General features: G+C 36.7%; 1 long non-coding RNA gene and 1 pseudogene across 2 annotated transcripts; both read left to right on the forward strand.

Annotated features, from left to right (window-relative positions):
- Window positions 1-26,708: 26,708 nt before the first annotated feature.
- On the forward strand, window positions 26,709-29,015 carry LOC116557328 (annotated as a pseudogene). Its single transcript, XR_004271467.1, has one exon. The product of XR_004271467.1 is annotated as a myoneurin pseudogene (transcript).
- Window positions 29,016-51,828: 22,813 nt separating this feature from the next.
- On the forward strand, window positions 51,829-59,620 carry LOC116557329. The gene is made up of 2 exons (XR_004271468.1): window positions 51,829-52,034; window positions 58,424-59,620. It is a non-coding gene; the product is annotated as an uncharacterized LOC116557329 (long non-coding RNA).
- The last annotated feature ends 12,469 nt before the right edge of the window (window positions 59,621-72,089 follow it).

The raw sequence follows: 72,089 nt of genomic DNA on the forward strand, positions 1-72,089 counted from the left end.
ATTGGATAAATAATAAAAATTGAATTTTTCAATATTCATATGTTTTTTAATGAATATTACTTGAGAACACTGCTTTTTCTTTTAAAAAGTAACAAAATATTAGAATGGCGATCATTTAAAAATCTGGAGACAACAGATGCTGGAGAGGATGTGGAGAAATAGGAACACTTTTACATTGTTGGTGGGAGTGTAAATTAGTTCAACTATTGTGGAAGACAGTGTGGCGATTCCTCAAGGATCTAGAAATAGAAATTCCATTTGACCCAGCAATCCCATTACTGGGTATATATCCAGTGTTCACTGCAGCACTGTTTACAATAGCAAAGACCTGGAACCAACCCAAATGCCTATCGATGATAGACTGGACAAGGAAAATGTGGCACATATACACCATGAAATACTATGCAGCCATAAAAAAATGATGAGTTCATGTCCTTTGTAGGGACATGGATGAATCTGGAAAGCATCATTCTTAGCAAACTGACACAAGAACAGAAAATCAAACACCGCATGTTCTCACTCATAGGCAGATGTTGAACAATGAGAACACATGGACACAAGGAGGGTAGCATCACACACTGGGGTCTGTTAGTGGGGACTAGGGGAGGAACAATGTGGGGGTAGGGAGGTTGGGGAGGGATAACATGGGGAGAAATGCCAGATATAGTTGATGGGGGGATAGAGGCAGCAAACCACATTGCCATGTAGGTACCTATGTAACAATCCTGCATGATCTGCACATGTACCCCGGAACCTAAAATACAATTTTATATATGTGTGTGTGTGTGTGTGTGTGTGTGTGTGTGTGTGTGTGTGTATGAAAAAATAAAAAGTAACAAAATATTTTAAAATAAATGTTTCCAGTTATTATTGGTTCTGTGTTATTTGGTAAGCAGTATTATAATTCACATTTCTCAAAAAGACAAATGAATCACCAATTAAAGTAGAAATGACTATTTTATTTTTTTGAGATGGAGTTTCACTATTGTTGCCCAGGCTACAGTGCAATGGCATGATCTCAGTTCACCTCAACCTCCACCTCCTGAGTTCAAGCGATTCTCCTGTCTCAGCCTCTGAGTAGCTGGGATTATAGACATGTGCCACCACACCTGGCTAATTTTGTATTTTTAGTAGAGATGGGGTTTCTCCATGTTGGTCAGGATGGTCTTGAACTCCTGACCTCAGGTGATCCACCCGCCTTGGCTTCCCTAAGTGTTGGGATTACAGGCATGAGCCACCGTGCCTGGCCATGACCATTTTTTAAAAAATGTATTTTGTTGTGATAATGAGAAATATGCATTTCAAAGAAGAAGATATGTCCAGGTGCATTGGCCCTGCGTGGCATTGAACTGAGCTGAGGACTTGGTGCAGGAATAGTCTCTCATAAGCACTATAGGATATTCACCATTTCAAATGCTAGCAGAATCACAAACTAGCCCCAGAACAATGTGCAAAACCTTTCTCTCCTATAATAATTTGTATTAGTTATTAATTGCTGTGTAACAAATTGCACCAACATTTGGAGGCTTAAAACAGCACACATGTATTATTTCATAGTCTCTGTGGATCAGGAATCTGGACCCAGTTGGGTCCTCTGTTTCAGGGTTTTTCACAAGGCTGCAATGAAGGTGTTGGCTGCAGCCACTTCCAGGTTCATCTGGGGTAGGGTATGCTTATTCACTGGTTGCTGGCAGGATTCAGTTCCTCTCTCACTGTTGTAGTGATGGCCTTAGTTCCTCTCTTGACCAAAGGTTGCCCCCAGTTTCTTGCCATGTGGGCTGCTCAGGTAAGTCTTTAAAGCTAGCAAGAGAGTTTGCTAGCAAGACAGAAGTCTTAGGATTTTTTGTAACTTAACCAATGGAAGTTTTTATGCATTAGAAGTAAGTCACTAGATCCAGCCTACAGTAAAGATGAGGGCATTATTCAAGGGTGTGGATACCAGGACATGCAGATTATGAGATACCATCTTAGAAGTGGGCCTTTATAGATTTCAACCCTCATGCCCCTTTTCTTTCAGCCTTAAGATTTCTTTGTTTTCTACCATAACCCGTGAACTCCTTTGGCCTGAAATCTACTAAACTAAGACATTCACAAATATAAGAAGATAAAGGAAATTGTGTTAATATAAGAAAAATTGAGGTTCTTAGGTGGAAATGATAAAATCAAGTCGCAGAAATAGATATAGAACATGACGTTCATACTTATGGCAACAATTTCAGTATAAACCACATGAATTTGTACAAACTAGATGTGTTGATTGATCAGCACAGCACCTTTTTGTGTTTTGAATGTGAATGTGAACGTCTTTTGTGTTCAGAATGATAATGTCTTCAGGCATGTGTCATCTAGTTCCCTACCAGACCCTCCCACTGCTTCTTGGCATCTTACAACTCTGGGTGACTTCTTGGGTTAATATAATATGTAACCAGCCCAGCCCCAAATCACTGAGTTAGGACTCTGTGGCATAAAATACCAATTAGCAAGAGTAGTCCAGCTATTCTGTGTATTTGAGATACCCCCATTTCCTAGTCTCTTTATGAAGGAGTCTTTTTAGGACATCTTTAATGCTCTGGGATTGGATATTGAGTAACAGCACATAACTTTCATTGTTGTGCTTAGTATAGGTCAGCAAATCCAGATAGTAAATACTTTGGTCTTTGTGGGCCACGTATGGTTTCTGTCACATGTTCTTTGTTTTGTTTATAACTCTTTAAAAATTAAAAACCCTCTCTAGCCCCCAGGCTGTAAAAAAAAAAAAAAAAAAAAAAACAGGCTGCAAGCTGGATTTGACCTATGGGTTGTAGTTTCCCAACTCCGTTAGATACACTTTTTGGCCATTTTTTGATGTTCCAAAGCTGAAATGCCATAATCCTCAAATTTGAGACACAGACATACTGCAAAGAGTGATTCAAATTTGCCTAATGAATGTGGTTAATATTATTCCTTTATATTAACTAAAATACTGGTTGAATATCAAACAGAATGATAGTCATGGTGGCCACTTTGTAGGCCACTCTGATCTGGGAATTTACTGTGGGTAATTTGACTGTATTACCTTTGACATAATTTCTTGCCTTTCTTTTTTTCTCTATTATTTATGAACTTCTCATTTATAAGATAGTGAACCCCTTGAACTGATGTTATAAGTAAAATTTCAATGTCAAAAAAGAAGTAGCACTCGAAGATATGTCCTCTCAGCAAGGCAGTTTACTTCTATAGATGGGTGTGGGGCGCATGGATGGAGCAATGATGGCGAGGCTCGCTTGGACAAGGCAGGGAGGGGTACTTATGCCTTATAGGGGGTCGTCCCTACTGCTGTGTTGTTCCCTATTGGCTAGGGTTAGACCACAGAAGCTAGACTAATCCCGATTGGCTACTTTTTTTTTTTCTTTTTTAAGATGGAGTCTTGCTCTGTCACCCAGGCTGGAGTGCAGTGGCACACTTTTGGCTCACCACAAACTCATCCTCCTGGGTTCAAGCAGTTCTCCTGCCTCAGTCTCACAAGTAGCTGGGATTACAGGTAAGGGCCACCACACCCGGGTAATTTTTATATTTTTAAGTAGAGAAGGGGTTTCACCATGTTGGTCAGAGTGGTCTCGAACCTCTGACATCATGATTTGCCCGCCTCAGCCTCCCAAAGTGCTGGGATTACAGGTGTGTGCCACTGCCCTGGCCCGATTGGCTATTTTTTTTTTTTTTTTAAAGAGTAGGGGTCTGAGCTGAAGTGTCAGGGTGGGTGTTTTGGCAGGAAGGACGGTTTCAGGTGGGTCAGAGCAGGTAGATCAGGTAGCCAGGGATGATCAGGTGACCCGAATGAGTCAAGATGGGTGTATGGGGGAGAAAATGTGAACTACTGATTAGAACCAGTGGAGAAAGCGATTTACCAGAATTACAAGGAAGTTAAACTTTCAAATAGAGAATTACAGAATAAGAGAGCTCAACATACTGACATACTGACTCTTTGAAGAGAAACTTGAGGTTCACTATAACTTTGATTATCTTTTCTATCACATTTCCCACCTATCTTTGTCTTTTGGTCATATTTCATTAATTTTTTCTCTTTTAATTTCTGTAATGACCTCTAAAGTTACATCTCTAAAAGCTCTTTTTTGTTTTATAAGTATTCATTTTTCATACCACCCTGTTCTTGTTTTATACATATAAAATCTTCTCTGATTTTTCAGAGGATATTAATTCAAGATAACAGTTTTGAAGAAAACATCAAAAAACTCTCAGTGTGGGTTTTTTCCCCCTCCAGTTATTCTGCTATATTTTTTATTTCCTGTGGACAGTTTACCTCAAATGTCTCATAATGTTTCATTTTATTAACATTTCATAGGGAAGCTCTGAAAAGCAGATTGGAAGCTGTGTCTGGCTTAGCTTGAGGGATCCTCATTCATTCGCTGTTCTTGTTCCAACAAAATAAGTTAACAGAGGTATATCCCAACAGTTACCAAGCTACTTAGAGAAGAAACTGCCGATCTCTTGCCTTACATAGGAGTTGGGGAGGAGCTTAGCTACCAGCCTTCCATGCATGTGGCAAAGAAGGAGACTGGAGGAGTTAATTATATACAATTTTTGTGCTGCCTACAGAAATTCAGTTTTGCCCTCTGCCTCAACATCACTTTCCTCTGCACTTAGTGTCCCCTAGTCCCAAGTCCCTCCCAGTCCTGGCGTGTGAACTGTCACTCTTCATGCCTGCCTTTGTGAGCATGGCTGCTTCCTTACCTCATTAAATCCATACATGTTCTGTTTTCTACAAATCGACTGAACTTGCTTTGCTGTTGCTGTCACCATTTCCATGTTCCCCTTGTATTTGTCAGTTTAGATCTTATTTTCTCCTTAATGTTCTTTTTAGAGTATTTTTGGAGGGAGATTAGAGGCATAGTTGACTGACTCCATGTATTTATTATGTAATTTGGCTTCCTCTTGTTTTTGCTAATTTTAATTTTATTGGAATATATTCCTTAGTCATTCTCTTCAATGCAGCCAGTGACTTGTAAATTGTATGATGTTTAATCACTTAGGTTGCCTTTACATTTAAATAATAGTTTGTTTAGCTGAGAAAGATAAAAGATATTTTTTCTCAGAACGTAGAAGATTCTACTCCATTATCTTCTAGTGAGATATCTCATTTCCCTCTGACACAAATTATATAAATAATTTATGGTTGTTAGCTGCCAGTGAACAGGAGCTTGAGAAGTTTTCCCCAACTTTATAGTAGGAAAGTGTTCCAATAAGTAGGAAAGTTAAAAAATGGTACAGGAAACACCCATGTACCTCCTACCTAGGTAAGCTTTTAGCTGTATTTGCTTGATATCTTTCTCTCTCTATGTGAATTCTTTTGTGTAACCATCTGAAAATAAGTTGCAGCCCTCATGAGACTTCACCCCTAATTATTTAGTAAACATCTCCAAAAAATAAGGAAAATCTTCTATTAGCCACAATCCTCTTACTATAGCTAGGAAAATTAATACTTATTATTTTATGAGAAATATTTTATATGTTCTTCTCTCCTACTTTTTAGAATTTTTCCTTGATGTTTTGATATTTTGTGTGTACTAAAGTTGGAGTTTTCTTTTTCTTAAAAAGAAAGTTAACTTTATTTTTTATTTTATTAAAAAAACTTTTAAGTTCAGGGTACACGTGCAGGTTTGTTGTATAGGTAAACTTGTCATGTGGGTATGTTGTACAGATTATTTTATTACCCGGGTATCAAGCCTAGTGCTCATTACTTATTTTTTTCCGATTCTCTCCCTCCTCCCAACCTCCACTCTCCAGCAGACCCCAGTGTATGTTGTTTCCCTCTTTGTGTCAGTTCTCATTATTTAGCTTCCATATGTAAGTGAGATCATGCAGTATTTGGTTTGCTGTTTTTGCATTAGTTTGCTAAGGATAATGGCCTCCAGCTTCATCCATGTTCCTGCAAAGGACATGATCTCATTCTTTTTTTTATGGTTGCATAGTATTCCATATTGTGTATGTACCACATTTTCTTTATCCAATCTATCATTGATGGGCATTTAAGTTGATTCCATGTCATTGCTATTGTAAATAGTGCTGCAGTGAACATATGCATGCCCATGTCTTTATGATGGAATGATTTATATTCCTTTGGGTGTATAGCCAGTAATGGGATTGTTGGTTTGAAAGGTAGTGCTGTCTTTAGGTCTTTGAGGAATTGTTACAGCGTTTTCCACAATAGTTGGACTAATTTACTCTCCCACCAGTGGTGTATAAGCATTCCTTTTTCTCCCCAATCTTGCCAGCATCTGTCATTTTTTTTTTTATTTTTTATAATAGCCATTCTGACTGATGTGAGATGGTATCTTATTGTGGTTTTGATTTGCATTTCTCTAATGATCAGTGATGTTGAGGTTGGCCTCAATATCATCAGTTATATGCTTGTATGTCTTCTTTTAAAAAGTGTCTGTTCATGTCCTTTGCCTACTTTTTTATGGGGTGGGTTATTTTTCTCATAAATTTGTTTAAGTTCCTTATAGATGCTTGATATTAGACCTTTGTCAGACACATAGTTTGCAAATATTTTCTCTCATTCTGAAGTTGTTTGTTTACTCTGTTGATAGTTTACTTTGCTGTGAAGAAGCTCTTTAGTTTACTTAGATCACATTTCTCAATTTTTGCTTTTGTTGAAATTGCTTTTGGTGTCTTTGTCATGAAATCTTTGCCTGTTTCTATGTCCAGAATGTTTTTGCCTAGGCTGTCTTCCTTGGTTTTTATAGCTTTGGGTTTTCCATTCAAGTCTTTAATTTATCTTGAATTAATTTTTGTATATGGTGTAAGGGACAGGTCCAGTTTCAGTCTTCTGCATATGGCTTACCAGTCATCCACCACCATTTATTGAATAGGGAATCATTGCTCCATTGCTTGTTTTTGTCAACTTTGTTGAAGATCAGATGGTCCTAGGTGTACAACCTTGTTTTGGGGCTCTCTGTTCTGTTCTATTGGTCTAGGTATCTACTTTTGTACCAGTACCATGCTGTTTTGGTTATTGTAGCCCTGTAGTATGGTTTGATGTTGGGTAACATGATGCCTCGAGCTTTGTTCTTTTTGCTGAGGATTGCCTTTGTTATTTGGGTTCTTTTATTATTACTTGTTAACTTTAAAATAGTATTTTCTAGTTATGGGAGAAATGTCATTGGTAGCTTGTTAGGAATAGCATTGATGGCTTTGGGCAGTATTGCCACTTTAACAATATTGATTCTTCCTATTCATAAGCATGGAATGTTTTCCATTTTTTTGTGTCATCTCTCATTTATTGGAAAAGTCCCTTGTAGTTCTCCTTGTACAGCTCTCTCATCTCCCTGGTTATCTGTATTCCTAGACATTTTATTATTTTGTGACAATTGTGAATGGAATTGCATTCCTGATTTGGCCTTCTTTTTGACTCTTATTGATGTATAGGAATGCTAATGATTTTTACATACTGATTTTGCATCCTAAGACTTTGTTGAAGTTGTTTATCAGCTGAAGGAGCTTTTGGACTGAGGCTATTGGGTTTTCTAGGTATAGGATTATGTAGTCTGCAAACGGATAGTTTGACTTCTTTTCTTCCTATTTGGATGTCCTTCATTTCTTTCTCTTGCCTGGTTGCTCTGGCCAGGACTTCCAATGCTATGTTGAATAGAAGTGGTGAGAGAGAGCATCCTTGTCTTGTGCCAGATTTCAAGGGGAATGCTTCTAGCTTTTGCCCATTCAGTGTGATGTTGGATGTGGGTTTGTCATAGATGGCTCTTACTATTTTGAGGTATGTTACTTCAATACCTGGTTTATTGAGAGTTTTTAGCTTGAAGGGATATTGAATTTTATTGAAAGCCTTTTCTGCAACTATTGAGGTAATCCTGTGGGTTTTGTCTTTAGTTCTGTTTATGTGATGAGTCACATCTATTTATTTGTGTATGTTGAACCAACCTTGCAACCTAGGGATAAGACCTACTTGATCGTGGTGGATAAGCTTTATGAAATACTGCTGGATTCAGTTTGCCAGTATTCTGTTGAGGATTTCTGAATAGTTAGGTTGCTAGCTAGACTAATAGCAAAGAAAAGAGAGAAGATTCAAATAAACACAATTACAAATGACAAAGGGGATATTACCACTGACTGCACAGAAATACAAATAACCATCAGAGACTATTATGAACACTTCTGTGAATAAATTCCTGGACACATAAACCCTCCCAAGACTGAGCCAGGAAGAAATTGAATCTGTGAACAGAACAATAACAAGCTCTGAAATTGAATCAGTAATAAATAGCCCACCATCACCAAAAAAATAAAAGCCTAGGACAAGATGAATTCATAGCCAAATTCTACCAGATGTACATAGAAAAGCTGGTACCATTCCTACAAAAACTGTTTCAAAAAATTCTCCCTAATTCATTCTATGAGGCCAACAACATCCTGATACTAAAACCTACTGGAGAAAAAAAAAAAAAAAAAAAAAAAAAAACACCAAAGTTGGATCTTTCTATGTGATTTATTTTTAATCTATGCTGCTTAGCCCTTAAGTAGCCTCTTGCAATCTTATGCAAAATCTTCTTTCAGTTCTAGGACATTTTCTTTGATTTTACTACCCCCTCCCTTTGCTCTCTATGTTGTCTTCCTTTGAAACTGTCTCTGCAACTCCTGGATATCCATGCTAGTTCTCTTATTTTTCCATACTTTCTATTTCTTGGTTCTTTGGGATTCATTTAGGTAGGATTCCTTAGCTTGATCTTGTAGCTCACTAATTTGTTTCTCAGCTTTGTTCATTTTACTGTTTTTTCCACCTCTACCTTTTATATTTCATAATGAATTTTTGAATTTAGCATATTTCTATTGGAGTCTTTACTGAATGCAAAATCTTCCTGAACTTCTCTGGGGACAGAAAAGAAAGGTCTTCTTTTAGACATTTTCTAAAGTTTCATTTGGTTTTCCCTGTTAGCTCAATTTATTCCATTGTTAGTTCTTTTATTTTGGAGCCTCTATTACTTTCTAGTTTTTTTGCAAATGTATTGTGATTACTGGTTGTGTGATCATCTTTATTTGCATTTCCCTGCCAACCTTGTGGACATACTTTCTTTTTACTGTAATCAGTTGTTTTTATTGTAATCACCTGAAAAAGGCATTAGTCATACCTGTGTTACTAGGGCTGGATTTCTAAGGAACGTGTAGTATGTCTCTCAGAATTATTCTTCCAAGGATCAACAGGGGAAACAATTATCCATCACTTCCTGACCCTCACTGATCAAGCGTTCACCCACAGGTTCCCAATGCCCCTGAGCTTCTGGACTGCAAATGCATGCACATGGAGTGGTCTTCTGTGTCTTACACTGAAGCAATGTGAAGCCCTTGAGCAGAAAGCATGAGCAATTGGGGTTATGTTAATATCACGTGAGACAGAGGCTTCAGGGAACTATTTGTCACAGCTATAGCTGAAATCAAAGGTGAGACTGAGAAGGTCTAAGGAAGGTATTAGTGGCACCTGGATCAGAATATGAGCTAGGAAACTTCAGGCAAAAGATGTTATCCTTTCAGTCATGATCCCTATGAGATACCTGAGAATCTTAAAGCAAAGGAAGTTTCTGCTTGCAGTTACCTGACATCATAAGGACAATAACATATCCAAATGAGCCTCAGGCGCACAAGCTCAAACAATTCTTTAAACTTGGTTAGACCAGAATAGCCAAACACCACTTCACTCTTCTCATTGACACTTTTGGAATTGGCACCTAATTTCAGAGTCTTTCCAATACCAGCCATTGACAACATGATTGTGAGGCAGTGGGCCAGCATTAGGAGATGTGGAAGTAGCTAATGGCACACACTATACTATCTTCACCTCCAGTGCAGGGACGTTTGTCCTTGGAAGTCTCTCAAAGACAAAAGGTCTTTACTCCTTGTGATTTTTAGTACCTTCCCAAAAGTACTGACAGACCTGAACTTTACTGGACATCTCAGAACAAGATAATAAATTTCAATCCTTATTAGATCTGATGAATATTAATATTACATATGTTGTTATTGTTCACTAGGGGAAATTATTTTCTGACAACAGTGATGTATAAGTTTTTACTGAAATAACTTCATTTTATAAATAAACAATAACAGAAGGTTACTATGTAATTGAAACCAGGACAAAAAAGGGAAATGTTATCAGAAATTTGTCTCTAACTACCAATTGTTATAGAAAGCTCCCACAATTTATACTATTTCCCTTTTAAAGCTTCCATTTAAAAAATGTTATTGTAAGAGCAAAGAGAGCCAGGAGAGAAATAATTCTTTCTTTCATTCCTTTTTCTTTTTGAGACAGAGTCTCACAGTTGTCCATGCTGGAGCATAATGGCATGATCATCGCTCACTGTAGCCTTGACCTCCATGGGCTCAGGAGGTCCTCCCACCTCACCCTCCTGGGTATTTAGGACTACAGATATGTGCTATGATGCCCAGATAAGTTTTTGTATTATTATTATTTTTTTTTTTTGTAGAGATGAGGTTTTGCCATATTGCCTAGGCTGGTGGTCTCAAACTCCTGGGCTCAATTCATCTGCCCGCCTTAGCCTCCCAAAGTGCTGTGATTACAGGCATGAGTCACCATGAAGATGGAGAAGAGGCTTTCAGGTACTAGAATATTTGAGATATAATCAGTGACTATGTTAAGGGTATGATGTAAACAGTGAAGAAGAAGAGAGCTACAAGCTGACTTCAGATTTTAAGCATGGGTTAATAAAGGTGGGTATTGATATAGCCAGTTGATATTGGGTATACACAAGGGGTAAGGAAAAGGATGCCCACTAGTGGGAAGACATTCACCTAAGAAACATTAGATTTAGGTACTTCTCAAAAAGGAAACAGTTTCATCTAACTGATAAAAAGTTTGTCCATAGCTCAAGAGGCAGAAGGAATTGAGATGAAAATAAAGATTTGAAGTCAAAACACACTGATGATAGCTAAAAACGACATGAATTAATTTTACTTGTTCTTTGTGTGTAGCAAGGCAGAGAACTGAGAAAAGATCCAAAATTAAGGAATGTATTAGTCTGTTTTCATGTTGCTGATAAAGACATACCTGAGATTGGGTAATTTATAAAGAAAAAGAGGTTTAATAGACTCACATTTCCATGTGGCTGGGGAGGCCTCACAATCATGGTGGAAGGTGAAAGCTGTGTCTTACATGGTAGCAGGGAAGAGAGAAATTTGTGCAGGGAAACTCCCCCTTATAAAGCCATCAGTTTTCATGAGACTTATTCATTATCATTAGAAAAGCATGGGAAAGACCTACCCCCATGATCAATCACCTTCCACCATGTCCCTCCCCTGACACATGGGAATTATGGGAGCTACAACTCAAGATGACATTTGGGTGGGGACACAGCCAAACCGTATCAAGGAATATCTGAAAGAGACTCCACTTATAAGAATAGAAATAACAAAACAGTGTGTTTTGGAAACCAAGAGCATTTCAAATTTTAGAAAGAAAGAGAGGCCAGTTGTAGTGGCTCATACCTGTAATCCCAGCACTTTGGGAGGCTAATGCAGGAGGATTGCTTAAAGCCAGCAGTTTGAGACCAGTATGAACAACATAAAAAGACTCCATTCTACAAAAAATTTATAAAACTAGCTGTGCTTGGTGGTGGTACATGCCTGTAGTCCCAACTACTCAGTAGGCTGAGGCAGGAGGATCACTTAGAGCCCAGGAGTTTGAGGCCACAGTGAACTGTGATGGTACCACTGCACTCCACACTGAGTGACAGAGCAAGACCTTGTCTCTTAAAAACGCAGGGGGATAGACAATGTCATATAAAGTAAAGAGATATAACTAAAGATATAAACTAAAATATAAACTAAGATATAAGATATAAACTAAGATATAGACTAAAAGTGACGATTAAATTTGGCTGTAATGTTATTATGGACCCCAACAGAGCAATGTCAATAGTGTGCTGAGAATGGGAGCCAGAATTCAGCAGAAGTGCAGACGCCAGATAAGGTAGTCTGGGTTTATCTCTTCTTCCTGATTAATCTGAACTTGTGGGATTAAAACATAGCGTTGGAGAATGAAATTCAAGGGAAGGTATTTGTTTTTATGTCTATTTTGGTGTGGGAGTAAAAGTAAAGGAGCAGATGGGGAAGATTAAATATGTAGGGGGGATAGTGGATAACTGAAGGTTGTACATGAGGCCCAGGGCTGGGTGGTTTGCTGTCACTGTTAGACCAGAGGAAAAGAGGTAAAAATGGATGGCGGTAAATACATTTTTGGATGGACAGTTCAGAATTAAAAAAAAAAAAAAAACCCGCACAAGCAAATGAACCATTGAATACTTTAAGCAAAATCTAGAGAGAGGTTACGATTGAAAAAATTGTGAGAACAGGAAAGTAGGAGACTGGGTTGGATTGTGACTTTTTTTTTTTTTTAGAAAGAATCACACTCTGTCACCTAGGCTGGAGTGCAGTGGTGCAATCTCTGCCTGAGTAAGTAGCTGGAACTACAGATGCATGCCACCATGCCTGGCTAATTTTTTAATTTTTTGTAGAGATGGGGTTTCACCACGTTGGGCAGTCTGGTCTTGAACTCCTGGCCTCAAGTGATCTGCCTGCCCTGGCCTCCCAAAGTGTTGGGATTATAGGCATGAGCCACCGCACCCGGCTGGATTGTGAATTTAATGGAAGGAAAAAGCTGGTCTAGATTTAGAAGAGTCATTGCATGGAACAGAAGGGAAATTTTACCATGAGCAAATAAAAGTGAGAAAGGACATGAAACGTGACTGGCCTCGCTTTCTTTAAAAAATTAGATATGCTTTTGGTTTCCAGAACACACTATTTTGTTATTTCTATTCTTATTTCTTTTTCTTTAGGTGATTTTTTTTTTTTTTTTTTTTTTTGAGATGGAGTTTTGCTCTTGTTGCCCAGGCTGGAGTACAATGGTGTGATCTCGGCTTGCTGCCCAGGTTCAAGTGATTCTCTGCCTCCTATGTTCAAGCGATCCTCCTGCCTCAGCCTCCTGAGTAGCTGGAATTACAGGCATGTGTCACCATGCCTGGCTAATTTTTGTATTTTTAGTAGAGATGGGGTTTCTCCATGTTGGCCAGGCAGGTCTCAAACTCCTGACCTTAGGTGATCCACCCACCTTGGCCTCTCAAAGTGCTAGGATTACAGGCATGAGCAACCACACCCAGCTTCTATTCTTGTTTCTATAAGTGGGGTCTCTTTCACATATTCTTTGATGTGGTTTGGCTGTGTCCCTGCCCAGTTTTCAAAAGAAGACATACAAGTGGCCAACAAAAATATACAAAAATGCTCAGCATCACTAATAATCAAAGAACTGCAATTAAAACCACAATGGGATGCCATTTTACAGCAGTCAGAATGGCTACTATGAAAAAGTAAAAAATAACAGATGGCAAGGTTGTGGAAAAAAGGGAATGCTCATACACTGTTGGATGGACCTACAACCTCTACGGAAAACAATATAAAGATTTCTCAAAGAACTGAAAATAGAACAGCCATTCAATTCAGTAATCCCACTACCGAGTATCAACCCAAATAAAAGGAAATCATTGTATAAAAATGGTATTTGCACTCATTTGTTTATTTCAGTGCTATTCAGAACAGTAAACTCATGAAATCAATCACATGTCCACCAATGTTTGATAAGATAATGTGCTACCTGTGTATTCTATACTATGGAATACTACAGTGACATAAAAAAGGGATGAAATCATATGTTTTGCAACACCATGAATGGAAGTGAAGGCCATTATCCAAAGTGAAATAACTCAGAAACAGTCAAATACTCTATGTTCTCATTTATAAGTAAGGACTACACAATATATCCTGGTAACAAAACTGCACTTGCACCCCCTAAATCTTTTTTTTTAAACAGCCAAAAAAAAAAAATGCCAATAGGAGGTGCCCATGGCTCTGTGAGGACAGAGACCCAGAAGGTTGGTTTCATCAATTTGCAGGGTCGCTTGACTTTCTCTAGCAGTGCTCAGTCCTTTTTCAGGAAGAAAAATTTGATTGTTTCTAGTCTTTTGTCCAAAGGTCAGAAAATATTTGGAGCGAGTGTGGCAGGAGAATAGGCTGTAGGTAAACTGAGGTACTGGTGAGAATGGAGAGAGATCAATCATCACGCTGAGGTAGGTTGTAAAGCTACTGGTGAGATGGCATGTACAGTGGGGTCGGGGGAGGTCAGGTGTCAAGGAGGGGAGGGCTCTGGGAGTAAAGTCAAGGTCAGAGGGAAGAAAATTCTCTGAGAAGTGGAAGGTCAGGAGGTTGTGGTGAGAGTCTGAACATTGTAATCTAGGATTTCTGGAGCCTAAGCACATTCTTGAGGCCAGCATTGAACCAGACTAGTGTTTGAGCAGAGAGAAGAAAGAGAATCAAATAATTATTTCTATCATATTTAACTATTTCTTCATCAATGTCCCAGATCAATACAGGGGGATAAAGCAATGCAGTAGTTATGAACTCACAACTCACAAAACTCAGTGGTGATTCCTGTCCCTTTTATCTTATCATTTAAGGGAAATCTAGTTAAAAGTGGCCATTAATCAGAGCCTGGGAAGTGCTGACTATTTGAAGGGGTGGAAAAGCTAATTATTAGACATGCCCTCAATCACCACTCAAGCATAATGTGACTATGAGCCATCACTGGCGGTAATATTTTCAAGGTGCTTGTACCACAGGAAATATCATGTTACATATTTATTTCAATGTATTTTAACAAAATGCCATGCAATGGAATAATTTGATACTAGGTGTAATGTTTAAAGATACGTCAAAGAGAGGATGACTTAGCCTAGAGGTTATGAAACACTATGGAAAAAATGGAAATCTTGGGCTGTTCTCATTAACTATTGTGGATAACCACTGTATTTCCCAATGTGCAAAGTATGCAAATTGTGGAAGATTCACAAACATTTTTTTGGAAAATGGCAACAAGAAAGTAGATAAATGATTTTTCCTCCGGGGCAGATCATTAGGCTTTACCTTGTTTTTCTGCTGTGTCTTAATTTTATCTCCTACAACTCACATAGAAACTAGAGGATACACACACAATTTCTGTTTTTGTTACATATTTGTCATTGTTGAAAGCTTCATTAACTTTTTTCACTGCAAAAGGATATGACCTTACAATCCTGAAAGAGTAAAAACTACTCTGGCATTCTTGGATCACCTTCCAACCTTATTCAGATTTTCTTTTTTTTTTTTTTTTTTTAACTTTTATTTTAGGTTCAGGGGTACATGTGCAGGTTTGTTATGTAGATAAAGTTGTATCACAGGGGTTAGTTGTGCAGATTATTTCATCACCTAGATACTAAGCCTAGTACCCAATAGTTATTTTTCAGATTTTCTAGCCTCTTTCTACAGAATTGGTACTCTGACCTTAGGAAGGAAAGGGAAAAGTTTTACAACCGAAACAAGATCCATTGCCAATCTAAGCGACTTTTTAATGTATCTTGAACTGGGCTGGTGAACTTCAGTAATCAGAATGATAAAAGCATCCTTTTCTTTGCCTTGCTGGTTTAGAGTGTTTATGTACTCTATGGGTTTACGTTTTTAAAAAGCTCACCCTTGCACTTAAGTTTTCTGTTTCATCAGCAACATTTAGCTGAATTGGCGTAAAATTTGCCTTCTGATAGAATGAGGTATCCTCCGAAGTACTGACCCCAAACTCTGCTGCTTAACAAGGGTGTATACATTTTCTTAAAAAGACACTGTGTGACCAGTCGAATGTAAATGTTTAAAATTCAGAAACACAAGAGTGCAGCCTGCTTTGATTTAGTTTGCAACTTTCCTGATGCAAAACTGCCTCAAGCAATGTAATACAAGCTCCAGCCAACTTCATTTTTTTTTAATAAGAGAAAATAAAAGTTAAAAATAAAAAAGCATGTTGTAAGTGCTTCTTAAACCATCTCAGGATCACAGAAGGACAGAAATAAATAGTTGGCTTTGATGAACCCAAAGCGGCGGGATGGTGACAGGAACTGATTGAGAAGCTTGTGACAGACTTCTAGAATCCTTGTCCTCATGTGATAATTAACACTCCACACACTAAATTTCTTTTGTTTTTCTGACTCCAAAATTTTAGCCTTGCTCAATTTATTATTTCCAGTTGCCCTAGGACAAGTTTATTTACAGAAATGGATTTAGTCCCAATGAGCTCCAGATATGGAACAGAATTTACATAATCTCTTCCATACCTGGAGCTCACTGGAACTAAATTGGAATACATCTCTGCTCACCTCAATCCTACCCCAAAGATAACTTGATAACATAGTTTCTACCCCAAAGAAGAAAGGCCATTTAATTAAAGAGGCTTTAAATTGTACATTTCTCCGGTTCTCAACACAGTCAGGTATTTTCTTTGTAGAACTCCGTGGGAAATTCATTCAGTGAGACAGAGCCATTGGGCACAGTGAGCACTGAGGCAGACATGTTATTTCTGAAGGAAAATCCTCTCCTCAGTTAGTTCAGAAAGGGAGGGAGAGCTTTAATGTTTGTCTTGTGGTTCTATTTTGCTTTACTGCACTTTGTAATAAACGCTCTGGTCGAAAGACCAAGTTCTGATGAAGTGGCACAAAACTGCATGTCATCCCATAGTCTTAGAAAAGAAGGTTGCTGTGTTTTTATTTTGAGCATACCATAACATGGGATCCCATCACAATCTTTGAAAACTGAACTATAACAACACACAACTGATGTTTGGATTGCCTATAAACCACAATAGAATAGCCACAATGCCAGCAAGTTTCCTTCCTTCACTTCAGCCAAGTGTTCTAAAAGCTATATCCTGGAATTGTATTGTAGAATAGCAAGGATTTCTGGAGTAAAAATGGTTTTAGAAGAAAATGACTGATTAGTTCTAATGCAGCATGGGGTGCCTGAGACAGAAATTTTAGCTGTTTTTACACCCCAGTAACTCACTGTGAAATAGAGACCAAATCCTTTGGAGCCCTCCATTTAACAGATGAGAAGGTTGATGTTGAAGGCAATGAGCTTCCTTACCTGTAAATGAAAAAAATCAAAAGCTTCAATTTGATGATCCATTAGACCTTTCTATAATTCTAAACTTGTTCTTTTTGCTTTGGGAGGGGTTCCATTACTGGTGTAAAAATTATTGCTCAGTACTCTCCATTTTAGAAATAAATGACTTCTCAGGAAATCTTTTTTTAATTCATAGGAAAATTAATAAATTAATAATATGTACTAACAAAAATGACTTGCTAATTACCTCTAGAATTGATTGAGAAGAAAGGATGTACAAGTCTGCTTCCTGGAAGATCTTGGAGTCTAAGATACAGGCACATCTCATGACCATGCGAGAGAGTCATCAGACTCCTAATGGTAACCATGAAGCAAGGCTCAGCAGTTAGGCAGCATTTACTTATCACTTGTTGCCATTGATGTTCACCAGGACACTTTTCCCTCTCCTGCAGAGGGCCAGAGCTGCTGTGGTGATTTCAGAAAAATAAGAGCCAGCCCTTGAGAATGGGCTGATTACAGACTGGTGGGAAGTAAGTTGGGAAGCACTAGAAGATGATGCATAGCTTATTTCCATTCTGACTTTGGATTCTTTGTGAACAGCTCTCTCTGATAAGTTGAGAATTGACTATGTGTCTGTATTAATATATGTCCAGAACAAATTGGACAATTCATAAAGGTCATTTCCAGCTTGGTCATTTCATGATCCTCAAATCCAAGTTCAGTTAGCATTTTCTTCATGTATATTCTTCATCTCAATTCTCTACTCACAGATACAGAAATATTTCCCTGAGAAAGAGCATTGGTATAGAGTGAAATTATATGAGAAACATCTGTTAATGAATTGGAAACTATTTAACTTTCAGTTGCCGTTCAATCGCACATACCCCTAGCTCTATAACAAATGATAATCACACCAACTATTTTTTAAGAAATAATTTGTGTATTATTCTCTTGGGATTGAGCTGCTGAGGATGTTTCACCCAATTTACATCGAAGTCTATGAAACCAAAATACACTGCTTTAATCTATCCAAGGTGATTTAATCCATGCAGAGTAATTCTCCAGGTAGTAGAGGATTTTCAGGCATTAATCTTATAGCTTGTGTTTGCAACGAGGTCAGGTGTTGCCATAAAGGAATGTAAGTTACTCCTTCTTGGATAAAAAAAAGGGATGGCCATTGAGACAGAGATGGAAAGGAAGTTCTTTCACTGTGGGAATGATTAAAGAAGGTGGGAAGGAGAAGAGGTAATCCCGGGCAATTGCATGGCTAAGGCTGAAAACCTCTCCAAATTCAGCCACCCTGGGGGATCTTATAAAAATTGCTATATATATAAACTGAGTAATGTCTTAATTATAAGACTGAAGCTGTGGGTGGACCAAGCCTACAATGGCATAGAAGCATCATAGTTGAAAGTGCCACCACGGAGACATTTCTTCTCCCTATGGAGAAACTACCACAGACAAGAGATGGATGACAGTGGTGCTTGCAGATCGCTAAAGCACACCTCTGTTGTATTCACCAACCACAGCATGGCTGGTACTCAGCAACAATACTGTACTGCAGGGACTATACCTGGGTGACTAGTTCCTTGTGTTTCAACAGCGACACCATGTGGTAGCAATTATATAAAAGAGTGGCTTTCATCACCAACAGAGCAGGTGTTCTGCTTTTCGTTCAGGATGAAATTTAAGCATCTCTGGGAGATATGAAATTCTCCTAGGAAGGAGGATCCTAGGGAAGGAAGGGAACAAATGACTATAATCCAAATAGGCCATGCCACTATCTGAAAGGGACCCTTTCCTTTCCTCCTCTTCAAAACGATGATAAAGAAATATTTAATTCCTTCCGTCAGGAATTATCTGTTCACTCAACAGAGAAAATTAGGATTAATCAATTTTGAGGCCTCAGAAAGATCCAGTATGAATGGCAAAGCAATTTTACAGCTCAAAACTTTAATGCCAACCCTATTCCCCAAATAATCTCTTTGCAATAAGGGCCTTGGAGTAGAAGCTAGAAGCTTAGGCTTTGTCTCAGACCTACCTGGGATTAAGCCTAGATTTGCTACTTTCTATCTATGACTTTGGAAAAATTATTCAACTTTGGGACTCACTGTTTCTACCTGTGAGATGAGAAAGAAACAACACACCTCACAGAGAGATTTTGAGAACCTAATGTATTTTTTTAAAATAACTTTTTTCTCTCAGGCTGGAGTGCAGTGGCGTGATCTCAGCTCACTGCAACCTCTGCCTCCTGGGTTCAAGAGATTCTTCTGCATCCCTCTATAGTAGCTGGGATTATACAGATGCATACCAGGATGCCTGGCTAATTTTTGTATTTTTAGTAAAGACGGGGTTTGGCTATGTTGGCCAAGCTGGTCTCGAACTCAACTCAAGTGATTCACCTGCCTCAGCCTCCCAAAGTGCTGGGATTAGAAGCATGCGCCACTGTGCCTGGTACTAATCAGTATAGATTTTTTGTACCAGTGCTGGATCCAGTAAACTGACATTTGCTGGATGCCGAAGTACTTTTATCTTTTAGTAGTGTCTGGCTGTTTACTTTGCTCTTGGGTCCTCTCTTACTTTCATTAATTCAAGAGTTTTGTATAATCCTGTAACCAGGTATTGATTATTGTATGACTTATTCTGTTTTAACTTTACATCTACATTTCTGAAATGCACTCCAACGTGAAATTATATTTTTGTTAGTATTTTAGTATAAATGGCCATTGCTTGAAAGTTCTGGTGAAGTGTAAGGATCACAAAGTTGAATACCTCCAGAGACCAGGCAGGAATATAATTAATTAAAGCACATGAGATGAGAAGCAGCAGTAGTGCCTGATACGAAGAGTCTTTTCCCTCTGTGGGAGCAGCCTCGCCCCATCAGGTGACTGTTAGCAGGTAGAGAAAGACTTAGTGTTACCATGTCTTCTAATTTTCAAGAAAAGCAAGAAAGACAATTTTATTGTGTAGAATTCTCTCATCTTAACTGTTGACCAGTCATCCAGATGTTTGAAAATACGATGGACCAATCAAGGCATATTTGTGAGCCAAGCCTAGGCCTGCCAGTTTGCAGCCTCTACATCAATTTCCCCGGGAGATACAACTTTGGATGAATGCCACCTAGTGGTAAGAATTGTAATTAAGAGACAAAACATGCTTTACAGTGTGTGATTCCAATGCTAAGCCTGAAATGGTGATGGTTATCTTCTCATCTTTTCTTAAGTTATTAGCCATAAGTGCCAGTGGAGTCCATTAGCATTAACATCTTCAATCACAAACAGTGGTGCCATGATGTATTTCACTCTCATGACCCTAGTGGCTACAGAAAGGCTGCCCAGTAGTGCATTTATAAGATCTCTTATATTCCAGTCTACGGTTTCTGGGGATTCTGTTTTTAAAACTTTGGATCATTTGCTGTTGGAAACTACTCTCCCAAATCTGTGTTCTATTTTTACCTTGTCTAGAACTGACATAAGGTAGAGAGGAGGGAAATGGAAAGAAATCATGGAGTTAATGATGGGTGAGAACATCAAAAACAACTTATCTACCATCTTTGTTCAATTCCTTTTCGTTTACCTGTGCTAGCTCCTGAGGCTGAGTTTTCTTGTAACATCATTTATGTTAGTTTGATTCTTTGTATCCTAAAATATCTCTTTGCATATCCGTAAGGCACAAAATTATGGCCTTCTAATAAACCAGAGGTCAGCAAATTATAGCCTGTGGGTCAAATATGGCCTGATGCCTGCTTTTTGAATAAATTTTTATTAGGGCACAGGCATGCTCCTTTGTTTACATGTTGTAGATGTCTTCTTTCTAGAATCACAGAGTTGGGTAGTTGTAACTTATGATTTATAAAGCCTAGCATGTTTACTATCTGGCCCTTTACAAAAAGAAATTACCAGCCCCTGCAATAATATTTTTTAAAACACTGTTTGCATGATATATATTTTCTTATCTTTTTGCTTATAATCTTTTGGTATACCCATATTTTAAGTGTGTCTTCTTTAAACAAAATATTGCTGAATTATATTTAATCCAATCTTGATTTTTATTTAACTGGCCAATTCAGTTGAACTAGTATATTCAGGTTTATTTTTGCCTTCCTATTTTGTGGTTTTAAGTAATATTGTTTTCCTTCATACTTCATTTTTTTTCATCTTTTCAAGATTTTAATAGTTTTTTTGGGCAAAAATTCATATTACCCAATGATATTTTGGAGGGTTTATATTTCATTTCTGTTATTTGAATAGTCTTCAACATTTAATGTGTACACATGACTTTGCAAAGTTCAGTGTTACTTTTATCCTTCACTTGGAAAATACAGTTTCTTAAAAGAATAACACATTGCCTCAGATGTAACATATTATTATTTCCATATTTTAGTTCTGACTTATTTTTATATTCATGAAACAATTCGTAAATAATAATTGAATATTTTATATCGTCAATTGTTGTTGCTATTGACCCTGGTGTTCGTCAGTTCCTTTATTTGCCACTGCTTCTTGCTTCTTTGTTCTTCCTTTGGGTTGCATTTCCTTTTGCTGGAAGCATATTTTTTAAAACATGCTTACATGAAGGTCTACTATATATGCAATTGGAGTTCTAGAAGAGGAGAAGACAAGGATGGGGAGGAAACAACATTTCAAGAGGAAATCTCTGAAGAATTTGCCAAGTTTGACCCAAAACATCAAGCAGTCGGTTTAAGAAGTATATAAACCCCAGCTGGGTAAATACAATGAAACCACGCTTTGGCACATCAGAGTCAAACTGAAGGAATCAAAACAGTAATACAGTGTTGAAAATACACATTACCTTCAAACCAGCTACAAGAAGGTAAATAACTAATTTCCTAAAACAAATTATGGAAGCCAGAAAACAATATAATGACATCTTTAATGATAAGATTACTGCCAATTTAGAATTCTCTGCCAACCTAAAATATACTCCAGAATTGAAGGTGAAATAAAGATATTTCTAGACAAAATAAGCCTGAGAGGTTTCATCATTGACAAATATTCCAGTAGGTACTACAGAATTCTTTAGGTAGAAGGAAAATGATCAAGAAAGAAATACAGAAATGGAGGAGGAAAAAGTAAATCAGTGATGTTGGTAAATACATGGATACATTAAAAAATTTAACTATTCAGCAAATGTCAAATGGTTTTAATTCAATGTAATTCAATATATGTTGAATTAAAATGCACGGCAATAACATAAAAAGCTAGTGGGGGGTTAATAGAATTAAAAATTATAACACTTTCTCATTGCCTATAAAGTGATAAGAATCCAGGTCTAAATATGTCTAAAACAGCTTTTTAAATATAATATATAACTTAATTGGCACCCTTTTTCTTCTGCCCAGAGGTAGAGGAAACAAAGGATGTTTTACCACTGATGGCATCAACAAAATATTATTCACAAAGTCTGCCACATAAAGTGATGACTTAAAAAATATATAGTGTTCCTTCTTTATTCTGGACTTGGAGCTTGCTGTCTATTACTAAACACTCGTTATATTGTAGCATTTGGAAAGCATAAGTAACTTACATCAAGCATCAAGTAATGGATTTCTTTATTTCCATTCTCTCATTTTTTTCAGGTGTATGATTCTTATATACACGTTCTTAGTAGCAGAACATCTGGAATGAAATATTAGTGTGTATAGGATAATAAGATTCTCTAATTTACATCCTTGATAGAATATCCTGTAACTTTGTTGACAAATTTGTCACACCTCTATTTTAAAGTCCAGCTTCTGTTCAATTCTGTCCTATTGTGCAGTAAGCATCGATTGTAAGGGAGAGTCTTGTTTGTAAACTATATACAGTGGCTGGGATTACATCCGTTCATAATTATGCAGATCTTACCGCCCAAAGTGGCAAAAGGAAGACATGAATGATACCTACAGGATCTCAATGACATAATGAATACCCTATATCTGCAGTGCAAGATAGGTTTTGTAGCAGGCCAGTTCCTTTGGACCCGACCATATTGCTATCACAGAGGAAAGGCTTGGGGCATAAACCTGATAGTTTTGGTTTTCTGCAGTCTCAGTCTAATGTTTCATTCCTCTGTCCTTGCTTATTTTATCCTCATTAGGTTCACACAGAGTTTAAATTTATTCTCCACCCAAAAACCCACAGGAATCAAGCAAATGTGTTTTGATGGATTTCTGTAGTTTCCTTTCAGAACCAGATGTTGGACAACAGCCATCTTAGAAAAAACACTTGCTAGATGAGGCAGGTTAAAAAGGGAAGGAAGCTTGAAAAAGAAATCAATTGAAAAAAAATTTGCTCAGCATATTCATATATAAGAAATCCAATTCTATACTAGATATTAACATTTCAAATATTCAAAGTGTATAGTCACTGGAAGCAACATGGAGCCCCACTCACCAAGGTCAGCCTGGCCACAGCCACTGATGATTGCCCAATTCTGCCAGCAGCAGAAGCCAGCACTGAGTGCTTGAAATGCCATCATTCTCCAGGTGCACTGTGCATCAGAGAAAAGGAAATAATTAGACCTTTTGAAGATTACTGAACAGTGGCTCTGAATTGAGACTAATTCCAAGAGAACCAAAAGTCAATGTGGTCACCCCTGTGGCACTGCAGGGTACAGTCCCCTTTCCAATGCTTTCATGGGCTGACATTGAGTGTCTGTGTCTTTTCCAGGTGCACCAGTCAGAGTAGGGGCTTGTAGAAGTCAGGTGATCAGTGGGGTTTGGCTTACATCCACTCCAGAGTAGGCTGAGTGTACCCCTACCTCCATCCTGTGGTTATTTCCACAATTCTAGAATGCTTAATTCAAATAGTCATATTGAGTAAATGACAGAATTCCTAGCACTTCTTATATGTTAGTGGCATCAGAATTGCCAGGAGGGCTTGTTCAAACATAGATTCTTGTGTTTCTGATTCTATAGGTTAGGAATAGTATCCTGGAATTGCATTTCTGACAAGTTCTGAAATGATAGTGATGTTGTTGGTGTAGGTGTCATTCTTTAAGGAAAACTTATTTAAGCTATGGAACTAATTAAATATTTTACTTTTGTGTTAATTTCTTGCCATAAGTATGTGAGACTACAGAGATGCTATTTGGAACATAAGTGATGAGATTATTTGAGGCCTATGTCTGTACATGCAAGAGTGATAATTTCAATTTCACTCAAAACTCTATGATACATTTTTTATTCTACCCCCATATTTTATGTTTTACAGTTTAAATATTTTTATGTTTTACAGTTTATATATTTTTATATTGTGTATCTATTAACAAATTATTTTAGGTATAGTTATTTTAATAGTTTTGTCTGTTAACCTTTATTCTAGAGATATAAGTAATTTATATACCACTATTACAGTATTGGGGTATTCTGAATTTGAGTAATCATTTTGCTAGTGAGTTGTATACTTTCATATGTTTTTATATTACTAATTATTATCCTTTAATTTCAGCTTGAATAATTCCCTGTGGCATTTCTTGTAAAGTAGGTCTATTGGTGATGAACTCTCTTAGTTTTTGTCTATCTGGAAAATTCTTTATTTTTCCTTCATTCTACAGGGTAACTCTGCCAGGTAAAGGATTAGCTTTTTGTTTATTCTCTTCTCCTTCTGAAATTCCTATAATATAAATGTTAGTTATTTGAATGGTGCTTCATACACTCCACAGGCCTTCTTTATTCCTATTCATTGTTCTTTTGTTTTTTTCCCTCTGACTGGATATTTTCACATTCGCTGTCTTTTACTTCACATATTCTTTCTTCTGCTTGATCTAATCTGCTGATGATGCTCTCTGTTGCATTTTAAAATTTTCATTTTCTGCATTCTTTAACTCTAAAATTTTTGTTTGTTGCTTTTCTTTTCTCTCTGTTGATTTTATAGCTTTGCTTGTATTTTGTTTTCTTAATTTAATTAAGTTGTCAGTGTTTTCTTGCAGCTTGTTGAGTTACCTTATAGTAATTTTGAATTATTTGTCATGTGCCTCATAGATTTCCATTTCTTTGGAGTCAGCTGTTAAAATATTATTGTGTTCTCTTGTCAGTGACATGTTTCTTTGTTTTTTTATGTTTAGATATATTTAAATACATAAACAATTACTATAGTGTTACAGTTACCTATAGTATTCAGCACAGTAACGTATTCATGGGTTTTAGCTTAGGGCCAATAGACTGCACCATATAGCCTAGTTTATAGTAGATTATGTCATCTAGGTTTGTGTATGTATACTTTATGATATTTGAATAACAACAAAATCACCTAATGATGCATTTCTCAGAAAATATTCTCATGTTAAGTGACACGTGACTGTAATAGAAAAAGAAGAGAGAAAGAAACACTTCCTAACTAATTTCTATGAGACCAATATTTTTCTAATGCCAAAATTGAATATATCACACACATAAAACCATAGGCCACAGATCCTTATATATACCAAACGACACTAGCAAATTGAATCTAACTGATCCTGAAAGGATTATTTATCATGACCAGATGAATCTTTCCAAGAATGAAATGGTGTTTCAATGTAAGAAAATCAATTATAATATATGTCACATTAATAGAACAAATAAAAATCACCACATGATTATCTCAGTTGATTCATAGTATCTTTTGGATTTTAGATTTTTTTTCTTTTTTTCTTGATAATTGTATTAGTCTGTTTTCATGCTGCTAATAAAGACATACCCAATACTGGGAAGAAAAAGAGTTTTAATTGGACTTACAGTTCCACATGGCTGTGGAGGCCTCAGAATCATGGTGGGAGGCAAAAGGCATTTCTTATATGGTGGCAACAAGAGAAAATGAGGAAGAAGCAAAAGCAAAAACCTCTGATAAATCCATCAGATATAATGAGATGTATTCACTATCAAGAGAATAGCATGGAAAAGACTGGGCCCCATGATTTCATTACCTCCCCCTAGGTCCCTCCCACACCATGAGAATTCTGGAAGACAAAATTCAAGCTGAGATTTGAATGGGGACACAGCCAAACCTTATCAATAATGTTCTTTGATGTACAAAGTTTCTAATTTAAAATAACATTCAATTATCTATTTTTTCTTCTTTTTTTTTGGTACCATTTATAAGAATTGACTGCCAAATCCAACATCATGACAATATATTACTTTTAAATTTTCTCTTAAGAATTCTACAGTTTCAGCTCTTACATTTAGGTTCTTAATCCTCTTTGAGTTAATTTTTGCGTACAATGTGAGAAAGAAATCACACTTTATTGTTTTACATGTAGTTATCCAGTTGCCCCAGCACCATTTGTTGAAGAGCTATTTTTCAGAAAAAGTACTTAACAAAATTCAGCACACTTTCATGATAAAACTACTTAGAACACTAGAAATAGAAGGTAACTTTTTCAACATAATAAAAGGCATTTATGAAGAACATACAGCTAACATACTCAGTGGTGAATGACTGAAAGCGTTCCCCCTAAAATCAGGAACAAGATATGGATACCTGCTTTCCCCAATGCTCTTCAAATTGAAGTTCCAGCCAGAAAAATAATGCAAGAGAAAGAAATAAAAGGCATTTAAATTGTACAAGAAAAACTAAACTTCTCTATTTGCAGATGACATAATTCTACATAGAAAAGCCAAAAGAATCTACAAGAACTACTAAAGCTATGTAAATAATACAGCAAAATTGTAGGGCACATAATTGACACGTAAAATTTAGTTTATTTCTATACACAATGAACAATGTAAAAAGAATCTTTAAAAAAAATTATTGGTCCTCCCAAGATGGTGGAGAGAGAGTGAAGAAACTGTTCCCCCCTTGGGTTGCTATCGATCAAGGGTAAAATTCCATTCTGATACCAAAATGCAGTATTCGCACCACTGTGAGCACCTTTTAGAGAGACTGAACAAACAGCGGGAAGCAGGTTTTCTTTGTGACTGCACCATAGTGATTGGAGAATTCCAGTTTAAAGCTCATAGGAATGTGCTGGCCTCCTTTAGTGAGTATTTTGGTGCGATCTACAGAAGCACTTCTGAGAACAATGTCTTTCTTGATCAGAGTCAGGTGAAGGCTGATGGATTTCAGAAACTGTTGGAGTTTATATACACAGGAACTTTAAATCTTGACAGAGATATCTAGTATTACTGGAAACATTGAATTGAATCAACAGACTTGTCTTCTTACTCTGCGAGATTATAATAATCGAGAGAAATCAGAAGTATCTGCAGATTTGGTTCAGGCAAATCCTAAACAAGGGGCATTAGCAAAAAAGCCTCATCTCAAACAAAAAAGAAGAAGAAGCCTTTCAACTCCCCAAAAACAGGGCAGAATAAAACAGTGCAATATCCCAGTGATATTTTAGAGAATGCACCTGTTGAATTATTCCTAGGTGCAAATAAACTGTCCATACCTGTAGGAGAACAAGTTGCACAAATAAATGATAATTCAGAACTCAAGTTGACATCAGTTGTGGAAAATACTTTTCCAGCACAAGATATTGTGCAAACTGTTACAGTGAAACGGAAACGTGGAAAATCACAGCCGAACTGTGCTCTGAAAGAACACTCTATGTCTAATATAGCCAGTGTCAGGAGTCCTTATGAGGTGGAGAACTTCGGGGAAGAGCTGGATCAGAGGTATTCCAAGGCCAAGCCAATGTGTAACACATGTGGGAAAGTGTTTTCAGAAGCCAGCAGCTTGAGAAGGCACATGAGAATACATAAAGGAGTCAAACCTTATGTCTGCCACTTATGTGGAAAGGCATTTACCCAGTGTAACCAGCTGAAAACCCATGTAAGAACTCATACAGGTGAGAAGCCATACAAATGTGAATTGTGTGATAAAGGATTTGCTCAGAAATGTCAGCTAGTCTTCCATAGTCGCATGCATCATGGTGAAGAAAAACCCTATAAACGTGATGTATGCAACTTACAGTTTGCAACTTCTAGCAATCTCAAGATTCATGCAAGGAAGCATAGTGGAGAGAAACCATATGTCTGTGATAGGTGTGGACAGAGATTTGCCCAAGCCAGCACACTGACCTATCATGTCCGTAGGCACACTGGAGAAAAGCCTTACGTGTGTGATACCTGTGGGAAGGCATTTGCTGTCTCTAGCTCTCTTATCACTCATTCTCGGAAACATACAGGTGAAAAACCATACATATGTGGTATTTGTGGGAAAAGTTTTATTTCCTCTGGAGAGCTCAACAAACACTTTAGATCCCATACAGGAGAAAGACCATTTGTCTGCGAATTATGTGGTAATTCTTACATAGATATTAAAAATTTAAAGAAGCACAAAACAAAAGTCCATTCTGGTGCAGATAAAACTCTAGACTCCAGTGTAGAGGATCATGCTTTGAGTGAACAAGATTCCATACAAAAGAGTCCTTTATCAGAAACTATGGATGTGAAACCTTCTGACATGACTTTACCATTAGCTCTTCCACTTGGGACTGAGGACCATCACGTGCTTCTGCCTGTCACAGATACTCAGTCTCCTACATCAGATACATTGATGAGGTCAACTGTGAATGGATATTCAGAACCACAGTTGATATTTTTACAACAATTATACTGAATGTGAGGAATATGGAATTGCTAAGATGTCATTGATAGCAAACATCTCTGGTAAGGTGCATATATTCACATTAAATTCCCATTCATTTGAGTTGTGACCATTATTTTCCATTCACTGAAGTAAAAGCACCTGATGCTGCATCACAACTGCAGTGTTTATTTTTATTTTTGGCTTTTATGTCTATACATACAGCTTTTTAAGGAATGAATTATGTAGCACTATTTTGGGTGGATGAGTTTTATTTTCTTTTAAAGCTGCCTTAATTCCATTTTTATTTTGCATTTTAGAATTGCCCCTCATTTACTACATCAGTCAGTTAATGTGATTCAGTTTTGACCTGTGGGATTTAAAATTTTTACTGCCCTCAGAATTTAAGCAAAATCCATGATAGTATCAGCCCAAGAATGTGTTGTTATTTGTAAGCCCCACAGAACGATACATAAACTATGGAGAAAAAATAAAATTTCATATTTCTACTCAAAAAATTATTTATAATAGCATCCAAAGGAAGAAAAATTACAGTATAAATTTAACCAATGAGATAGGATACTTGCACACTGAAAACTGTAAAACATTGCTGAAAGAAATGAAAAAATATATAAATAAATAGAAAGGCACCCCTTGTTCTATATTGGAAGACTTACTATTGTTGATGGCAATAATAATAAAAGCTATCTACAAATTTCAGTCAATCTCTGTATAATTTCCAATGGTATTTTTTACAAAAATAGAAAAGCTAATTTTCAAATTCATGTGTAATTTCAAGAAATCCTGAATAGGATTTTTATTATTACCATCAACAATAGTAAGTCTTCCTCAATATGGAACAAGGAATGCTTTTCTACTTATTTAGGTATTCTTTGTATTCTTTCATTTCCTTCAACAGTGTTTTGTAGCATTCAGTTTGCAAGTATCCTACCTGATTGGTTAAATTTATACCTGTGCATTTTCTCCTTTTGGATGCAATAGAAGACAACATTGAAAAATAACAAAGCTGGAATAATTACACTTAATTTAAAAACTTACAACAAAGCTACAGTAATCATGACAGTGTAGTACTGGCATAAAGATAGATCTAAGGACAAATGGGATAGAATTGAGAGTCTAGAAATAAACCAATATATCTGTGATAAATTGATAATGGCATGAAGACCATTTAGTGGGGAAAAATAGTTCTTCAACAAATGGTGCTGGGGCAACTGGGTAACTACATGTAAAACAATAAAATTTGATCCCTCCTCAGATCATATGTAAAAATTAATTCAAAATGGATCAAGAACCTAAATATAAGAGCTGAAACTGTAAAACTCTTAAGAGAAAAACTTAGGAGGAATACATTGTCATGACGTTGGATTTGGCAGTCTGTTCTTATAAATGATACAAAGCAACAGAGGGAAAAAAATAGATAAGTTGAAACTTATTTTAAATTAGAAACTTCATGCATCAAAGAACATTATTAAGAAAGTAAAAAAAAAAAAGAACAACCTAAAATCGAAAAAAGCATTATAAATTGTATGTCTGATAAGGTCTAGTATGTAGAGTATCTATAAAGAGCTCTTCTATTACAAAAACAAAACTATAAGCAACCTGTCTTAGTCTGCTGGGGCTACTATAACCAAATACCTTAGACTGAGTAATTTATAAACAATGGGAATTTGTTTCTCACAGCTTTTGATTCAAGATCAAGGTGCCAGTAGTTTCAGTGTCTGGTGAGGGACCATTTCTCATGGATGGCACCTTTTATATATCGTCACATGGTAGAATCAGCAAGGCAGCTCCCTCAAATCATTTTTCTAAGGTCACTAGTCACATTCATGAGGGCAGCACTCTCATACTTTGTTTTTCAAAATACTTTACTTCTTAGTATTATTGGATATTAGGTTCCAACATGTGAATTTTAGGGGTATGCTAACATTCAGACCATAATACAACCCAAATAAAAAATATGCAAAGGACTTGAATAGAGACTTCTTTAAAGAAGATGCACAAATGGCTTACCTGGGAGTGGTGGACTGCACCTGTAGTCCCAATTCTCAAGAGGCTGAGGTGAAAGGATCACTTAAGCCCAGGAGTTCAACATTGCACTTAGCTGTGCTCGTACCACTGCATTCTTCCCTTGGCATCAGAGCAAGACCCTCTGCTTTTTTTTTTTTAAAGAAGATATAAAATGGTGAATAAGAACATGAAAATGTGTTTATTAGATATAACAATAGTAAGAATATAATATGTTATACCATAACATAATATAACATAATAATAATGGCAGAAGATTATACAGATAATATATACCATGATTTGTTTATTCATTCTTTTTTGATAGACATTTTGGTTGTTTCCACTGTTGGCTTCTGTTACTAGTACTGCTATAAACTGAATATGAACATATTATTATTACATAATAACAGAATGGGAATGGATTACTGATATATATGTTGCAAATCAATGAACCTTGAAAATATCATACTAAGTGCAAGAAGCCAGGCACACATATTATAAAAATGATAAATTCAAGTAAATGGAATAATTTTATTTAAATATGCATAATGTTTATATTTTATATTATCTATTCTAATATTCAGTTGGATTGCTGTAATGTAACATTGAATACATCTAAGGTACTGCTTTTAAGACATAATAATGCTTGCGTTGGACTGAGGGAAGTGAGTGAATAGGAGAGAGAATTAGAAGATTTGTACTAACCTTTTCTAAAACCAGACAGGAATCCTAGAGAATTGTCGTCAGGCTTTTCCCAGTTGTTTTCTACTGGCACGAACCAACAATGTTTATTAAAACAAGCATATCTGATTCTACCTTGGTAATCCATACACATTTTCCTTTACCAACTCCAAAGGATCATGTGCAATTTTTGCTGCTTGTAGTTTATTCTCTAGTTAGCTACTTATATCCTTTTTCATAGATATATAAGCATATCAGCAAACTTAACTGTCATGTGAGAAATCACCTTAATACAATGGTAGTCTTCAAGCTACTCCAGAGACACTCACAGGCTAAATTAAGATGTTTGATGAGATGCTATCAATTTTATGTGTACTTTTGGCCAGAATGTGTCCACCTGGGTCATTGGCATAAGACGTCAGAAATGTTGAGTCCTCAATATGTCAAATGTATTATTATATCATAAGTATTAGGTGTCTTTTGGTACTTCAATCCCTGTTTCTTTAGGTCCATGTCCCACAAATTAATGTCTGGCTTATCTATGTTAATTCATGTAAGGACTTCTGACTATGTCTTAAAAGCCACTTGCTTATTCATTATTATACCTATACATTTGGTGCGTTTCACTTCTGTCTTACAAACAACTAACTTACTCATTGTCTATGTTTAACATGGATTTTAAGTTTTATTCATCCTATTTTTTCCTTGTATTCTATAACAAAAGGAAATATTTCCAGTTAATGCATAAAACACACATTACAATAATTAATGGAAAATGTCATTTAAATATGATTAACTATGTCTAAAGCATTACATGTATTATTCTTGTAACAGAACTTCAGGATTTTATCTGATGAATACAAATGACATCACATTAAATAGTGATAAACTGCATTTTACTGGCCAATGCTCTTGCCTCCCTAATACAAGACCTTGTCCTATCCAAATTTTCTGACAGGTAATTTGGGCAGTCCTCAGAGTTCCTCAGGTATGCTCACAAATAGTCTACTTCATCTGAGCACTGTGGTTCTTTGGTAGATAAAATGTACTTGTGTTTCAGGCATGGGACACAATTATTCTCTAGAAGGTGTATGAGCCACCAACACAAAAACTTGTATTCTATTGTCATTTAGCATTTGTTTTAAATTCTCTTCCTCCATCTCTCTGAGGTTCTTAGATATGAATCCAGTGTGGAAGCTAGGTAAAACCAGATCTCAATGATTCTGAGTTATTCTAAGAATAGTATAGTGTCTGGGGTAGCCTTACTAGATCAAGCCCAGTCTTGAAGCTTCCTTAAGAATCACCTTTTAATGACACCATCACTTTGTTCCAATGGGCATCTTGTAGTTTTACTCCACTGATTCATTAGGAATAACTGTTTAATTGTGTAAATGGCTGGCTTTGGCTGAGACATCCCACATGCACATATATATCACATAATAATTATTCCAAATCTTTGTTAACTACCTTAGGTGATAGGTAACATGACAGTTGAGAACCTATTTTTCCACAGGGATAAGGAAACTTGCCCAAGTATTATAGTCACTGCTAGGCCTGTAATGCTCCTGCTTAATTCTCATAATACTGAAGGTAACTGCACATGTGATTATACCATCTCAAAGTGACTGAGGACAGGAGATGCTGTTACTAACATATAACTTCCAAATGCAAGATGGCACTAGTGGAGAAATAAATTGTTTCTGGAACCTGATAGTTAGCTCCAGGTGATGGGGCTTGTACCATTCTGTCAGGCTGATTGTTGTAGTACAGATTGACATTAAGTTGGTGAGCAAAAATTGGGCAGATGATCAATCCAATGTTGTTTTCAAGGAGTCTTCTTCATGTCTTTGATGATCCTTGACAGCAAGGAAGAGGAAATCTTTCTAAGACCTTATAAATATCACAGTTTCTATCCTTTAGCCACAGATGTTATTCTGTTGGCTGTTAGAAATTCTGTACTGAAAGACTGTTTATCTGACAAACAGAAGTTTTAGAATTAACAAAAGGAACTCTAAATAGTAGCCTTCTCATAAAGACCTATCTACTTGGGCATAGCAATTTGGAACCTAAAAAATAGTCTATTTACTTTGAGAAAAATTTTGGACCAAGATGCAACATTTAATGAGATCCCTGGAACTCAGAGTCAATGGCATAGTTCAGAACAATCAAATTAAATATGGTCTGAGGTTTTGCAATAAAATCTCATATGATCTTAAGCAAAAAATGAAACTCCCTTCCCAAAGTCTAGGAAAAAACGTAAACTGATGATACTAAAAAATAGGTTAAACCAAACCAAAGGAAACAGACAGTAGGATGGGAGGTTCTGCCAACACATGATGGACTGGAACAGATAGTCACATACATTATCATTTTCCAAAACATCCTCTCTCCTGGAAGCCAGTGTTACCGCTTGGCCTGCCAAAGGCCATGTGACCAGCCATTAATAACAAACTCAGATCAACTATAGCCTATACAGTCTTAACCCTTGAATTTCACAACAGTACCATTTAAAGATGAGTTGGCATATTTATTTGTTGAAGAAATTTGAAGCTCTGCAGTAGCCTAGAAGAAGAAGTTGTTTCAAGGGACATAGTTCTTTCAGAAGTTATGTTGTCTGCTTTCAGAAAGACCTGAGACTCTCATGTTTTATGTTCAACAATTCAGGGAAGACATTTACCATTTCATTGTGTGTATCATAGCTCAAAGGTACTTCCATGACAAGAAATGTGGCTGAATGTTAACTTTCTCATATCAGAAGATGACAGTTAAAAATTTACCTTGCATTTTAAACCAATCACAACAATTTTAAGAAATTCTTTTCTGCACTTAAATATTCCTCTATCAATTTTTTTAAAAGAGGCATTTTACGTAAACGTGAAATAATTTTTTTAAGTACTAAAATGGTAGTTTTTCCTCTTTAGGTAAACATTGTACTTGAAATTTTAATCAATGTCTTAATTTAATCCTACAAGTAACTCTGCTCTGCAACATAGAAAGTTGAAAAACATAAAGCCCCAGGGGGGCTAAGTAATGATTCCATTCAGTATGGTTTATGAAATTAATATCTCCTTTTCCAGCAATACCCACAATATTCCCAGGGAAAATACAAAATTTTCTTTGAAACTGAAATATGCATTTCTTAGTGAACTTCTATTTCAATTTTTTTATTATGGTAAAATTCACATAACATAAAATTTACCATCTTAAGCATTTTAAAGTCCAATAACATTAAGTATGTTCACATTGTTGTAAAATCATCACCACTATCTATCTCCAGAACAGTTTTCATCTTGTAAACTGTAACTGCATACTGATTAAACAATAATTTAATCAGTAATTAAGTAATCAGGATGGGAGGTTCTGCCAACACATATGGACTGAAACAGATAGTCAAATACATTATCATTTTCCAAAACATCCTCACTCCTGGAAGCCAGTATTACCATTTGGCCTGCCAAAGGCCATGTGCCCAGCCATTAATGACAAACTGAGATCAACTATATCCTATACAAAAACACATCAAAATCTAATTCACCACAGTCAAGTAGGCTTCATCCCTTGGATGCAGCATACACAAATACATAAATGTGATTATTCACATAAACAGAACTAAAGACAAAACCCACATGATTATCTCAATAAATGCACAAAAGACTTTCAATAAAATTCAATGTCAATTCATGTTAAAAACTCTCAGTTTTTAAAGTAGCTATTGAAGGAGTATATCCCAAAATAATAAGAGCCATCTATGACAAACCCACGGCCAACATTATACTGAATGGGCAAAATCTGGAACCTTTCCCCTTGAAATCTAGCGCAAGACAAGGAGGCCATCTCTCATCACTCCTATTCAACATAGTATTGGAAGTCCCAGTCAGAGCAGTCAGGCAAGAGAAAGAAATAAAGGGCATTCAAATAGGAAGAGAGGAAGTCAAACTATCTCTGTTTGAAGTCAACATGATTCTATATCTAGAAAACCCCAGAGTCTCAGTCTAAAAGCTCCTTCATCTGATAGACAACTTCAGCAAACTTTCAGGATACAAAAGCAGTGTACAAAAAGCACTAGAATTCCTATACACCAACAACAGCCACACTGAGAGCCAAATCAGAAATTAGATCCCATTCACAATTGCCACAAAAGAAGAAAAATACCTAGGAAAACAGCTAACCTAGAAGGTGAAAGATCTCTATGATGAGAATTACAAAACACTACTCAGAGAAATCAGAGCTGACACAAGCAAATAGAAAAACATACCATGTTCATGGATAGGAAGAATCAACATCATTAAAATGACCTTAATGATCCAATTAATTTATGGATTCAATGATATTCTTATTATTAAAATTAAATTAAATGATATTGCTATTATTTATCATTTAAAATGGCCATAATGAACCAAGAAATTTACAGATTCAATGATATTTCCTACCAATGACATTCTTCACAGAACTAGAAAAAAACTATTTAAAAATTCATGTGGAACCAAAAAAGAGCCCAAATAGTCAAGGCAATCCTAAGCAAACAAAGCAAAGCTGAAGGCATTATGTTACCCACTTCAAGCTATGTTACCAGTCCATAGCAACCAAACAACATGGTACTGGTACAAAAATAGGCACATAGACTGTTGAAACAGAATACAGAGTCAGAAATAAGGTTGTACACCTATGATCACCTGATCTTTGACAAAGCTGACAAAAACGAGCAATGGGAAAAAGACTCCCTATTCAATAAATGGTGCTGAGATAACTGGCTAGCCTTATGCAGAAAACTGAAGCTGGACTCCTTCCTTGCACTGTATACAAAAATCAACTTAAGAGGGAGTAAAGACTTAAATATGTATGGGATTGCTGAAAACTATAAAAACTGTAAAAACTATGAAAACTGAAAACTATAAAAACCCTGGAAGACAACCTAAGTAATACCATCCCGGACATAGGAAAACTATAAAAACTATAAAAACTGGAAACTATAAAAACCCTGGAAGACAACCTAAGTAATACCATCCTGGACATAGGAATGAGCAAAGATTTGAAGATAAAGAAAACAAAAGCAATAGCAACAGAAGCAAAAGTTGACAAAATGGATCTAATTTTTAAGAGCTTCTGCACAGCAAGATAAGCTATCAACAGAGTAAACAAACAAGATGCAGAAGGGGAGAAAATATCTACAAACTACACATTTGACAAAAGTTTAATATCCAGCATCTATAAGAAACTTAAACTTACAAGAGAAATGTACTTGTTGGCAAAGGACATGAACAAACACCTTTTTTAAAGAAGACGTGAGGCCAATAAGCATATGAAGAAAAGCCCAATATCACTGATCATTAGAGAAATGCAAATCAGAACCACAATGAGATACCATCTCACCCCAGTAAGAATGGTTATTATTAAAAAGTCAAAAAGTAACAGATGCTGGTGAGGTTGCTGAGAAAAGGGAGCATTTGTACACCATTGGCGGGAGTGTAAATTATTTCAACCATTGTGGAAAGCAGCACGGTGACTCCCCAAAGAGCTAAAAGCAGAGAACTACCATTCTACTCAGCAATCCCATAACTGAGTATATACCCAGAGGAATATAAAACATTCTACCATAAATATGCATGCATGTGAATGTTCATTACAGCACTATTCACAATAGCGAAGACAGTAAATCAACCTAAATGCTCATCATCAGTGACAGAGTGGATAAAGAAAATTAACCACCATGGAATACTATGCAGTCATAAAAAACAAGATTATGTCTTTTGCAGAAATATGGATGGAGCTGGAATACTATTCACATCTACCATGGAATACTATGCAGCCATAAAAATCAAAATTACATCTTTTGCAGAAATATGGATGGAGCTGGAATACTATTCACATCCACTGTGGAATACTATGCAGCCATAAAAATCAAAATTACATCTTTTGCAGAAATATGGATGGAGCTGGAGATTCTTATCCTCAGCAAACTAACCCAGGAAGAGAAAACCAAATACCACATAATTTCATATATAAGTGGGAGTTAAACAATGAGAACTTATGAACACAAATAAGGGAATGATAGACACTGGGTTCTATGTAAGGGTGGTAATTGGATGGAGGGAGAAGAGTAGAAAGATAACTTGGGTACTGGGCTTCATTCCTGGGTGATTTAATAATCAGTACAACAAACCCTCATGATATGAGTTTACCTATGTAACAGACCTTCACATGTACCCCAAAACCTAAAATAAAGTTAAAAAAATAGACAGTTGACTACATTAAATGTTCACATTTACAAACAAATCACTATGAGGAGGATTCAGTATATACAACAGATGAAAGAATTAGTATTTCAAAACTCAAAAAATACAGGAATTGGAATAAAAAATTGATGGATAAATTAAGTAGTAGATGAGAACAGAAAAAGAAAATTGATACATTGAAATATTGGTCAATAGATACTGTGTCTGCAATTTTTTCACATTTCTCCAGTTAACTCTTTCTTCTGATACAATAATTAATTTATGCTTTCACCACTGTCACCAGGTTTTTTACCCATCACAGCCCTGTGCTCATTCTTTAGTTCGTAGAAAATGGTTACATTAAATGCTCTTCATAATGAAGGAAAACACATTGAAAATTAAAATGTAAATAAAGCTGGAAATAGATTTGTAAAATTTATATTAAGCAACAGGCTATTTTTAATGTAAAGAAAATGGTTGGCTGGACACGGTGGCTCATGCTTGTAATCCCAGCACTTCGGGAGGCCAAGGCGGGCAGACCACCTGAGGTGAGTAGTTTGAGACCAGCCTGGCCAACATGGTGAAATGCCATCTCTACTGAAAATACAAAAATTAGCCAGGTGTGGTGGTGCATGCCTGTTAGACCCAGCTACTTGGGAGGCTGAGGCAGGAGAATTGCTTGAACCTTGGAGGTGGAGGTTGCAATGAGCCGAGATCACGTTATTGCACTCCAGCCTGGGCAACACACCGAGACTCTGTATCAAAAAAAAAAAAAAAAAAAAAAAAAAAAAAAAAGGAAATGTTTAGAGATAAATAAGAAAAAAAATAACAATTTTAATTTAAAAAATAGAAAAAGAGCACGATGATTCATATGACTGGCTAAGGGTTGGATGAGACCCTTCTTCATCAGTTGATATACCCAGCTCTGGGCACAGAAGGGACTTGCTTGGCAAGTACAAAGGGAAATTGCTATTCTCTGCTGGCAGAAATGAAAATTGTCTTCCAAACAAGTTGTACCAATTTAGATACATATTATCAGAATTTAAAGTTAATTCCACTTTTAGAAATCTATCCAAAAAGTTTGAAACTGATTTTGGCACTAATTTTGTGGGAGAAAGTCAAGATAGAATGTAAAAAAGACTGAAATTTGAGTAACAAGAATTTCTAGGGTTGAAGATAAATGAAGTAAACCAGTCAAGAGAGAAAAGAGATGTTCAGGGAAGTACAGTACATGAAAACTAGGAAGTGCAATGTCAAGGAAGTCAGAGAGAAAAATGTAATTTCAACAGGAAGTCAACCTTTAGAGAATCAGTTAACATGATTTTCAAGTGGATGAAATTGACCCATTTAGAAACTGATATTGGAATACTGTCTCAAACTTGTTTGACACTTAATATCATTTTTGGAAGTTGTAAAATGCACCTGGTGCTCACCAATGGTTTAAATGAAGAATACATATACACATTCACTTTTGTCTTTAAAAATCTCGTTTTCAAATCACAACGAAATGCGAAATGGATCTAAAATTTGAATCTCAGGCTCTTAGACAAGGCAATACTGCTTTATTATTTTGCGTAGATAACCCATCAAAATACAAACTATTTAAGAAGTCAGCTGCTGCTATACAGGTCATCTGGAAAGTCCAGAGAAGGACCATGTGCTGCTGCTGGGAAAGGAAAATTGTCTTCTGGGCTCGTGAGCTGGTGTATTTGTCTGCTGAGTGGCTTCAGTGGTTTTATCTGCTGCTGAAAGAGACAGAGAAAGGGATAAAACAGGACTGTAATCTACACCACAAAGAGCTGGAGGAGAACCGTAGCCAAGTGAGTGTTTTGTTTGTGTGCTGCCCCCTCTGGCACATTGTATTGCTGCAGGAATTGTATCGGTTTTTAATCATCATTCAAATATCAGCAATCCAACCTTGGCATTCATTGGTTTTTTTAATACAGCTTGCTAATAGCCCAAAAGAGCTAGCACCTGCAACTCCCAAATTACAATTTTCAAAGCATAGTAATATCGTGGCATGAAGGGTAAGTGCCTCCCATAATCTTACACATTCATGGAATAGACCCAGAGAAAATACTAGCTAGAACAGTTAGAAACTGATTTTTGCTTTCAGTTAGACAATCTCTCTGCAGATTGTCAGCATCCATAGGTTTTGATATATGTTGGGGTCAGCTTCACATACCAATGGATGACTGTACTGATTCCATTTCAAATCATGAAAATAGGCTGTAGATCTGTTATGGTTTGGATCTTTGAAATTCACATGGGCTCTGAGGTTCAACACTGGGCATTGAAAATTCTCTCTTCTTTTTTTTAAGTCTTTTTTTGTTCCTGAAAAGCTCAAGGATTAATCTAAAGAATAAATTATAAAAATGTTCCATTAAAAATATCAAACTGATTAGCAAAGATGACAAAAAGAACAAAACTCAATCCTTATGGCAATATGAGGAAGTAGATGTCTTTTCTTTAGTAAGTGAGAAAACTGTCTCATATCTTCAGGAGGAAAACTGTGCAATAGGAACAAAATCTGTAATTCCTTATTGAGTCAACATTGGTATTGGTAGGAATTGATTCTAAGGATCTAATAAGTCAAGTGTCTAAATAGCTAAGTATAAGTACTATAAGCTTTAAAACAACCTACGTGTTTAACAGTGATGGAATTGTATTCCATTCTTTAAGTGTTGTTGATTTTATGTCCTTTAAAATGTTGTGGGAGCATATTTGACGTGGAGACACATTGTGTTCTTTTTCTTGCTAACAGTTGAATATGAAAAAAATTTAAGCCCACAGAAAAATGGAATGAATTGCACCTAAAACACCCATGTAACTACACCTAGATTCTTTAAACTTTTATTATACTTGCTTTATCACTGATCTATCCATTTATTGCTGTCCACCAGTCAATTCATCTTTTTATTTGTAATGCATTTCAAAATAAGATGCAGTTCACTTCCATCTAAATACTTTAGGTTGCATATGATTAACTGATAGCAATATTTTTTATAGTCTTCTAGGTAAAATTCACATAAGTAAAATGCACAAATCTTAAGTGGACCATTGAATGAATTTTGACAAATGCCTACACCTGTATGATGCAAACCCCTGTCAATGTCAAATGTTACAATCACCTAGAAAGTTCCATTGCCTCTTTCCCACTTTCAGCCTTGTCCTGCCACAGAAAACACGCTTCCAATTTTTTCTATCATAGATAAGCTTTGCCTGCCCTAGAACTGCATATTAATAAACTCATACAATGTGCACTCGACAGTTTAGCTTTTTTCACTCAGCATTATTTTTCGAGATCTGCTCATATTGTTTGTGTATAGGTGGCTCACTCCTTTGTATTGCTGAAATCTACTCCAGCATGTTAAAACACTACATTTTATCCAGTCTCCTGATGAGGGACACTTGGGCTGGGAAAGATGTAATGTGCAACATGTAATGTGTTCTTAAATCATCAACATGACAACAGGGAATCCCCTTGGTGGCAGATTTTGGAGACCAACTTTGCTACTTACATGCTTTCTAGGTCTTCTGCAGTTAACCTTCAATAATTAACAAATAATTTACCCCATTGAATTACTAGACTGCATGTGATATACTGTAAGGAGCTGATAAAAGACAACATTGAGCTATAACTTGAGTCTCTTTCCCTGAAATCATTGGGAAGAACAAAAATGCTTGGCTGGGAGAGCCACCGCAGATGACTGTCTCCCCACAGAAGCCTGTAAAGTCACCAAAGTGCTGTCTGTGGAAAAACATCTTGTGAAAAACTCTTTTCTAAACAAAGACTCAGACTGGAGTCCTGTGCCTGGATTAGAAAGCCACCTCGTAAAATTTCCCAGTTATTTTTTCTCTTTTTTACAAAGATGGTGAATTGACCTTTTCTTGTTTCCTACGGAGAACAGGATGAAAAAAAGAAATAAAGTATTTTACGAAAGACAATTAAGAATAAACAATGTGAGGGGAGGGGAAAATCTAAGCTTATATGAAAGGGTAAAAAATGCCAACTAAGTGCATTACCTCATCTCATTAAACCCATGCAACAGGCACACGGTAAGTTTCAGTTTCGCTGACAAAGGGGGAGTAGTCAAGTGATGTGATTTGGCAAAAATCACAAAAAGTGTTAGTGTATTACTTGTGAACCATAAGTCTTGTGCCTTTATTCATAAAGCAAAATTATTGTGCCTTTATTTGTAAACCAAAATTCTCCCTGATTTATCTGAAGACCCTCAAATGTGCCATTACATTTACCACATTTTTTAAAAGTTATATCTTAATTTGAGGCATTGTGACTTTTGTTTGTCATTGAAGCCAAAAGACAAAACAGGGGTCATTTGCAATGAACAGCTAATTACCTTGGTGGTCTTCAGGTGGATTCGGAGACACTCTAGCCTTCCTGAGGGACTTGCACAGCAGAGTTGGAAAATGGGATTGGAGGCTGGGGAGCCAGTCCTGATTTTTCTCTTTCCACTCTTACTCAGAAGGGTAATGATTGAAGAGCACAGGATTACTGACGGGGAAGGAACAGAACCTAGATTTTCTCACTTTTGATTTGAAAGTCAAGCCATTGGATGAGGCTTAGTTAGGGCCACAGCGAGGACTCTTGGACACTGTGGTTCCCTGGTGCCCTAGGCATCCTTCTGCACTTATGCCTTTTTATGCAAAGGGAGCCAGAATGAGGCCTTTGGCCAATCCGCTGTGTGAGGGCCTCAGAGAGCAGGCCTGAGCCACAGGAAGACCAAGGGATCCTGCAGTTGCCTGGATTACTCTTCTAAGAAGGCCTGAGAGAAGGATCACTTGGCAGAATAGTAGGCAAAGCCCTGGATGTGGAATCAGAAGATGGCTTTCAGCCCCAGCCCTACCCAAGGGGTTATGGGTTAACTCTTGAAGGTTCAGTTTTCCAATATAGGTTGACAGTATACCAAAGAAAATACTTTATTATATTAAAGCACTTGCTACTGATCCCAGTCTTAATATCCTCAGTTAGAAAGGTTTACTCAGATTTTTCTTAAGCACTCTTTTACATAACACTTTGTGTTAGGCATTGATGATTACCTAAAGACAAACAATTTAATGATTGAAAACTTAGATGAGTCCAACTATCTCAGTCTGACTTCCAGCTCCACTTCTGGTAAGTGGAGAGAGATTGGAAAGTTATTCAACCTGTCTCTGCTTAGTTTTCTCATCTGTTAAATAAGTACCTTTCTCAAGGTTATTATAAGTATTACATGAGTTAATATTTGTAAATAACTTACAATAGCTCCTGGCCCATGAAAGCGTAATCTACTTTGCTATTATGAAGGTTGTTAGCCATGACACCTGCTTTGAAGACAGGAATGATTATAGAGATGAGAATAACAATATATTTAGCTCTTATTCTGATAAAGGTATTAGTCCAAAGGATATAGTAAACTTGTGTGTGAGCCAGAAAGTTTATAATAACTTACTTGAAATCAGAAGTAATCAACCAACCAAGAATAGTTATGGATCACTGCCCCCCTCCCTGCCAAATAAATGAAAAGAAGCTATTAATCTGTCTAGGCATTTCAGGTCTGGGCTGATGCAGCGTCCTGTTATGGAATAGGATCTACCAGCACCCTAGAGCTCCTAAGTGGATCCCTTCAACTCCATCAACCACCATAACTGGCATGGGTGAAGTGGGGAGCAATCCCAGGGAGAGAGCTGTGAGCCCCTCATGGTGGCTCCCTTGGGGGTCAACTACTCAGCTCAGGCTTGCTGTCTGTGTAATCTTCTCTTTTCTCAGAATTACAACAATCTCTGCTGGCCTCTCCTATTGGACCTCCCCTTTCTTTTCCCAGATTCATTTCTCCAGGGGGAGAGATTAGAAAGAATAAAAGAATTGCACAAGATTAGAACAAATAAAAGAATTGCACAACTCTTTCCCTTTCTGCCTTTGCTAAAATTATCCTGATGCACTGGCCACAAAATACCAGTCACTCAAGAAGAGGAGTCTGCCAGGAGTGTGTTGGGAGAGAAGATAAACACGAGGACCAGTTGGAGAAGGCAAGGCAAAATTAAGAAGGCAAGCCAGAGTCAGAAACCACCTGTCAGCACCACACTGTCTAGCAGCTGGCAGGGTGTGGACACCTGAGAGTGAAGCCAAAAAGGGAACCGGTAGAGGTAATTATTTCTAGCATAATTTTTTTTAAAAAATAGAGTCATCTTTTTAAAAAAATGGAATCAGGCTGCATTCACAGTTATCCTATTGGATTTATTAAAGGTACAATTCACTGGGTTTGGGTTTGACTATATATATATGCACTCAGTAATAAAATATATTTTTATATATCTATAATATACATATATATTTATGTAAGTAAATATATATATTTTACTATTGAGTTTTATGAAGAAAGTTATAGACTCCCAAGAAATCATTAAAAACATACAGCACTAGTCTTTCAAGAGAGAGGAAGTTCTCAGTTTATCCTCCCTAAATGCAGTTAACCATTATGTAGAAACAGTCCAGAGAACGAAGCCCATAGAAGCACCATGAGGTTGAGTTATACAGCGGGGTGAGGGGGTGTACCCTCACCTATACCTCCTGGAGGCAGGAAAACAGACCCCATGTGGCATCAGGATTGAGTTTCATCCCTTTCCTGACCCAGGAGGATACCCAGAGCTCATTCTCCTTAGTCCTCACTTGTAGGTGCAGAAGCTTTCCTTTCCAGACTCCATTGCCTTTCTCAATGTCAAGGCCACAACATCTTTTTAAGAAAGCCTTACGTTTTGGCTCACTGAAGAGAGGGAAGTTCTGATTGAGGACACTTGGAATAGGACTGTCTTGGTTCACAGACAGTTATTCCTGAAGAATAATCAACAAGTGATAATTGGGCATTTATTTTTGTATGATAACCAGGAGAGCAATCTAAGTCCTCTTCAAGAGATGTGTACAGAGCTGTCTTAAAAGTAGTGGACCCTGCAATTATTGGCTCAGCTTAGGATGGACTGCCATCTCTCTGGCAGAGGCTGGGCCAGCTCCTGATTCCTTTGCATCTGGTCCCTTCAGGTGTGGTTCCCTTGCACGGGGGTCCACTGAGTTCCTCACAGGTCATGTGCCCTCCCCATCCCAGGCCTAGCTTCCCTTATGGGGAGACTGTGGTCTGGTTTTTCACTGAATCCCCTTGTACGATAATATTAATATCATAAACTCTACCTTGATTCCATCAGGACCTAATACTTTTTACTTTCAGTCTGTGTTGACAATGTTCTTTTTGGAAGTTACTAGTTTCTTTGCCATTTGTTGGGCTGGCTGGCTGGCTGACATTGGTGCTGGATCTTCATTTCTGTTTCTAGCTCCATGCTTACACTTCCCCCATAGAATCCCAGATATATCATAACATGGACTATCTTTGGCCTTTTTCACACAGCTTACCCTGCATGTTGAGATCTAGAGAACCCCCCAGCAAGAACCTGAGAAGAATAACCTTTCATTTCAAGTTCAGGCACAACCTCCCTAGTAGATAGCTCCTGGGGACAGACAACTATTTTACATTCAATCAAATATTGTATGTTCAAAATACAATTTCTTCCAAATTGGAAGAAGATGCTTTCAAATATTGAATTTCCTTCCCTTAGGTAAGCATCATCTGCTTTAGCCCTGGTCCCAGGGCCTCATCCTAACATACCCAAGCATTCTGGCCTCTACCTCTGTGTTACTAACGTCAGTTCTTTTGCTTTTCATTATTTCTGACACAGTTAAAGGAATTAAGACAGATTCTCTTCTCTTCCCCTTCCCAAGAACCACTGCCATGGCCTTCCAAGATTTCAATAGATTCAATATTTTAGCGTTTAGAAAATATAAGAAGTGGAGGGTGAAATGAAAGGGAGAACAAAGAGAAAACAAGGACTTTATGCCTGCTCCCAAGCCATAGCCTCTCTCTTTCCCCTCATCCTCCTGTTTATCAGCCTGATTTTCCTCAATAATTCCCTTCATGTGGACAATTAGGAGTTCTACCCATTCCTTCTTTATGATCCTGTGAAAATCAAGTTCTAATTAACATAAGGAGGGGGCCTGGCCCCTGCTCAGGCCTCAAGAGACCAAACCATGACTTTTTAAATTCCTCAGATTTTAGGGCCTACAGGAAGTCTTCAAAGCCCAGCTTCATTACACCATCTTTCACTTTTGGAGAATATTTTTGAAGGAATTGATCACCATAGGTGATTCTGGTGGAGGTTGGTGGCGGGGAAGGGTTCTTCCCCAGCCCCTTGCTCTAACTGCCCTGAGTGCGGCTGGAGGTCTCAAGTCAGGAAGAGCTCTGAAGCCCAAATTTGATTTTGTCCAATTCAAGGGCTATTTTGAAATAGTGTGGTCATGATCGGCTAAGTCATTTGGGAAACATTTTCTGAAATTTTAGCTTGGGATTAAATGGTAGGGGGAGATCCTGATCTCTGGTGAGTTGAATGGAAACACAGTTTTCCAAGAGAAGTGAGAAAACTTCTTTAGCACATGAGGACTGAAATAAATGTCCTAAATCTCTTCCACAGACTAACAGATGCTCCTCTGGCTGAAAGACCCCAAAATGCTAAGTTCCTGGACATGGCAGGACAAAGGCTGGCCGTCTTCCATTTGCCTCCACCTCCCTTCTTGATAAGTGACTGCCAGCTGCAGACTGGTTTCAGCTGGTCTCCAGAGGACGCACAGTTCCTGGAATTTTCCCTACATTTCACCTTTTACCCTGTGGGACCTAATTATAATGCATTAGAATGGTAAATCTCCATCCCAAAGCAAACATGGGTCATTTGTCACCATATGTCTCATACACATAATATGCATCTGTTTCATGCCCTTCATGAATATTCATAATATTTTCCAATATCCTGTTGAATATGTATGTTCCACCTTCCCATTTAGCATAAATACTTATTTCTTCTTTCTCTCATTTGAAATGTGGATTTACATTCTGGGTTGGAGGCTTGCTTTCCACCTGCAGGACATAACCTCCCTAGAAATAAAGTTCTCCTTTGCATTTGCTGGCATTGTGACCCTTTTTTATTACCTACATACCTCATTTCATTGTCAACCCAATCTAAGCATGGCATAACACATCCTATTTTTAGACCTATGATGCTAATTTAAGGCACCGATTTTGCATTCATTTATTCAGTTAACAGAAGAGCCTAAATTCAAGTGAAGGCACCGCATTCAATGCAATAAAACAGTGCTTGAAGTTCCCTTCTGAAACAACGAATTTGAATGCATTGCCTAAGCAAATCTTTTAAAGTTTCATATGTTGTAAATTAGGAAGCCAGTGGAACATAAGACCATAAAAGCATCCCCAGAACTTTAGAATGAAAAATAATCTTATAAAGAAAGAAACAGAATCCTAAAATGAGAATGTTAGACTAAAGTCATACATTCACCAACTTCATAGTTGTCAAAACCCTAGAACCCATACTGACTTTGATTTGTTCCTCTTTAAGGGATGAAATATTTCAAACACATAGAAAAAAGCAGAGAAGAACATATTCAACATTCTTCACATAGAATGTTGCCCTATTTTAGTAAAAGCCTTTTAGCCTGAATTTGAGAACCCGGTATACCACTCTACTGATCCTATTTTCTTTCTTCCTCCTCAGAGTTAACATCCTTCTCAGTTTACTGCTCATCATTTCCTGACATGTTTTCCTGCTTTGACATAATATTCAATTATCCCTAAATGTATATACAATGTTTTCATGATTTTTAACTTTTGCTGTTTGTAGTTTTCGTCTCTATATTTCACGTAATATTGAAATTCTGTGTAACAAAGAATATAAAAATATTCCGATAATGTCACCAATTTTTTCTAATGACATAGAAATCACATCACTTTTATTTCCCGGGTTGAGTTACTAAGTAGTTAGGATATGAGATCCCAAAATGTGATATTTCCAGAAAGTGAATATGCACATCGACATTTTAAAGATAGATGGAGAAGTCCATGAAGCAGCCAGAAGAAACAGAACAGAAGAAATATTAAGGATCATCAAAGTGTTGAAGTGGTTAACAGTGTCAACAGTGACAGGCACTGTTTTAGGAGGTATTATGGGAATGATCAGTTTTCATGTAGGAAGGAATGAGGGGAATTGAAGAATTTATTTTACCACAAGACAGAAAAGCATTCAATCTTTTTCTCTGCCCACAGTCCCTAACGCATATAATAAAATTCTTTCACTTAGAGAAACTTATGTGACAGTGCCCAGAATAAAAGAATTTCAGACTTTATAAATAAACTACACACAAATAGTCTCTGTGAAATAGTTCAGAGTACAGTTTCTTCTTATCTGTTAATATTTCCACCTATAAGAATATCACTTCAAAAAGCATCGCTTATCAAAACTAAACCCTGCACAAATCCTTACCCACTATGTTTTGTTGCCTTCTCCAAAAGAAACTTGAGAGTTGGGGTTTGGATTCAGTTGGAATTCCATCATCAGCACTTCACTGGGCAACATTGGGCATGTTATTTAACCACTATGAGCTTCAGCTTCCTCTCTCTTAAGTGGAAATAATAGGTTTGTTTTGAGGATAAGTCAGTTAATACATGCAGTAAGTGCTTAATGGATTGCAGTCATGCTAAGGCTCTAGTAGATATTTTAAAATGCCGTTGCTTTTCTTTTTGGTACCTCTTCCTCTCTATATCTGTATCCAACTCTTTTATGTTTGTGAGTACATTGTAACTTATGGCTTTGGTTTGCATGTACTTATTTGTAACTGCTATTCATATAAACAGTGTGATTGTCTCCTTGGTAAAGTCGAGCTCCTGCCCTCCTCAGAACTTTTTTTTTTTTACTCTCAGCACTTGTATGGCATCTCACTTTTAGTATGTGACAAATTAGACTGAAAAACAAAATCATGATAATCTTGACAGATGAAGAAAATGTATATGATGAAATTCAACATTCATGATTTAAGAAAAACACATACTCTTAGCAAACTAGGTTAGAACAGAACCTTGATAATCTGAAAAAGAAAATCTACAAAAAACCCAAAACAACAGAACATCAGCAAATGTCATACTTTGTGATAAAAATGAAATTATTCCCTGTGAAATGGGAAAAAAGGCAAAGATGTTATCTTTCCTAAGCAGAATTTTGCTCAAGTTCATAGTTAAATAGTCAATATAATAAGGCAACAAAAAAGACATTAAAAGTATAAAATTTGGAAATAAAGAAACAAAAGTAAACTTCTAGTATGTGCAGTCAGTATGATTACCTGTAAAAATTAAAATAATTCAGAGATAAATCATAAGAATTAGAGTGTTCTGCAAGATTGCTGTGTACAAAATTGTTTAAAGGCCAGTTCATTTCCCTATATTGAAAACAGTTAGAAAATAAAATTTAATAAATGCTTTTATTATAACATCACAACGTAATATGCCTAGGAATAAATCTAACTAAAGTTGTGCTAGGCCTCTATCCAGAAAGCCACAAACATTAAGAGAAATTAAAGAAAACTTAAACCTAAGTTGTGTGTAATAAAATATGATGGATTAGAATACTGTCTTATATTAATTCTCCATGAAATGATGCAATTAAAACTCTTATAGGCTTATATCTTTTGTATTTTGACATGCTAATTCTAAAATGTGTAAAGAAATTCAGAAGAATTAAGATAGCCAAGATCTCCTTAAAGAAGAAATGCAAGATAAAGACTTATTTAGCAGATATCAAAACGTATTATAAAGCTACAGCAATTAAGATAGTGTGGTACTGTGACATGAATAGGCAAATATATCAATGTATATTGGAAACATGCCAGAAAAACCAGAAATCATCTGCTGCCTATGAGAACAGCTGACACTGCAAAATAAAGCTTCTCAGTTCTGGCTGGACTCCACCTTGCGCTGGAGTATTCTGATTGTTTAGGGGCTTGGGGGACCAGGAGCAGCAGTGTTGGGATGTGCTACACCTACTTCTGCTCGGTGTGGCTGCTTTGCTCCCATTACATTTCAGTGCCTTTGTCTAGAAAATTAATCTATAGCTCACTGAAATTCCAAGATTCCCTAGGAGAGAAGGGGAACCAGAGAATGTCAGGTTTAGATACGATAGTGCACGGCAGGAGGCTGCTGGCTCTTTGAGGTCAATTTTTGTGAGCAAGTCATATCAGTTGACTTTGTCTACTAAACCCCTGAATTCAACTGGTAGGACTTTGGGGATAAATAAGAACAATTGCTACATGGAACAGATAGATCCCTCCAGCTCCCAATTCTGGTGGCCTAAGGCTGTGAGCATAAACCAGCCAAGCTTGAAAGGATTATTAAAATCTCCAAAGGAAGCTAGAGCAGCAAGGGAGGAAAGACTGGGGTTCAAGTGTCACAGCAGAAGTCCCATCTCTGGGAGCCTGAGATGATAACATTAGGAAGGAAGATCTGAGTCTCTCTCAAGTACCTGGTGAACTGGCATTTGGTGACTTTTCAATCAGAGAGTAATAAAAGCTGGAATTATTGATGCAGGAAGATGTAAGTGGAGGTTTCAGTCCCCCTAACCCAACTCTCTGTGTAGAAGGGGCTAGACGTCCAGAGGCTGACTACAAGGCAAAACGGAGGTTTTAATGCTGGTGTTATTTCTTTTACTTCAAGAACCTTGTTTATACCTGGAAGTTGATCCTTTTATTCTTCCCAACAACTCTTCTGCTTTTTGAAAATGAGCTGGACGAAGCTCTAAACTAGTTTCTATAAAAGTATTTTGAACTGTTTGACATTTTAAAAAAATGTGTTCAGATGATAAAGTCTCAAATAGTTTCCTATTTGGAAAAGATACTCGCAAAGTAGATTAGGGATACTTAATGAAGACATGGATCATTTACTAGTAAAGTTCAAATATTTTTGATAATAATTTTTAAAAGGAAAACATTGCATTGCTGGGTAAAGACTGAGGAAAAGCATAGAGAGAAATATGACAAAAATAGATTTTTTAAAAGTTTTTCATTAAATGAAAAGTATGATAATGGTTTCAGGAATAGCTGAATCCAGATACTCTCACAATATGACCAGAAAGTGTTCTATATTCATCTGTCATCTCTGAATTTCTTTTCACTATTTTTATTCTCTGAAAGACTCTTACCGCTTGGTGATAAAAATGCAGCCATAAAAACAATGAGGTCATGTCCTTTGCAGGGACAGGGATGAAGCTGGAAACCATCATTCTCAGCAAATTAAAACAAGAACAGAAAACCAAACACTGCATGTTCTCATTCATAAGTGGGAGTCAAACAATGAGAACACATGGACACAGGGAGGGGAACATCACACAGCGGGGCCTATCGGGGGATGGGGGGCTAGGGGAGGTATAGCATTAGGAGAAATACCTAATGTAGATGACGGGTTGATGGGTGCAGCAAACCACCATGGCAAGTGTATACCTGTGTAACAAACCTGCACGTTCTGCACAAGTATCTCAGAATTTAAAGTATATATATATAGAGAGAGAACCTGAACAACTTGTCTTCATTTTCCCACCTTCACAACTCCAGTGAAAAGAGTGCATGCCTGAGTCATGTAGATAAAAAATGTGAAGGGGGATTTTCCCTAAGCGATACTGTGCTGATAAACATATTTGTCTACTGCAAAATAGTTATTCATTAAATGGAGCTACTATAAGCATCTATCTCAGAAAGCATTTGCCATGCTTGTAAACTTCATCAGTCTTACCAGCATACCTTCTTCACTCTGGGAAGATACTTGGGTTGTCTTCACTCCTGACATTTACCTCAGTTTTAGATCTTCACAATTTTAGGTGGGTAGAGGTCACTGAAAGCCGTGGTGTACCATGTTTTCTTTTCTAGGGATCTTTTTTGTGGTTTTAAAACCAGTGTTATTTTTCAAGTTGCTCTTTTCCTATTTAATAAAGTACTTAATTTATGTGAATTTTAAAGATGTGGCCCATAATTATTTGGTCCATAGCTTTGGCCAAGTCTGTCCTCAAAAGAATGCTTGATGAGATACTTTAATTTCAAAAGTAAACTTGCCCACCACTAATTCATTCAACAGCCATTTACTAAATGCTTGATAATTACTGTAACTGTTTAAGCACAGAGTCCATTCATTAACAGCTTAGGATCGCTGTCCACAAAATCCCAAAGTAGTGAATCTATTTCCCCAACTTAAGATCTATTCCCTCCTTCCCTAATGGAAGCTTAGACTTCTCTCTAAGAAATTTAAATTTTGTCCCCAAAATCTTGATATTTCATCTTAACCAAAGTTATATTTGAAGGCAAGAATCAGTAAGTAGGGTCTGATACAAACAGCACCATTTATAACAAACAGAAAACAAGACACCTGCCAGCTTTGAGTCTTGTTTTGATAAATTGAGCATGCACCCAAACTCTCATCCCTATGTAAGATTTCTGCAACTTAATTAAAATAGTAAGTATTACAAACTCCTTAAAGCTACCTTATATATCAGAAACCCTAACTGAAGTGGTCCTATAAGGCTCTGTGGTAATTCTATATTCTTCAAAAAACCTATAATAAAATATATACATAGATAAGTAATAAATAGATTTTTTTTCTTCTGTTATCCCTGTTTTTCAGGAAGAAGCAAAATGCAACCTAATGAATTGGAGACAATTGGTGGCGGTTTATAATAATTTAGTCCAAAGGTATGTTGGAGTTTGTAGAAAATGGCATGGAATTCTTTCCTTTTGTTCCTGTCTAGGCTCTTGGTGGCTGTCAACGTTCTTAGTCATCTTCACGGCAAGAAACCTGCAGACAACTAGAAGAATGCAAGTTACAGTATCTAAAGCATACAAATAGTAAATACAAACTATTGTTTGTATTTGTAAATACAAACACAGTCAAAGTAAATACAAACACAGTATAGTTACAGTAAATACAAACTCAAAGACTGTGGCAAACTCTGGCATTTCTGAAAAAGACACATCCATGTGCCATGCTTGGCAGAGGGCATATGAGTGACAATCCAGGCTGGCCACTAAGTGAGCCACCATCTCTCTCTGGTCTTGTTTTAGGGGCCAGATTTCCTTTGAGGACTCTGGGTAAGCTCTTGGCCTTGCCTGCCTGGCTGACCTGGAAACCTACACCATGAATCAAAGGAACTGGTAGGTGATGAGATAAGGTTCAGACTTTTGGCTCTCTAGATATGATCTCTCCACTTCATTCCAGAAAACAGGCAAAGAACTCATCCTCTTTGCAAAATTAGGAGAAATACTTAATGTAGATGATGGCTTGATGGGTGCAGCAAACCACCATGGCAAGTGTATGCCCATGTAACGAACCTGCATGTTCTGCACGTATATCTCAGAATTTAAAGTATATATGTGTGTGTGTATATATATATATATATATATATATATATAATTAAAAAATATATATATATAAAAAAAATATATATATATATATATATATATATATATAAAAAATATATATATATATATATATATATATATATAATGAGCCTGAACAACTTAAATCTTCATTTTCCTACCTTTGCAACTCCAGTGAAAAGAGGGCATGCCTGAGTCATGAGAGAAGGTTTTCCAAGGAAACACAAAATCCAGATTCAGCTTAGATTCAGAAAGTCACTGCACCAAAGAGTCCATGAGCAACACCCCACAGAATCAGGGGAAGCAGTTCTGGGCCAACCAAGGTAGCATTTTCTAAGGAAAATGGCCTGCCTTCCTTTTACCTACTTGTGTTTGCAGCTCTGAGCTCAAGAGCGAACTGATGATCCCGGACTAGAGATATAGAGAGCCATTCCTATTCATTGTGGACATCTAAGACAGTAGATATCAGAATGGAAAGCTATTCAGAGATTTCACCACATCTTTGTATGCAAAGCACTTTTAATGACAAAATACTGGGGAGAATTTGAGGAGTGAAACCAACTAACTTACTAATGCATTTTTAAATCCCTCTTTCATTCACATTCACTTGTACAGTATGATAAATTCAAGCAGACACGCCTGAAATTTCTTAGCATAATTATTAAACAAGTGGTTTTGCGATTACATCACTATTCCTGATGGCCCCCAGTCTAAACCTTTCTTTTTATATTATACTCCATTGTTATTTATTCTTTCTATTATGTGACTTGCCTTTTCCTCCAAATAAAACAAACTTTAGCTTATGGCTTTGACATCTATTCAAACACTAGGTCTCCTTCAGGTATTAATATGATTACTGTTTTTTGTTAAGATGTGAACTTTAGTATCCTATCAGCTGGTTATTGAAAAGAATAATCAAAGACGGGGCCCAAAATAACCCCAACCAACTTCCCCAATTTGCAGACTGACAACTAAATCTGGCCTGCAAATATTTTGTTTGGCTGCTCCAGTTATTTTTGTTTTGTTTTGTCTTGGTTTTGTAATTGAAGTTAAATGACTTCTGGCAGAAGATCCTTTCTCAAATTTCACAGGCCCATCACTCTCTGTTGCCTTATACCCCACCCTGGTTCCAACATTTTTGTAGCCTTCACGAAACTTATAGGCATTTGGGTTTGTGATGCCTCTCAGGTAGGTGGATCACCTGAGGTCAGGAGTTCAAGATCAGCCTGTCCAACATGGTAAAGCCCCTTCCCTACTAAAAATACAAAGTTAGTCAGGCATAGTGGTGTGTGCCTGTAGTCCCAGCTACGAGAAAGGCTGCAGCAGGAGAGTCACTTGAATCCAGGAGGCAGAGATTACAGTGAGCCAAGATCGTGCCACTGCACTTCGGCCTGGGTGACAAAGTGAGACTCTGTCTCAATAAAAAAAAAAAAAAAAAGAAGAAGAAGAAAAGAAAAAGAAAAAAGAAAATCCTAACAAATAGAGCCAGGGAAAGTCATGAAGAGAGGCTTCCCACATTTGTTTGCCTGATAACAAAAAAGACTCTAGAAAAACCACAGACTTGAATAAAGGCCATTTGCAATCTTATACAAAAAATACACAAGTACCTCTGCGTAGCAACTGCCTGTCCAGCCCTGGACTGGCATCACCCTCCTTATTGCTCTTTCTAGGCAAAGATAATTATTTTAAAACAATTATGTAATCCTCCTCATTTTTTCCTTTAAAACTCTTTTTCTTTCTTTACGTACCTGAATGTGCACATAGTTTGCATATTCCTATTGCAGTGTCCTATTTCCAAATAAACATCTTTTCTTTTAGAAACTCCTTTTTGTTATTTAGGCTGACCAGTTGATGGAATCATTCCAATCAAACCAAACACAATCTTCTCTCAATTTGCAGTTATTCTTGGAAGACTCAATGTATGCTTAGACTATACAACAATATTTTGTGTTTATTTATAAAAGAATTTGGGCTCTAGGCTCAGAAAATACAGGTAGAGTTTATTAATTGATGTAAATATCTGGGAGATAACTTGGAAGTTGTGCAGTCTGTAGCATCATTATTTGATTACAAGACGCATTATATCCCTGGCCTTTCTCACTGAATCTCAGTAGCATTTTCTAGTCATTGTGACCAAGGGGAAAAAGCTTCCTAAAATGTTTGCAATGTCCCTGAGTGGCTTTACCATTCCCATTGAAGTATAACTTTTGTGATGAGAATTTATGTGGCAGATTACCCTCATTTTTTCATTGCCAAAAGCTGATCTTTCTTTAACTCCTCTATATTCAGTATCCTTTGGCATCCACTACTTGGTTCCAGTTTGACTTTTGTCCTAGAAAATATTGTGACTTCCCAGGGACTGCCATAACAGCGGCTTCCTCCAGAATATAGTCCATTCTGACTAAGTAACAGGGTTTGCTTGCTGCTGCTTCAGGGTTGCTAGTATAAAGTCTCTTCCCAACCTGCATTTCGGTCCCTCAAAGAACCTCTATGTATGCTTCCTCTAAACTTCTTTTTGGGCTTTCCTAGATTGACTTCCAGTATACCTTGGGCTCTTTCATTGCAGCAGATAGTCCCCTCCCTAGAGACCCTGGGTGATTTACAGATCCAATATTGGCATCAGGGCTGGAGTGTAGAATCAACAGCGTCCTGATTGGGTTTGATGCTTAATTTGGTACTCATATTATAATATGAGTACTCATATTTTAAGAACATTACCATGGACCATATGTCAATTTCAACTTCCTTCACCCATGCTTTAACCTGGTTACTACTTGTGCCTCTTTCAGCCCTTAACTACCTCCTTTCTCAGGCCAATGTGGTACTGTGTACCAATTACAAAGCTGGCGTTCTCTAGGCTAGTAGCAAATTCTAGGATGATGATAACCCACCAAATTACAGGGACTACAGTTTCCAGTACCATAGCTATCTGGGATTTTCCCCACTGTGGGTCCCTGCCACTAATGAATTCAACATGTGCTTGATACCAGTTGATTCCCTGACACCCTCAGCTCAAGGACTTGTAGCACCACTTGTATTGGGACAGGTTCCCTCTTGCATGCCCACCTACCCAGATCATACACCAACTCTCTCTGACCTTTTCCTTGACATGAGTTGCTGCTTTTCTATCAAGCTAGACATGAGGCCATCATTGTCAGCAATTTGACCAGTGGCTCTTTACTGTAAGAGCTATCCAGGTACTCACCTGACCTCATGAAATTCTTCTCTGGGGGAATAAACAGCTATTCCCCATGAACCCAGAGATTCTCATAGCCAAATAAACCATGTCTCTAGCTACTCACCAATACATTGCCAAAACCAGAATTAAAAGAAAGCCTAATCTTTGCAGGAGTATGGATTTGTTTTGGTTTTGTTTTTTCTTTTAGTTATACATTTTTCATTCCACTTTCTTTTTTTGCTGTGACCCAGCAGCAATTATCAGAGGGATCTACATAAGCCAATTTCAACATAACTGACAAATGGTCAATAACTTATTGGTCTTTCCATAAATGTAAGTCTGGACTCATAAGACAAGGCAGACCTGAGTGAAGCATCTTTCTGTAAGGATGCCAGTTATCTAGGCAGCTATATCCGATGCCAGATCCTCAATTGCACTTACATCGGCATCACCCTTTTTCATGTGTGTCTCTGCATTTCTCTTAACTGTCCTAATCTTTCTGTATCCTAAGAAAAATACCAAAATCTTGAGTTCAAGTCTTAATCTACCTCCCTACTTGCCAGGGTTGGCACTATTCATCTTCTATCAAGTGGAGACATCCAGACCATGTGTACCGATGCACATGTGAGTGGCCCGTTGAGAAGAGTGGCTTTATTCCAATTCTGGCCACTCCTCTTGTGTGTAGACTGCTTCTAAATTAGTTGTTTGAGGTAAGTAGTACCAACAATGCATTATGAAATGCGAACATGTCTAATGGACTCTGTGGAATATCAGTGTGTGTAAGCTGCATAGACAGTGACTAAAACTTTTCTTTGTAAATGTTTTCCTTATAGTTAGTCACTAAAAATTACAGAGCTTTGGTCACCAAAAATGTATTTCTTATGCATAATCATTGACCAGAAATGTAACCTGATTCTGAATTTGAAACAGGGCATTTTATTCTGGTTTTCTTCATGGGAAGTGGCTGAATTTGGTAGAGTAGAAATAGAAATTTAGGAGTTTAAGAAGAAGAACAAAAGATGCATAATGCACAAAGTACCCATTGAAATGTTCAACACATCAAATTTTATATTTCAAATTTAAAACATCTAAGGAATAGTATAACAGTGGCTTTCAAAAGAACTAACCTGTATCTGAGATAAACTTTTGGTGGCTCAAAACTTTCTAAAATATCTAGGAGGGGATTTGAGATATCTGACTTGAGGCATCTGGTACTTGTCTTCTTCATAAAGAGGAACCAAAATAGTAGGTAGATAATTACAGTCCAAATACATCATCTAAAAGAGAACATTAGAATTCAACAAAAAAGTGACACAAAACATCAAAAGCATGGAAGGGGAGGGGAAGCAAGGTAGCCTGCTTGGCGGAGATGGGCTGGGAGTCCAAAGAGGCTCTCCAATGTGAGGAAGGGGTAAGTGAGAGACCCCTCATAATTTACATTCCCACCATAAACTCCTAACATCCTAGCCCTGGGAGAGTCCCTCAACCATCATGAGCCCTGGGATTAATGTAGGGAGCTGCCTGAAGACCACACAACTGCATTGCTCCAGACAGGGAGCTCACACTGTGTCCTGTACAACTCTTAGTCCTAAGCAGCTCCAGAAAGGCAGCTCCTGAATCTCCACATCCCTGGAGCCCCATTGAAATCCTCTGCTTACAACTACTGCTGTGGCTGGATGCTCTTGCCAGGACTGAAGCATGAGCCATTGGCAGTGACACTTATGCCCCCAGCAATGGATTCACCATGCATTTTCACATGGCCCAGGGACAGAGTCCCTTGCCCACGGCTGCTGGCACCAAAGGGCAAGCCATTCGCAGCCATCCTACTTCCCCTAGCAGCAAAGCCACCACACATTTACAAGCACCCTGAGGGGAGGCTACCTCATGTACAGTGACCACTTGGGGCCAAAGCACACACTCCCCACCTGCATATAGCTGCTGCCACTGGAAGAAATCCACACTTCCCAGTAACAGGACCATAACACAGCCACTGCTGCCCCTACTCTAGCATTCCACAGTGTGTCTGGTGATCACCCCACATGCCTACCACAGCCAAAGCCTGCACATACCATTGGGAGGTCTAAGGACAGGTCTGCCAGCCCAGCCCTAACCACCACTGTAGGGACCTGAGCATTCCTCCTGGGAGCCTGTATTTGGCTCTACCTGAACTGCCATTACCACCACAGCTGGCACCTACCTGCCCCTGCCACCTGCAGGCCTGGGTATTGGTCCACTCAACTGATCAAACTCTGCATCAATCACTTGGGAGACAGGATTGTCCCACACTGTTACTGCCATCGCCCATGCTGCACTCACTGTCATGGAACCTGAGGGCCCAGCTACTCACCTAGCCCACCATTGCCACTGCCCACACCTTAAAAAGCTGCCTGGAGGCCTAAGAATCAGCCTGCATAGACATGCCAACACTGGTGCCAGCGTATGCCACCTTGGAACCCAAGAAAAGATATGCTCAGTGCACTGCTGCCACACCTTGAACTCAAGAACTGTTCTGCCCAACTTGTTGCAGCCACCGCCAACACCAAAGTGGACAGCTTTGGTTCCAGTGGGTTGCTCCACCATTGCTACTGACATAAATCACATCACACCAGCTGCTAAAGGGCTTGAGAACCTGATCACACACCCAGCCCACTGCTACCACTACCAGCATCTGAGAAAGCCACCTGGAGCCCAAGAATCAGCCTGCTTACACCCAATAACACTTGTGCCAGTGTAAACCACACTGGGGCCCAAGGACAAACATGCTCAGTCCACCATTGCCACTACTGAGGCCTGAAAACTGACCCACCTGGAATCTTGGCCTCCAGAACAACTTTATCACAAACTCTACTGCAACCACACCTAATGCCACTGAGGAAATCACAAATACTGCTGATGTTATTCACTGATAAATAAATCATTCAGAATTATTTGGCACCCACAATCAAAGCCAAATTGCCCTCCATGATCAAGACCATAGACGCCCTTCAGGAAAACATTCTGCCCTACAAAAGCAAATTTTAAAAAATCAGAAGGAGTGATTATTATACCACATGGACAGCTATAAATATTAGGACAAAAGGAACATACCTCAAAATAATAAAGCCCAGATAGGGCAAATCTACAGCTAACATCATATTGAATGTAAAAGCTCTCAGAACTGGAACAAGAAAAGGATGTCTAGTTTTACTATGCCTGTTCAACATAATATTGGAAGTCCTAGCCAGAGCAGTCAGTCAAGAATAAATAGACATTCAAATTGGGAAAAAGTAAGTCAAATTGTCCCTCTTTGCAGATGATATTGTTTTATATCTAGAAAAATCTAAAGACTTCACCAAAAAACTATTAGATCTGATATATTCAGAAAATTGCAGGATGTAGAATCAACATACAAAAATTATTAGGGTTTCTACATATGAATAATAAACTAGCTGAGAAAGAAATCAATAAGGCAATCCCATCTATAATAACTAAAAACATTTCTAAGAATGAACTTACCCAAGGAGGTGAAAGTCCTCTGCAAGAAAAACGACAAAACGTTGATGAAAGAAATTGAAGAGGACACAAACAAATGGAAGGATATGCCTGTTCATGGATTAGAAGAATTAATATCATTAAACTAACCACGTTCCTCCAAACAATACAGATTCAAAGCAAGCTTTATCAAAATACTAATGTCATTTTTCACAGACATAGAAAAAAAATCCTTAAATTCACACAGAACTAAGAAAAGCCTTAATAGCCAAAGCAATCTCAAGAAAAAGAAACAACTAGAGTCATCACACTACCTTACTTCAAAATAGGTTACAAAGCTATAGCAAGCAAAACAGCATGGTATCAGTATAATAGCAAATACATAGACCAGTTAAACAGAATAGAGAACCCAGAAATAAATCCATATTTATCAACTGATTTTTGACATAGGCACCAAGAACATGCATTGAAGAAAGGACACCTCTTCGATAAATGGTGCTGGGAAAACTGGATATCCATATGAAAAAGAATTAAACTGGACCCCTATCTCCCACCATATGAAAAAACCAACTCCATATGGATAAAATACTTAAATATAAGACCCCAAACTATAAAACTACTAGAAGAAAAGAAAACATAGGGGAAATGCCAGGTCTAGGCAAAGATTTTATGGCTAAGATCTCAAAAGCATAGGCAACAAAAACAAAAAAAGAGAAATTGGAGTATATCAAAACCAAAAATCTTTTTTACATGAAAGGAATCAATCAACAGAGTGAATACTATTTAGTATTCTGTTATATATGACCTTTTCTTTATCCAATCATCCTTTGATGGACGCAAGTTGATTCAGTATCTTTGCTATTGTGAATAGTACTGCAATAAATATGGGAGTGTAGGTATCCCTTTGATATACTGATTTCTTTTCCTTTGAATAAATATCCAGTAGTTGGATGGCTGGATTGTATAGTAGCCCAATTTTTAGTTTTTTGAAAAAATTTTATATTATTTTCCATAGTGGCTGTACTAATTTGCACTCTCACCAACAGCGTATAAGTTCCCTTTTCTCTGCATCCTTACCAGCAGCATCTGTTATTTATTTTTTTAATAACAGCAGTCCTAATTGGGATAAGAGAATATCTCACGTGGTTTTGATTTGCATTACCCTAATGATTAGTGATGTTGAGCATTTTTCTTATACTTATCGGTCATTTTTGTCTCCTTTTAAGAAAGATCTATTCATGTCTTTTGCCCATTTTTAATCAATTGTTTTGGATATATTTAGTCATACAAAATTAAGTCATGTTATGTGTTGCAACACAGATGCAACCTGAGGTCATCATATTAAGTGATATAAGCCAGGCATAGAAAGAAATATCACATGTTCTCACTTGTATATGGGAACTAAAAAAGTTGATCTCATGGAGGTAGTTATTAGAATAATAGATAGCCGAGGCTAACAAGGGTGTATGTGTTGAGGGCAGATGAAGAGAAAGAGAGGTTGGTTAATAGATACAAATATACAATTTGATAAAAGAAATGTTCTGATGTTTGATAGCAGAATAATGTAACTCTTGTTAACAACAATGCATTGTGTATTTCAAAATAGCTAGAAGGGACTTGAAATGTCCCCAACACATAGAAATGGTAAATACTCCAGGCCATGGATACCCAGAATTCCATGACTTGGTTATTTAACATTCTATGCATGTAACAAACTATCACATGTACCCTATAAATATGTACAAATGTCATGTATCTATTAAAAAATTCTGATCATATAGATTCACTCGCTCAAATGCAGACAATGTTGCAAATGCATCTGTAATGTCACAATTCCAGATCACACACATTTCTTCTCAATGTCTTCTTATATTCCATCATCAATGGCCATCATCAATGGCCAGATCTGATATCTGACAAAACATTGTTTCATGTGACAACAGCCCTTTTTAAGGAGAATTGCAGACTAAAAAAAAATAATAATAATACTGCGTTACTAACAGAAAAGTTTGGCATGGATAGAATAAAATCTGTCATGAAAAGTCGAAGTACTCCTTTTTTAAGGAGCATAAACTCTGGGACATTAGGAAAGACAATTTAAAACATACAAATATTCTACTTCTAATAATTTTGACACATGCTTCCTTAATATAAAGATATATATTCAAAAAATCAACAAAACAAATATATGACAGAAAATTGATTAACAACATACATACTCCATATAACAGAATACTATGTTATCATATTTCTTAATGTAGATCTATACTAAGTGTTTTTTAAAATATTCAAAATAGTATCAAGTGAAAAAATAAGCTATGAGACATACCTGGCTGGTTAAAGTTTTATAAAATATATTCACATGTTTTTATAGTATCTGAATAGAGATACATCAGTATGTAATAGTGGTGATGATCTCTGAATAGTGGGGCTTTAGGTAACACAATGTATTTATTGCTTTACTACTTTGAATTTTTCTGAAACGAATTTGGATTGTTTATATAATAAATATGCTAAGTGCAATAAAAAGGATAATGTTTCCCAGCACCCAAACCCTAGTCACTATGAAATGAAAGTAGGTCCATAAATTTGTAGAGTAACCTTGTGGCCTTTCTACTTTTGTGTAAAGTACCAGCTCCTTTGCTCTGGAAACTCCTGTCCTATATTAAATGCCAGGTGGGTCAGCAGAAAACCCTCGATGGCTTTAGCTTTTACTGTAAGTGAAATGACTTCATTGTAACATGAAGTTTGAATAAAATTTACAGTCTAGATATAGAATGATTACCTCCTCTTTTTTTTTTTTGTTTTAATACAATCTCACTTACATCTGTCTATGGGATTTGAGCTTTTCCTAGTTCCCTCTTTTTATTAAAACATTTTCTCCTCAACATGGACATTTTTTTAAAAAATGCAAGTATACAGATTTTAATTTATTTGTTAGAATAATTTTATATTTTAAAAACAGGACGCATACATGTACGAGTAAACAGTATGGCTGACACAGACCAAGTCCACACTGGTAAGCTTTTGAGAACCATTTACACTATGTTAACAGTAGTACTGGTGCAGACAGACAGAGGAAGAATAAATAGTAGTGCTTCAAGAAGTGTAGTGATTGAGAGGGTCGGTAAAGAGGACACCTCATTGCGGATGCTAGAGCAGAAACAACTCCCCCATAGTGACATGTGCAAAGTTCCAGATCTCCAAGACAAAGATTACCCAACCCATCAGAACAAACAGCCTCCCAATGCAGCTGGTAAGTGCAGGGGTAGAACTCAGCCATAGTAGGCACAGGAATGGGGAGACTGGAGCCAGGGACAAATGCTGAGGAAAGAGTTCCAATGAGCATGTGTGTTCATACATACATACTGCCAACAAAGAGCACTGTGCTGTGTAACACTGCACTGTGTAATCACCACTCACTGGATTCCATGATGGAGAATAAAAAGCCTCTTTTTTTCCTACATATTTATATCGTCTCAATACAGTCAGAATGGGAGCTGTTTCAGAAATAGAAAATCTTCTACGCATGTGTACTTGTTTCCAAGAGAGACCATTTACTTATTTAATGCTTTACAGTGCACTCAGAACTAATCCTCAGAGGTGGGTACATTTAACAGGTAAAATAAATAAAGCATAAGGAGATTTTTGCCCAAACCACTGAGCTAGAAAATGGCAGGTCAGAAAAGACTTGATTGAGCTCCTATCTTCTGATTTCAAATTAAATTCTTTATACTGTACAGCAATGATCAATCAAGCATATACTTCATAGAAAGCAATCCAAAACCGCTGGTTACAAGCATAGTCTTAGGCTATGTGCATTAAGTTTGCTTCAATGTGCTTAATTGCATTTTAATTATTTACTGCTGATTTTAAGATATAAGACCAGGAAGAGAGGCCATTTCCTACATACTTAGCTTAAACTATGAAGTGTGTCATATTCAATATTCTGTGTCCTTCAGACTAAGGCAGGGCTATATTTTGTCTAATAGCATAATCTACTATACTTACGTTTGTATCCCTCTTAGTATTAGTTATCTAAATACTAAAATATGAAAACTCATAAATACTAGGGTTTTAATAACATAATTATACAAACAACCACTAAATTTAATTTTTTTTTTTTTACCATGAGACCTAAGTTGTCTGACGTTACTGATTTGTTTCAAGCTTTTCTTCAAGATGTTGAGTTGATCGCCTATAGGTGCACAAAGTGGTGGTATTTACATAAGGAGAAAGAGATCTAATATCCAAAGATGGCTTTACTCAAACTCAAGTGATAGAAGTTGCTGATCATAAGAAAGCAAATGTGAAAATGACAATTCTTCCACATATTGAATGTATACTGTAGAGTATGTGCTTCAGGCATTATCTTTAAACTTCATTGCAATAGAGTTTTACAGGTGAGGGAAGCAAAGTACAAGATAGAGAATACCCAACTCAACAAGCTAAAAAATGGCAGTCAAAACAATTTTTGTTTGATTTTAAAGTCCCACTTTCCATGAAACTGAACAACCCCTATAATTCCACCCAGCCCCTACAGTAATTTTTATGCTTTTCCCAGTGCTGTCACATAATAAATATTTTACATATTTGTTGCTGAAATAGCAATTAAAACAAGTGTTTATCATTATATTCACATGTATGGCCAATGGGAATTTCTGCAACACACAAAAATCTGAAAGACACGAAATTTTTGTTACTATAAACATAAATCCTGCCTATTCTTTCCTGAGAGGTGTGATATAAAATATTTAAACTTGCTTATTGAGAATAAAGAAGTTTTCTGCTCAGCTTTGAATCAATTCCAAACCAGAGAAACTCTTGTGTTGCGGTTTGCAACAAAGTGCTGAAATAATACATGTCCCTTGCTAGACTGTAAACCGCAGTCCCTTCATTCAGATGACCTCAAGGTCTGACCAGTGAGTACTCAGCTGCTTCTTCCGGTTACCTTTTTATGCTGGCTGGTCCTTAATATAGCTAATGCTCCCCAGATGTATCAGCCACTGGCCCTCTTTAACCCTTGCTGGTCTCTCATGTTGCATTGCCTGCTTTTCACAGTCACAAGATGAAAATGGAGAAAATAGCACATATTTTCAGTGCCCTGGGGGCATGGCAATGACATGTAGGAAAACCTACCAAATGAATGGGTTTTTATTTTAAAGATTTGAATTTTGATAATTTTAAGATTATATAAAAAGAGAGAGAAACAGATAATAAACCACCTATAGGCCATTATCTAGCTTCAGCAAACTTATTTTATGTATAACCTTACCCATATTCCCCATTCCAAATTATTTTGTAGTGAATCCAGACAACATTTTACTTTATAAATAAACATTTCAGTACTTAATTCTAAAAAATTAATTCCTGAATATTACCAAATATTGAGTCAGTGTTCAAATTTCCGATTATCTTTTATTTTTGAACAAAAGTAAGAAAAGTATACTTGGAAGTTCTGGGCAGGGCAATCAAGCATGAGAAAGAAATAAAATATATTGAAATAGGAAGAGAGGAAGTCAAATTGTCATTGTTTGCAGATGACATGATTGTATATTTAGAAAACCCCATCGTCTTAGCCCAAAATCTCCTTAAGCTGATAAGCAACTTCAGCAAAGTCTCAGGAACAAAATCAATGTGCAAAAATCACAAGCATTCCTATACACCAATAATAGCCAAATCATGAGTGAACTCCCATTCACAACTGCTACAAAGAGAAAAAAATACCTAGGAATACAACTTACAAGGCATGTGAAGGACCTCTTCAAGTCAAACTGCAAACCATTCAACAAGGAAATAAGAGAGGACATAAACAAATGGAAAAAACATTCCATGCTTATGGATAGGAAGAATCAATATTGTGAAAATGGCCATACTGCCTAAAGTAATTTACAGATTCAATGCTATCCCTTTTAAGCTACCATTAACTTTCTTCACTCAATTAGAAAAAAACTACTTTAAATTTCATATGGAACCAAAAAAAGAGCCTGCATAGCCAAGACAATCCTAAGCAAAAGAACAAAGCCGTAGGCATTATGCTACGTGACTTCCAACTATACTACAAGGCTACAACAGCATGGCACTGGAACCAAAACAGAGACATAGACCAATGAAACAGAACAGAGGCCTCAGAAATAACACCACACATCTACAACCACCTGATCTTTGACAAACCTGACAAAAACAAGCAATTGGGAAAGGATTCCCTATTTAATGAATGGCTTTAAGAAAACTGGCTACACATATGCAGAAAACTAAAACTGGACCCCTTCCTTACACCTTACAGAAAAATTAACTCAAGATGGATTAAAAACTTAAGCATAAGTCCCAAAACCATCGAAATCCTAGAAGAAAACCTAGCCAATACCACTCAGGACATAGGCATGGGGAAAGACTTCATGACTAAAACACCAAAAGCATTGGCAACAGAAGCCAAAATTGACAAATGGGATCTGTCAATTAAACGAAAGAGCTTCTGTACAGTAAAAGATACTATCATCAGAGTGAACAGGCAACCTACAGAATGGGAGAAAACTTTTGCAGTGGATCTATCTAACAAAGGGCTAATATCCAGAATCTACAAAGAACTTAAACAAATTTACCAAACAAAACAAAACAAAACACTGTCAAAAAGTGGGCAAAGGATATGAACAGACACATCTCAAAAGAAGACATTTATGCAACCCACAAACATAAGAAAAAAAGCTCATCATCACTGGTCATTAGAGAAATGCAAATCAAAACTGCAATGAGATAGCATCTCATGCCAGTTAGAAGAGCATTCATTAAAAAGTCAGAAAACAATAGATGCTGGGGAGGAAGTGGAGAAATAGAAACGCTTTTACACTGTTGGTGGGAGTGTAAATTAGTTCAACCATTGTGGAAGACAGTGTAGCAATTCCTCAAAGATCTAGAACTAGAAATATCATTTGATCCAGCAACCTCATTACTGGGTATATACCCAAAGGATTATCAATCGTTCTACTACAAAGACACATGCACATATATGTTTACCTCGGCACTGTTCACAATAGCAAAGACTTGGAACCAACCCAAATGCCAATCAATAATAGGCTGAATAAAGAAAATGTGGCACATATACACCATGGAATACTATGCAGCCATAAAAAAGGATGAGTTCATGTCCTTTTCAGGGACATGGATGAAGTGGGAAACCATCATTCTCAGCAAACTAACACAAGAACAGAAAACCAAACACCGCATGTTCTCATTGGGAGTCAAAGAATGAGGACACATGGACATAGGGAGGGGAACATCACACACCGGGGCCTGTTGAGGTGTGGGGGCTAGGACAGGGATAGCATTAGGAGAAATAAGTAATGCAGATGATGGGTTGATGGGTGCAGCAAACCACCATGGCACATGTATACCTATGTAACAAACCTGGATGTTCTGCACATGTACCCCAGAACTTATAGTATGAAAAAAAGGGCCAAGCGAGTGACTTGAAAGACAAGTGCCTCCAATTAACTTTTTAATGTTACAAATTTTTCTAGTTTCTTTGAATCAGGATCCAAATAAGGCCTACATGTAATTCTTAATATGTAATTTATATACTTTTTAGTCTCTTTTCACCTGTTGTTTTCTCCTTCCATCTTTCTTTTACTTGTTGCAGTTTATTTGCTGAAGAAACACAATTATTTGTCCTGCAGGATTTTTCTGCTTGCAGCCCCGTAATGTAGTTTAACATGTTCTTTTGTCTTTTTTTTTTCCCCCATTTATTTATTTTGTTGCATTTTAGGTTTTGGGGTACATGTGAAGAACATGCAAAATTGTTGCATGGGAACACGTGTGGCAGTGTGATTTGCTGCCTTCCTCCCCATCACCTACATCTGGCATTTCTCCCCTTGCTATCTCTCCCCAGCTCCCCACCCCCCACCGTCCCTCCCCTATTTCCCCCCAACTGACACCAGGGTATAGTGCTCCCCTCCCTGTGTCCATGTGTTCTCATTGTTCAACACCCGCCTATGAGTGAGAACATGCGGTGTTTGATCTTCTGCTCTTCTGTCAGTTTGCTGAGAATGATGGTTTCCAGGTTCATCCATGTCCCTACAAAGGACCCAAACTCATCGTTTTTGATGGCTGCATAATATTCCACGGTGTATATATGCCACATTTTCCCTTTCTGTAGTTAGTAATTGCACATAGAGGACTGATCAGAATCAGGTTGGATTTTTCTGAAAAGACTTCTTCATAGGAGGTGTTTTGTTTCTCCAAATGGAGGCATCAAATATCTGGTTATTTTTTTCTTTTTGATATCATCAATAATTGATGCTTCATGTTTACAACCATAATTCATTTTGAGTTACAAAAGGGTACCATGCCAATTCTATAATTTCTTTTTCATTAAGTTGCTGATATGCCACAATAAAGAAAATCTTGCTCTTGTCTACTATTTGATTACCCAGGGGTTCTATTTTCTATGAGTTTTCAAAATAATGAGTTGGTTCATTAATATCTTCCAATTACTAACTAATTCTTTTTAAGTATCACTATGCATTCACAGGTTTAAATTTATTTGATGTATTTAAGTCTTTTGTAATTTTTCCCTAATTTATCCTTATATTGCCTCATCTCTGACAGTCTCTGTTAGTTGACTTTCACGTCTTTGACCTAAAGCTAATAATCTTTGACAGTTTCCTTGTCATCTGGTGTGACAAGAGTTTCCAAGATGATCTTGTATATTTCCTGTCCCCAGCCTTGCCATAGCCTTTTCTCTGAGGAACTCTGGTTCCTTCGTGAATTTTTAGTATTGGGGACACTTAATGGTACTGGCTGTGTAAGCATTTCTTGGCCATTTTGTTGAAAAATAAGAATTTTTTTTAAGCAGAAAATGTTGTCAACTTGTATTGATATTTCAAATTAAGGACTAAAAGGTCTTTACTTAATCTTTTCTTTCTCACATTGGTGTTTCCTTTCCTCATTGCCAAGAATCTTGCCCGTGAAAGACAAAGGATTATGCAGTATAATATCAGAGAGATAATGAATCATGGGGGTGGGTCTTTCTCATGATAGTGAATAAGTCTCACAAGATCTGATGGTTTTATAAAGGGGAGTTTCATGCACAAACTCTCTTCTCTTGTCTGCTGCCATGTGAAACATGCTTTTCACCTTCTGCCATGACTGTGAGACCTCCCCAGCCACATGGAACTGTAAGTCCATTAAACCTTTGTGTGTGTGTGTGTGTGTGTGTGTGTGTGTGTGAATTGCCCATAAGCAGCATGAAAATGGACTAATACAATGGAGTATTTTGGTTTTTGCCCTCAGGGCATATATCGTTAGAAATGTACAGTTACAAAGTATTTTTTAAAGTTACTTGGGTTAGTTATTTTCTATGTGATTATGCCAGTAACTAGTTACATATTTAGATTTAGTTTATTTTAATATTTTTAGGAATTTTAAAAATACACTTTTTATCATGTAAAATGTTTACATGGTTTCAAAGTCAATTATGTAAAACAAGATATATTCAGTGAATCTATCTCCTATTCTTGTCCCTTCATTCTACTCACTCTGTATCCTTAAAATGAGATAGCAACATTAGGATTGATACATATAGCTATTACATACTATCTTTTTTCTTTTATTATCATTACATATTCATAGTGCTACAATTAACTATGTACTAACTCTCACTACTAGACCTTAAATTGATACAATTCTAGTCATTTTAATTCTCTGAAAGTTATTCTCTAGCAGATAATTCAGGAATAACTCACTGGATGTCCAGTTATTTCAAGTATACTTTATTTCAAGTATAAAGTTTGGCTTTATACTTGAAAACCAGTTTAACCAGTTATAAAATACTTGGCTCAGGTTTTATTTTCTAGTTTTCTTTAGAAGTCATAAGTGTTGCTATTGAAAATTTTAAACAATCCAATTTTATTTGTTACAAGTGACTTAGATATTTTGTACAAATACCAAAATAATTCATTCACTTTTTTAAAAGACTAATAATTTTATTAGAATTTTCTCAGGGTTCTCATTCTACTTTTTCAACTACACAATGTGACTTGGCAACATTTTTATATATATGTATATGTGTATATATATGTATATGTGTATATATATATATATATATATATATATATACTTTAGAAAAGTTTTTTTTTTAATTGTAGTTTTTTTCATATTTCTCTAGCTTCATTACTTGGACTTTCTTTTCATTGTACGTATGTTGTTTCTTATTTTCACATCTTCCATAAGACCAAATGTGTCCAAAGTTTCCAGAGGTCTGATATCTGAATTGTGCCCGTCAATAACCCAATTTTGAGTGAGAAAGCAAATTTTTGTGAACATAGACCAAGGATAGACACGATTGACAAGAGGGTAGGTTGAGTGCATATTCTCTATGACTCAGACAACCAGCAGGCTGTTTCCTAGTAATCTTATGTCTTCTTGTTTTGTTAAGTGGTCAAAATAAAAAATTACATGAAAATTGCATTTGATATTATACAGAGTTTCCAAAGTAAAGTTTACTAAACAGTCCCAGGGGAAATTATTTATCATTCATTGCTAAGCAAAACTTTGTTTTTCTCATGTTTCCTTCTCTCGATGACAGTCATCTTAACTATGCTTTCCATTTTCCCCACTGGGTGCTAAAAATCTTAGCCAAATTGTGCCTCAATCTTGCAATAATAAACACAATTATGCAGAGATTCTTGTTGCATGCCTATGTTCTTTAACTTGGTCCCAGCATCTACTTCAAAGATTCTTTAAGCTTGCAGGAAATTTGTTACACAATATTTAGTTTGAATATGTATTTTTTGGAGGAAAAGTCTGGATGTTTCAATAGATTCTGGCTCCTAAAAAGGGTCTGTGATGCAGAAAGAATGTTTTTTGTTTATTATTTTACTTATGAAACAGAAGCTTGTCTTCTAGTTTAATTTTAAACCCTCAATGATTTATATCAACATGAGTGGTTTACTTTCTGAATTTTGTTTCAACCAAATATAATTAATAATGAACTAATGAGTTTACAGTGCAGACTTTAATCACTGGAAATAAAGTCATGCTTTTATAAGCCTAGACTATGTAATATAGGGAGAATAAAAAAACTAAGCTCTTTTACTACAAATACTATTAAGGACCTGATAAAAATTTATTAACTGGATTCATTTTTCTTTGGAAAGAAGGCTAGTATTTTATGTGAGTATTCTAAATAGTATCCTCTTTAAAATAGGTTGAGACATGAAGCACCTCAATAAAGTCACTTATTTCTACGTAAGCTAGTTCTATATTGTTTCTTTTCTAAATTTTTCTTTCTCCTATCATTGCATTGTGTTTCCTTGAGCATGGATAAATGTTTTGCAGCCTTTTGGTGAACATTTATTGCATTGGTCATGGGCTTATTACCATATATCAGAAGGCTCTGGAGAAATGCTTCCATTTACTTAACCAAGAATTTAGGTCTACAAATATTTCCCTTGTTCCATGATGAAGACAAAAGACATTGCAAGGTAGAGTGCTTAATAGAAGGGTTTTATATCAAATATATATCTGGCTTATACAATTACTATATCTAAAATTTGTTAATTTTATTCCCAGCTATATTTTAATATGGTTACTTGTTTAGAGAACGCAATACTCTAAGACAAACTGAGATATAGTGACAAAATATTATCTGGAATGTGGATTGATAATGTATCAAGCTTCAACATCATCAAAGAAGAGAGTTAGACATTGGCAACTTGAAAACCTACTGATCAAACATTAATTTATAGATGTCAATGAGAATGTATAGGCAGTAACCTCAAATATGTATGATGAATTATAACAATCATTATAATTCTATCTATCTATCTATCTATCTATCTATCTATCTATCTATCTATCTAGAATGGGTGGAGAAGGGCATGCAGTACCTGTTAAATCAATGATGACCAAACTTGGAAGGCATAAATTAAGTGTCTCAACTAAATGTATAATTGAATAAATTCACTTACCTGGAAAGCATTCATTTATATTTCACCAATGATTTAACTATTTGTAGCAACATTTTCAGTCTTTTTCTAAAAAATTGAGTTGTGATTGACAAATAAAAAATTCTATTTATTTGAGGTATATAACGTGGTGTTTTGATATATCTTGTGTAAAGATTCTCACAATCAAGCTAACATATCTATCACCTGACCTAATTATCATATTTTATGGTAAGATTACTTAAGATCTACTCCCTTAGCAAATTTCAAGTATATGATATATCATTATAAACTATAGTTACCATGTTGTCTATTAGATCCCTAGAACTTAATCATCTTAAAACTGGGAATTTTGTACTCTTTGAACAACACCTCCCCATTTCCGCTGCTCCCTATCCCAAATCAACCACCATGCTACCCTCTTTTTCTCTAAGTTTGACTATTTTGTATTCCACATATAAGTAATATAATTCAGGATATGTCTTCCTGTGTCTGCCTTATTTCACTTGGTGTATTGTCCTCCAAGTTCATCCAAGATGTTGCAAATGACAGGATTTTCTTTTCTAAGGCTGAATATTTTGCACTGTACATATACATGTATGAATGTATCATGATTTCTTTATCTACTCATTCATTGATAGACCCTTAGATTGCTTTCTTATCTTGGCTACCAGCATAAAATAAGTTTGTAATTCTATGAACAACAGATTGGCATTAAATAAAAAAGAGGTTTGTTCACTTGAGAAATAATATTAACTTCTGATTTTGAGCTCATTGGAA

Source organism: Sapajus apella, unplaced genomic scaffold (genome assembly GCF_009761245.1).
Source record: "Sapajus apella isolate SASKATOON/1434 unplaced genomic scaffold, GSC_monkey_1.0 scaffold19, whole genome shotgun sequence".
NCBI lineage: Eukaryota > Metazoa > Chordata > Mammalia > Primates > Cebidae > Sapajus > Sapajus apella.